Below are 72,089 nucleotides of genomic sequence, written 5' to 3' on the forward strand. Positions count from 1 at the left end.
GAAATGATCATACAGAGCAACATCCACCACACTGACATTTGAAATATTTACTCTTACTTATTCACACATTACTTTTGTAATGAGCAGGTGCAGAGTGTGTCCTCTGTTGTGGGTGGGCTCGCTGACATGCTGAATCAGACCAAAGGTTTCAAGGACAGAACTGAGCTATTTAGCGTTTCTGTCAAACACATTATCCACGTGTACATTAAAAATACCTATAATGACCAAACTATCAAAGTCAGTACATACGACTGAAAGCATATCAGTAAAATCATCAATAAAACTCAGACAGTGCTGGGGAGGTTTGTATATGACTAAGTAGAGTATGGATGGGGACTGTTTTCGCTCCATTTTAAAGGAAACATACTCAAAATATGAAAACACCCCAAATGACAACCTGTGAGTGACCAAATTATTTCTAAAAAAAACAACACACACACACACACACACACCTCCACTATTATTGTTTACATGTGTTTCAGATTCAAAGTTGAAGTTGGGTGGAGTTGATTCCACTAGAATTGCATCACCTGTGTTTTTGTCGAGCCATGTTTTGGTTCAGAACATAAAATCAAGATTAAAAGAAGAGATAAAATCATTAATTAAAAATGACTTGTTACATAAAGATCTGACATTGAGCACTGCAAGTTTCAGATTAGTTTTAGTAGGACTGGATGTTATCTTCCTACAAGGAATGTGAACTAAATTTATCTGAGTGGACATTCTAACTCAGTCTACATGGTGTTACTGTAGATATAGCTCCATCACAGGGCCTCAGCATGATATTATTTTTATCATGACAGTATGGTATGTCCTGAGACAACAGAGGCCCTGTGTGTCCTAGCTCTCAGTGATAACAGATCTAGGAGAAGGCAGGGAAGTGTGAGAAGGGTGGAGTTTGGGTGAGGGACCAGGTGCGGGCTGAGGAGGCGGGGCTGGAGGGACCAGGTGAGGGCCAAGAAGGTGGAGTAGGGGGGAGTTTGGGTGAAAAACGAGGGGTGTAGGGAAAGAGTTCAGCATAGTTGATGTCAGAACTCTCAATCGCACTATATTTGGTGTGAGGGGAGCCATCTTAATTCCTGATCTGATGAGATTTTCTAGATGGCTGAGAAGGGCCATGGGTGAAGGTGGGGAGGAAAAGGAGAGTCCCTATAGGGAGCAGATGTAGCAAAGGGTACCCAGAGCTGATTTGTGGGCAGGGGAGGGGATGGGGGTGCTGCTGGGACTGAAACCTCTGTTGGAGCTGTCACAGACAGGTTCAAGGCCTGTGACGAGGGCCCTGGGGGAAGTGAAGCTGCAGATACATCCTTCACTTGGGAAGGTGGTGGTGCTGCTGACTTGTTCTCTGGGAGAGGTGGTGGTGCTGGTGATGACTACTTTGCTGTGGGAGATGGTTGTGGTGCTGGTGATGACTCCTTTGCCGGGGGAGGCAGTTGTGCTGCTGGTGGTGACTCCTTCGCTGGGGGAGGTTGTGGTTGTAGTTGTGGTCAAATCAAATCAAATCAAACTTTATTTATATAGCACTTTTTCATACAAAAAAAAAGTAACACAAAGTGCTTTACAAAGCATTAAAATCAGTCCCACCCACCAAACCCACCCAGCCACCCGACAGCCCAGCCACCCGACAGCCCAACAACCCAACCCCAACACATCAATAATCATAACCAAACAACCCCCCACCCCAACACACACTCCCACCCCCCACCTCAACACATGTTAAAATACCTCAGTTTCATTTAAAATATGTTTCAGTGGAACAGGCTGGATAAAGATGAACCAGATGAGAGAGCGCTACCAGAGGAACCATCTGCACCAGGAACAGGGTCACCCACAGCCACAGGACACCAGCCCAGGGCCCAGAGAAGAGATGAGGTCAAGACCAAACCTCCAGGGCCCACGAGCCAGGGCCCAGCAGCCACAGCCAACCACAGCTCCCGGTGCAGAGGGCTCATCAGAGGAAACACTGGCAAATCTAAAATGACTAAAAATAATAAAATAAGTCAAATCTAATAAATAAGTCAATAAATAATAAAATAATCAATAAATAATAAAATAATCAATAAATAATAAAATAAGTCAAAACTAAACAAGTAAATAAAACATAAGTAAAACATAAACACACTAGCCAGCCTAAATAAGACTAAATAAATAGAGAAGTAAACTAAAATGATAAATACTAATTAAAAGCTATGCTAAAAAGATGGGTCTTGAGCCTGCTTTTAAAAACCTGAATGTTCTCTGCGGCCCTGAGGTCCTCCGGCAGGCTGTTCCATAGACGGGGGCCATAAAACTGGAAAGAGGCCTCTCCATGCGTGTGTGTCCTGACTTTGGGAATGACTAGGAGCCTGCTGCCGGAGGACCGCAGGGGCCGCGAGGGTTCATAGGATAAAAGCAGTTCTGTAAGATAAGAAGGCCCAAGACCATTAAGACATTTAAAAACCAGTAAAAGAACTTTAAAATCGATCCTGAAACACACAGGGAGCCAATGCAGGGATTCTAATACCGGTGTAATGTGGTCCCGCCCCCTGGTCTTAGTCAGGACACGTGCTGCTGAATTTTGTAATAATTGTAGACCTGAAATCGCCTTTTTGGGAAGACCAGAGAGCAGGGCATTACAGTAGTCTATACGACGAGTTGTGGTGCTGCTGATGGTGCTGACACATTGGCTTGGTCTCTGGTTGGCGCAGGAATACTTCTCTCATTCCTCTTTTCTTTCACTGGCCCAGGACCCTGCCCAGGCACTCTCACTCCACCTCTGCTCAGGTGCGGGCCATTTCCCATGAACAGGTCCTCTTGTTTCCAGAATAGATTAAAGTACTCAATGTAATGCAGTACTCTGGCTACACATTCCTTGACCTTGATTTTAGCAATACCAACAAAGCCCGCCACCAAATCAAGCTCTCTGATCCAACACCTTTTAAGCACAGACCAAGGCCTATCCATCCTCAAGACCTGGATGCTGTCAGACATCTTCAAGAGCTCCTGTAATCTGGTGTAATATGATAACTGGACTCACCATTTTCTTCACCAATAGTAGTGGTGCGCAAGAAGAACAGCAGCATGAGACTCTGTACAGACTACAGAAAACTGAATGCTCAGACAAACAAAAACACATATGCCCTGTCAAAGCTGGACGACACATTCACTGTGCTGTCTGGGTCTCAGTGGTTTTCAGTCCCAGATTTGAAGTCCGGCTACTATCAAATAGAAATGGAGGAGTCAGACAAATGCAAGACTTTTGTGTGCCCAGAAGGATTCTAGGAGTTTAACCGTGTGCCGCAGGGAGTTACAAATGCGCTAAGTACCTTTTAGTGCTTGATGGAAAAGTGTATGGATGATTTAAATCTGAAAGAGGCACTCGGTTTTCATTGATGACTTGAATGTGTTTGCTCCTACCTTGGAAGAGCACGAAGAGAGGCTGATGAAGGTGCTGCGCTGAGAGAATTTGGCTTCAAACTGTCTGTATAGAATTGTGTGCTTTTCAAATGTTAGTACGGTATTTTGGGCATGCGGTGTCACGGAATGGAGTTGAGACAGATCCTGACAAGATAGCTACACTAACATCCTGGCCGGTACCCAAGAATCTCAAGGATTTGTGCTCATTCCTTGGCTTTGCTGGTTATTACCGGCGGTTTGTCAAGGACTACTCGTCTATTGTCATGATACCTAATCAGTTGACTCCAAGCCACAAAAAAATGGAAGGCATTGGTAAAACCACAGAACTACATGAATCCAAAAGAGCCTTTCGGGGGGTGCTGGACCTTTTTGTATAACAAAAAGACTTTGAGACAATCATTCAAAAGCACACTTCAGCTCCTGTCCTTGCCTTTGTGGATCGCACCAAACCATACATCCTCCACACAGATGCCAGCTGTACAGGACTTGGTGCGGTATTCTATCAAGAACAGGAAGGCAAGAACAGAGTGGTCGCCTATGCAAGCAGAGGTCTGCCTCGAAGTGAATCCAGGTACTCTGCACATAAGCTGGAATTCCTCGCACACAAGTGGGCCGTTAGTTTAGTTTATTTGATAGGGACAATGTGCAAAAACATTAAAGATGCTTTGCACCAGATTATAGCCAAAGCTAGTTTCCATCTGTAGTCCCTGAGCAGGTGAGAAATACAATACAATATAACGGTGACTGAAAGGTTCAGTGTATGGCACTCATTTCACGGTGGTCACCGACAGTAACATACTGACCTTCCTGCTGACCTCTGCAAAGCTTGATGCAACAAATCATTGATGGCTCTCTACTCTGTCCACCTAAATGTTTAAGATCATCTACAGAGCAGGCAAACACAATGCTGACGCACAATGTTTCTCTCGCCGACCACATGCTGAGTTGCCAGATGACCACTTGTCTCAGAAGGAGCTTGAGCGGATCTTAAGATTCACCCAACACCACCTCGAAGACTTCATGTCTGTATCGACCAGCATGTTGTCTATGCCATTTGTGACCAAGAGCTTGAATACAATTCCAGTGCCTTTAACCATGTCGCTGCTCTAGTCCAGATCTTTTTCACTGCTCAAGACAGTCTGCCAGATAGTACTATTGATGACTCGCAATTTGCCTCACCTGTCTTTCCTGTGTTCACCTCTGCCGACATCGCACCTAAGCAGCTGTCTGACCCGATCATACAGCAGGTCAATGCACAGCTGGAAAGAGGAGAAACTCCACCTACCTCCCTGCAAGCTGAGCTTCCAGACTTACCTTTACTCCTGCGAGAACTCACAAAAATGGAGCTCCACAACAATGTTCTTTTGAGGAGAAGGCAGACCAGCTTGTGTTGCCTGAAGAATGCATGACCAAATGGGACATCTAGGCATTGAGAGAACACTCAGTCTTGCCAGATCTTGGTTTTACTGGCCTCACATGCCTGCAGATATTCAGAACAAAATTAAGACCTGTGAAAGATGTGTCAAGCGGAAAGCCCAACCTGAAAAAGCAGCACCACTGGTCAACATAAAGACAACAAGACCTTTGGAACTTGTGCGCATGGACTTTCTATTGGTGGAACCAGATCGCACCAAGAGTAAAGATTTACTTATTACTGACCACTTCACCAAGTACATGGTCGCTGTCCCAATGCCCAATCAGAAAGCTAAGACTGTCGCTAAATGTTTATGGACAATTTTATGGTGCACTACGGGATTCCTGAGAAGCTTCATAGTGATCAAGGACCTGATTTTGGTAATCCTGTAGAGCACTTTAACCGCACACTTCTGGACATGTTGGGTACTCTAAGAAATGAAGACAAAACACACTGGAGAGACTTTCTGAAACCATTAGAGCATGCCTACAGTTATACCCAGAGTGATGTCACTGGCTTCTCCCCATATAAACTCATGTTTGGACGCCAGCCAAGTCTACCAGTAGATTTAGCATTTGGCCTGCCATTGGGGGAGAAGACTCAAGATACACATTCCCAGTACGCTGAGCAGCTCAAAGCCCACCTTGAAGAGAGCTACAGAATAGCTGCTGAAAATTCAGAGAGGGTGATGAAGAGAAACAAAACAAGATTTGACAAGAATATCGTTCCTTCGGAGCTGGGTGATCGTGCACTGGTGAGAAATATGCGGCTAAGAGAAGCACAAGCTTGCAGACCAATGGGAGTTGGAAGTATACGTTGTGACCAAGAGGGCTGGAAATCTTCCTGTTTACACCGTCAGGCCTGAAACCAAGGATTGGCCCATCCAGACACTGCACAGAGAGCTTCTCCTACCTTGTGGATTTCTATCTGCTTCAGTCAAGCCAGTTAAGAAGAAAATGACTCACCTGTTAACTCCAGTAAACGCAGATGCTGGAGATTTTCCTGAGAGCAACAATGATGAAGCCCTGTGAGAGGATGAACTGATCACTTCTGGTTTCTTTCCTTCCATCTTAGAGCCCATCAAATACACAACCGTGATTGACCTACCTACTTCAAAACCATCAGCATCTCCAGTCTCTCCTGTGATCCAGCCTGGCCAGCAATCACAGTCTAATATGGAGGGAAATGTCAGATCTGAAGTGGAACATAATGAGATGGCTAATCAGGAACCAGAACAAGAACCAGACCTACCCAAATCAGACACATTTGAACCTGATCCCAAACCTGCTGCAGCCCTGGCACCTGAAGAAAGTGTTCTTTCTGACCCTGAACCTCCAGCAGCTGACACTGAACTGTCAAGTCCAGAAAATGTCCCACCAGCTCGACGTCCAATGAGAACATGCCATTCCCCAGACCACCTGCAATACTCAAGATTTGGTCATCCTTTGCTGCACAGCATTAAATCCTTATTTCATGGGCTGAGCACAGCTTTCACCACCACTTTTGAACTCAAAAATCCACCTGCCCTTGTCAGCAATCAAGCGTGTAACCCGCACTTCCTAAGCCTTTTATTGTGCATGCTAATTCCTGTTGCTGCGCTCCCCTCTGCCTTTAAGTTGGTCACAAGTAAGGTCACTTCCCTGTGTCCTCCTCTGCTCCTCACTGTGGCTCTGGCGTGCTCAGGTCGGCATCTTGGACAAAAATGGATTTTCGAATTAAAACATTTTTGTTATTCCAAACTCTCTACCTCTCAACAGTGAGTTGTCGAGCACACATCAGCATATTAACTTTGTGATTAGCAGTTGTATTTCTGTTGCTAAATAACACTCAACGTTTTGTTTTGCTAGCATCGCTACTGCTCCCATTCAAAACTCCCTTAGCACCTTGTGAATATTAGCACTGTCTACTCATGCTCGGAGTTTCTTAAACACCGCTTATTTTGATTTCAATACAGAGCCAATTTAAATTACGTTAAAACCAAATTGTAGATAACAATAAAGTTACTAGGAGCATGGTTTTATATTGCTCTTCTAACTTAATTCTGCCCACGTTTCTATTTTGTTTTCAAATGTATATATGATTATTTTGATTTGTTGCGCAACTTTAACTAATCTCAGCATCTGCTTAAGCATTGAGAACTAGACTGAGTAGTTTTGATGTATGGAAAAAATGCACTTCTCTCTGTGTAATGAATTACTGATTATGAATGTGTTTAATAGTCCTATTAAGTTATAATTTATATATTGATAAAAATGTATCATCTCTACATGTATAAATACGTATATAACATATTGTGCTAATGTAGTTGAGTTTTTTGTTTGTTATGCAACCTTCATAGGTCAGGTTTTTTTTCCTGGACTGCAAAAAGAAATATTGGTCACAACTCTTCATGGCGAGCTACCCAGACATGAGGTAGGACAAAATAAACTGACTCATCCTACTGCTGATTTTTTCCACCATTGGAATCTATTTATATAATTTTTTTTTTGTGAACTCTGGATCAAAACTTGGACAATGCATTCTTGAAGTCTGACAAACTCATAATACAAAAGACATTTAACTATTGCACCTACCACCAATACAAATACCATTCACTGTATTACTGTTGTCTGGTTTATTTATTATTTTTTATACCTTTCAATACAATTCTGCTTTGAAATTTAAATATTGGTTGTTTGTCTTTTATTAACACCATAGGTTCAAATAAGAACTAGCCTTCTGATGCTATCAGTAGTAATGGTATTTTACTTACCATGGTCACAGTCAAACCCCTAGCCTACAAGTGTTAGACTGAGCCAAGCAGAACAGTCCTATGGGAGATACACAGATGATCTGGCGCCGAGTGTCAGATCCTTGGTTGATGGCTTGATTGCTTGATGGGTTGCAGGCGTGTAGAGGGAGGTACCAGATTCTCTGCCCAGCTTCAGGCTCAGGCACAGAAGGGAGGGGAAAAACAACATGAAAACATTGAGCAGACTGGGATCTTGATACATACAATTGAATACTTTAAGCTGACAACAGGACATCACAACAGTAAAGTGAGCAGAGAAACCAAACTGTAGCTAGATTCAGTGAAGACAAAAGTACAGATATTATCCCATCCACAAAGACACATATCACTTCCTTGACTCTCTGCTGAATTTGTGCAATCATAGAGTCAGGCAGCCTTTGTACATCCTTGGTACCCCCATGTTTGTTTTAGCGAGTTCACCTCAGCAATGTGGTTTCATGTTATTGATCTGAAATGGGACGAGATGGATTCTCAAATATTGCAAAAATTGTGAACTGCACTGCACATTTTAAAATTATTTAATAAAATAAACAAGTCTGCTGACTTGTTTGTTAGAAAACTGCAGTGCCCAAAGGGAGCAGACATCTGCATAAATATAATCACAGCAAAGAGTCATGAAGTTGTTAGCACCTTCCATGGATAGCGGCACATCAAGATAGTGAGTAGCAGATTTTTGTTTGTTTTTTTTACTTGTACCAAAATGACTATGCAATGCTGCCGAATACTACACCTACCAATAATTGAAAAAAATTAAATCAGAGAACGAAGTAAGTACAGAGCAGTGTACTGGTGGCGGTAAAACGGCAAGATGGCGTCTTGAAAATATGCAATTAAAGATTGCTCAAACATGCACAAATCACTCCAAACACAACTTTGTGTGGGTAAATGAAATTAGTTGAAATAGGTCTGCATTAAATAAGTTGTCGTAGGGAGGACTCTGGACTGAACACCACATTAAACACCCTCTCCAGTTCTCAGGCAGCCTGTGAGGGAGTCTGAACAATAATAAAGCACTTACACATGCTCTGGTCCCAGTCTGCTGCCCCTCAGCTCTGGAGCCTGCCGCATAAACCGCAGCACATCTCAGTACACACTGTTTAATGCCCTCACACAGTCTGTTCCACCCACGGCCTCCCTTCTTTATGTGTGTGTGTGTGTGTGTGTGTGTGTGTGTGACTGCTGCCTGACCAAAGCTTAACTCTGTACTTTATGCCTCCTCTGCTTCTCTTTTACAGTCCACACAACTCTCCAGGCTCCAGGCAGCGTGGCTGGGACTGATACAGCTTCATTTGTCCACTGTCCTGAAGGAAACATATGCTCGCTGAAGGCACAGGCTAGAGGAGAAGGCACAAGTGAAAGAGTTTATCATTGTGCTTTAACTTTGCCTTTTTATATGGTGTATATAGCACCAGTCGAACTCTCCTTACATTTAGCAGTATGAGCCAACGCCTTCTGTACAAAGTTTGGTCCACAAGCCTACATCACCCAAGCTCTTGCTAAACAGTACACTACAATTTGACAAAACTGATGTGGATGTGCGCTGGTTTCATTAGCAGGATGCATGCTGATTGTGTTGTGATAGCGGTCTGAAGGGGGAGTGACTTAGCACAGTGAGCAAAGGTCTGAAGTTCTACATGTGTGGATCATAAATTTGGACATTTCTTTCAATAACAGGGAATCTACCGTAGACTTCAATAGACCCCTGTCTTCCATCTGAAATGATGGCATTCATAGCCATATGCTGTGAATCGTTACGTTATAATTTGGACATTTTAAATTGTAATATTCTAAATTATAATATTAATATTCTAAAAGCATATATTCTAAAATTACTTAATAAAATAAACAAGTCCACTGACATTGCGAAAACTGCAGTGCCCAGAGGGACCTGACGTCGGCGTAAACATCATCACAACAAAGAGCTTTTGCCATCCGATGGATAGCTGCACATCACGCTAGTGAGTAGCATTTTTTTTCCACTTGTACCAAAATGGTTCTGCAATGCGGCCACATTTTACCCATATAACCTATTAAGAATATACAATTGGAGAACAAAGTAAGTACAAAGCAGTGAATGTATGCTGGTGGAGGTGAAAATGGGAGTTGATCAGCAAAAAAAGCATCTTGAATATAAGCTATTAAAGATTGCTCCAACATGCAAAAATCACTTCAAATACAACTTTGGGTGAGTAAATGATAAGGGAAAACAACTATAACATAAAGTTGCTTTTTCATAATAAGTCTGCTTTAACAGTCCACACCTCCCCATGCTGCTGCGAGCGTGTCCGGGCCTAATACCACTTCATTTGTCCAGTGTCCAGATGGAACCTTATGCTCAGAGAAGACACAGGCAATGGAATAGAACTGGCAAGTTAAGCCTGAGAAGACTCAATGCTACACAGTCTATGAATACAAACTGCATCACAAAGATGCTGTATGAGTCCTGCATGTAAAGAGCCACACTGTATGTCTGTGAATGTACCAGCTGATATTAGCATGTACACAGGAGAGGCCTCTGAATGGGGGGCAGATAGGGAGGCTGCACCAGATAGCGGAGGATTAGAGAATTTGCATGAAGTTATGCATGCATTATTCCAACTACTCAGAGAAGAGATCCATTTGCAAGGTTATGCATTGTTTATGTAAAGTTTTACTCAACACGCTGATAAGAGAGCAAATGTCTACTCACTTTAAGTTGTGGATAGCGTTGGTAGTATTTATTTATTTATTTATTTGATAGGGACAGTGCATATTAATCAACATCTGTAAACACAGTGTAAATATGCCAGATTGTAGCAAAAAATACGAATTTCCATCTGTTGTCCCTAGACAGGTACACAGACAACAAATACAACATAGACATTACAAAAATACAATAAAAGCAGCTAAAAGTGTTCACAGACCTGGTTTTCCTTCAGCCACAGTTTAAGGTGCAGTTTGAATGTGGACAGAGATGAGCATTCTCTTATTGTCAGAGGAAGACTATTCCAAATATGAGTCCCTTTAACAGAGAGCACGGTTTGTCCAAATTTAGTGCATCTGTGTGGTACATCACAATCTCCTCGAAATGTGGCCCTGGTTCCCATCCCAGTCACAGTCTTTAATTTGATAAAGTCTTTCAGCGGAGGAGGAGCAAGTCCGTGTAGAACTTTAAATATAAAACGAGCATTTTTAAACTGTATAAAATTATCAAACGTACACTGGTAGTTTTGAATACTGTAATATGTCAAATATATATTAAGTCTTAAAGGTGCACTATGTGACTTTTTCAGGGTCCACCACCTGCTTCAACTCATGCTGTGTGGAGTTTCTCCCTGTGTCTTGGTGGGTTTCCTCCAGGTACTCGGGTTTCCCTATCAACTCAAACATGCACAATAGCCATCCTTCAGTGGCCCAGCAGCATTGAAGGATGGGTTAAATGCAAAGGACAAATTTCCACAGTCACCCTCTGTGCTGGTTTACCTGTTGTTGTTTTGTTTTTGTTTTTTTTCTCCATCTTAATTTGTAACTGGTGATTTTAAAATTGTCTTGTATGTAACCAACATATCCATTGACTCCTAAAATAACAATGCCATCTGTACAAAAAGGGCAATTTTGTTTTGGGCATAAGTTTCCAGTCTTAGTGTAATTCAACTTTATATGTTGCCATTATTTGTCAAGAATCCTTTGAGGCTACACTCTTAAAGAGGGGGTATTTTACTTCTATTGGGTATTAACTGTAACACATAACATATTTAGATCACCATGTTACCTCCAATTATTTTCAAAATGGTAATAGCATGTTTTGTAAGTTTTGATGAGGGAACAACATTATAACATGGTAAAAAGCTAAAATTTTCAATTTTGCACAATACACCTCTTTAATAATAAGGGGGAAAAAAATGCCATTAACATTTATTTATTTGTTTGGAGAATCCAGAAGTTGAATCCACGTTAGTGTTATATAGCGTGGGGTTGGCTGGTTGACCCCAGCATATGTGGCAGAGCAGCCCATCCCAAAAGCAGTCCTACACTTCTATCTGCTTTCTCTCTATAGCTTATCTAAAATGCACACAACCACCTCTGTACTCACATCTCAAGACTGTGTCCATTCACAATTTTCCCCCATAATTTACCTCTTCAACACTATCAGTACATAACAGAACATATGTTTGTACTGTATTAGTTTTATGACATTACAACATTCTAAAGGAGTATAATCTTTTAATAAAAATGGAGGAACGTGCCATTACTTGATGAATAAGCCTAGTCATATGAGTAATGATAAGGCACAACATTTTGGTTTTTTTTTTTTTTTTTTTTTTTTTTTAGGATATTTCTTATTCAAAATATGCAAACAATATGGGAAAATGACGACCTCAGAAGTAGAAACAGAGAAGCACAAAGTATATTTTTTTGTTCCAGTACAGATATTTGGGGGTTTTATTATCAATAGATATCCAGCAACTTATACTAGAGGAGATGACCCTTTACCATTATCAAAAAACATATTGTTAAAGAGGGGGTATTTTACATCTACAGGGTATTAATTGCTAACAGATAAGATATTTAGATCACCATGTTACCTTTCATTGTCAAAACACAATCAGTATGCATCCTGCTCATGAAACTACTGCACATCACATTAGGTTTGTCAAGTTGCTGTGTACAGTTATGTATAATGCTTTTGTATATTTATAAAGAATTGTCAAGTGGGAGCCTGGATTATGTAGGGCTGTTGGCTGAGCATTGGAAAGAATCTTACAGCTAACAGTAAGGAGGGTTTGAATAGGGCCTAGGAGAAATTGTTAAACTACTCATACATGCATGGATGATATCTAAAACCTCTTCAGTGATGTTTTTTGATGAGGGAACAACATTATAACATGGCAGAAATCGAAATTGTGCATAATACTCCCTCTTTAAGCAGATTTAAACAGTTCACTATGTCCCCTCATCAAAAACATACCTGGAATTGCATTGTGCTTAATTCACACTTGCTTTCATTAATCCTTTACAAAGTTGTTTTCTCTGAATGTTCAGATATCATTCAGAGGACATTTCTGCAGTCAAATTGTGCTCGGAATGAACACATTAGCATAGCATTCATGTTTCCTAATGGGTTGAGTTAGTTATTTTTCATCTTTTATTCCAACTAGTGACAGCAGACTTGCTAAATACCACACTAGAAACAGAGACTAAAAGTATGTTTCAAACTATTTTAAAGACACAAGAATGCACATGTCCACTTTAAATGAACTCCTCCAAATGTGATACAATAAAATGAATCTACATGTCATTCCTGTTGCCCTGTCAACAAGCTCCCTACAGGTACACTCCCAAGGTACACCTTGATGCCTGACTGGTGATGTTCTGTGAAGCCAATGACCTATCGTCCCCTCTGATTCTACAATCCCCTAGAGTGGATATGTCAATACTTCTTTATTTCTTTGTAGTCTTGCTAAAAGTCATAGGTGTAGCTACCCAACAGGCATGACAGGCACCAGGGGTCCCCAGAAGACAGCCCCTTAAGCTACTACAAGCTCCTTAGAGTAGAAATAACAAAAACACTACAGACAGCACAACATTCTTCTGTAGTTTAAACCACTTAACATACGAAGACAGAAGCTGGTTCATCCCAAGGATAAGACAAGGATAAGACTGTAATGTTATTTCCTTATCAAAAACATGTCTGAAGAGGTTTTAGATGTCATCCATGCATGTTTGAGTAATTTAGCGATCTCTCGCGGGCACTATTGGAACCCTCCTTACTGTTAGCTGTAAGATTTGTCCAATGCTCCGCCCACAAACCTATGTCACCCGGGCTCCCAAATGGTAATTCTTCATATATATACAAAAGCATAATACAAAACAATACATTACAGCTTTACAAACCTGATGCTATGTGCAGTAGTTTCATTAGTGGAATGCACCACAATTGTACTAATGCAGTAAGTTATGAAACATGTCAAAACAATAAAAGGTAACATGGTGATCTAAAAATGTTATGTGTTAGCAATGAATACCCCATAGAAGTAAAATACTCCCTCTTCAAGCAGAAAGTAACATTGGTTTGCAAGGGGAGTAAAGGAAGTTTTTTTTTTTGTCCACATAACCATTGTTGTAACCATCTCTACAATAAACCATGCCTGGACCAACATTCATTGCCAGGCCTGTCTATTGGCTCTAGTCCTTCATGATGGGATCAGCAACCTGCATTAACATATCTGTGGCATTATGGGAACCAATTTGTTCATCATGGTTTCAAAACAGAAGAGCCATATAAAGAGTAATATCTTAGTTCAAAGGTGATCATTATGTTATGTTATGTTTGGACATTTATAATTGCATTAAAACAAGTTTGCTGACTTCCGCATTAGAAAACTGCCCAGTGGGGGCTGATGTCACATAAACATCATCACAACATAAAGTAGTGCAGCAGTTGGCCCCTTCTATGGACACATGCACATCAGTGGATTTGTTTTCATTTGTACCAAAATGACTAAGCGACTCTGCTGAATCCCATGTCCTACTGATTAAGAAACTAAGCGTAAATGGGCGTATACTAGGGGATGGTGAAAACGGGAGTTGATCTACAATATGACAAACATGCACGTATCACTCCAAATAGAACTTTGGGTGAGTAAATGATGAGGGAAAACAACTATAACATGGATAAAAGCTCTTAAAAAAACACACAAAAAAAAACCAACAAATCAATACTGCTGAATAGGTCTGCTTTAAACTTTGATTACTTTTATATCACCTGTTTTTCACACAAACACATTTTAAGCTAATGTAGAAAAAGTAAAACCAAATACTTGCCACTTAACATTTCAGCCAAAAAAATAAACAAAATAAAAGCATTTGCATCCAATTACTTTGAAAAACAATCCCTAACAGTCTCCATGGAGATAGTATTACTTTGTCTGGATTCCTCCAAACTGGCATGGAACTTATTTAGCTAGTTCTAATGTTTATATCCATGGTGACTTGACATAAAGCTGAATTATCCCCCTATACTAAATGTACAATGTACAATGTGCTGCTTGTATTTGGAGTGATTTGTGCATGTTTGGGCAATCTTTAATCACTTTTTTTTTACCATGCTATGTTGCCAATCAACTCCCGTTTTCACCACCACTGGCATAGAAGTCAGTGGACTTTCTTTTGTTAAGATGTTTTAGATGAATAAATCAATTTAAAATCTTCAAATTATAACATAATGATCTGCAGGTGTTGTAGATTATAACTATATAGCAGACACAAGCACAATATGTCTTCTGATTATAAGAATAAATGACAGAATGTGACACTGTTAGTTTGTTTCTATAGTGAGTCATAGAAGTTCATAATTCCACCCTCTACAGCTCAAATCTATCAACTCTGTCATAGTACAGACAAATAACCAATAGTTTCCCACGACTGCAAAGAAAAAAGTAACCACAATAAATATTGACCCCCAAAAAATATTGTTCCATCTATCATGTATTTCGAACTATCAAAGTCAATGTAATAATTATCCTGACAGGCTTTCCCCCAGCCAGAAATTTTACACAGCACACCTTAAAAAAAACCAACAAAACAAAACATAACAATGTCCTCATTTTACAGTCATTTAGCGTTTGTTCTAGAAGTGGAAATATCAGCAGACATTTCCATGCAGTTGTGATAAGGGCCTGTTTTCCCCTCGTAGGCTCTTTGTGCTGCAGCTTGTTAGAGGTATCTGCCAGAGGGCAAAGTGCGACTATGCTACAGTAAGGATCAGTGTAAATCCATAGTCTCCAGTTTGTACCATGCCTGAATGCATAATGCCTTGTTTTCCTGGACAGGTAATTTCATTCATTCATCTGGTTCATACTTTGTTAAGATGCACTGTTGACCAGCATCAGTCCTTATCAACTTAATGTATGAATCAAAGTAAGCATTCTGTTAAAAAAAAACAAAAAAAACATGCACACTAAAAACGAAAAAAAAAGAGTTTCTAAGGAACCAAATGTAAGATTTTGACCTTCCTGTGTCCCCACATTTGAGATGGCCTATATATGTTCAAATTAAATAGTCTATAGCTTTTACTGATAACAATTGTAATGCTGATTTACTCTTAATTGCAAAAAAAAAACGTTGGACATGTCTCTCATTCTGCAATCCAGTTGGTTTAAATCTGAAAAGACTCTCTCTGATCTGAAACCTAAACCTCAGCACCTGCAGCAAATCATTAATCAGTGCTAGTGCAGCCTCTGCAGCTCAGTGAGTGAATTGTGTAAGAGCTGAGCTTTCACATGAAGCATGGCCTGTTATGATTATAATACCTTTTTAATTTGTAAGAGCACAGGGATGTCATGAGTTAACCAATTGTCTTTTGCCAGATTGACACTCAAAAGTTTGTAGTTTGTACTTTGAGAGGAGACTCTGTCATAGTGTAAAATGAGTTGTTTTAGGTCACAGATTTTCTTGTCTGCAATTAGTCTCTGTAAACCAATGTGAACAACAGTATACACAAGAAATCATCAAAATAACAGCACAAGAGCTCAGCCACAAACATTTGTACTTTTTTTTCTAACACTAACTTGAAACGTGACATGTAGCACGAGCTTTAGCTAACCTCTAACCTGCTCTTCCACTAAAGGAACTAAAGGAAAATATTATTTCAGATCTTCGTTATTGTCACACTGACAATTGTGCGAGGGCACTCTATGTTTTTGTAGCAGTATGACAGCTACGCAGAAGCTGCGCTTTATCTACTTCCAGAGCAGGTGGAGTTGTTCAGAAGCACTGAGGATGAAGAATTCAATGGAATTAGTGATTTGGAGTGAGATCGAGAGTAAACTTGTTGGCTTGTTTTTTATGCTTTTATTATCTGATTAACTGTTAATGTCTTCCATTAACATACCAGACATGTATTCAGTTTGCTGTCCAAGCTCATGTAGTTGAATAAATGTGTTATGTAATGGTTCATTATACATGTTACAGTTCACTTGTTTGACCAATAGATGGCGCTGGTGTGTTTGTAATATCAGTAAGGAAATTTACTTGACACATTTTCTTTAATACATTTCATATTTAATTACCCTTCATTTATAGACCATAAACGTGATTTTTTGGATTTTTTCATTTGGAACAATATTGTAAATGTTTAGTTTATCATAAATCTCTATCTTAAATCTCTGGATGTTGTGGGGCTGTTTTCGCTGACACATCTTTGCAACATCGCGTGGCAGTTGGGGATAGTACCTGTGGAATGGAAGACCGATAGTCGAACCTTGGATTCAGGAAGAGCGATGTGGTTTTCGTCCCGGTCGCAGAACACTGGACCAGCTCTATACTCTCCATCGGGTGCTTGAGAGCTCATGTGAGTTTGGCCAACCAGTCCACATGTGTTTTGTGGACCTGGAGAAGGCATTCGACTGCGTCCCTCGTGCTGTCCTTTGGGCAGTCCTCTGGCAGTATGGGGTCCGGGGCCCTTTGCTAAGGGCTGTCCGGTCCCTGTATGACCAGAGCAGGAGCTGTGTTCGCATTGCCGGCAGTAAGTCAGACCTGTTCCAGTGCATGTTGGACTGTTCATTATATTTATGAACAGAATTTCTAGGCTCAGACAAGGGCCGGAGGGGGTCTGGTTCAGGAACCATATTATCTTATCCCTGCTGTTTGCAGATGATGTTGTCCTGATGGCTGAAGTGTGAAGCGGCTGGGATGAAAATCAGCACCTCCGAATCTGAGGCCATGGTTCTCAACTGGAAAAAGGTGGCTTGCTCTCTCCGGGAGGGTGGAGAGTCCTTGCCTCAAGTGGAGCAGTTCAAAAATCTTGGGGTCTTGTTCACAAGTGAGGGAAGGATGGAGCGTGAGATTGACAGGCAGATCGGTGTAGCATCTGCAGTGATGCGGTCACTGTATCTGACCATTGTGGTAAAGAAGGAGCTGAGCCGGAAGGCAAAGCTCTCGATTTACCAGTCAATCTATGTTCCTACCCTCACCTATGGTCATGAGCTTTGGATAATGACCGAAAGGACAAGATCGCGGATACAAGCAGCCAAAATGAGTTTCCTCCGTAGGGTGGCTGAGCGCTCCCTTAGAGATAGGGTGAGGAGCTCAGACACATAGGAGGAGCTTGGAGTAGAGCCGCTGCTCTTCCATGTCGAGAGGAGCCAGTTGAGGTGGCCCGGGCATGTATTGTGGATGCCACCTATGGAGGTGTTCTGGGCACATCCCAATGCAAGGAGGCTCCGGGGAAGACCCAAGACATGCTGGAGGGACTATGTCTCTCGGCTGGCCTGGGAACGCCTAGGGATCCTCCTGGAAGGGCTGGAGGAAGTATGTGTGGAAAGTGAAGCCTGGGCCTCCCTGCTGAAACTGCTGTCTCCGTGACCTGGCCCTGGATAAAGCAGAAGAAAATGAATGGATAGTTTATCATAAATCTAGCTTAAGGTTTTGAAAACTACTTCCTGTTTTTCGGTTTTGCCTTTTTATGCTAATGTAAAGTCTTACCTGACAGAGTACTGTTTAAGAAACAGTTGAAAAGTAAAATATAAAGTTTTCGGTTCATCAGTTTGTTTAATAGCAGTGGTATGTATATTTTCCATGTGTTCATATGCAATTATGTGTGTGAATATGTAATATGAGCCAGAGCTTATGTTATATTTTATGTGTTTGCTAGTTCTATAGTGTGAACTGTGATGAAGAAGTAAGACCAGAGTAAACATCAGTAAAAAGAACTCTCATGTCTCTCGTGTTTGTAGACAAGCCAGCATATGTTACGTTAGCGTATCTGATTAACTATTAATATCTTACACAAACATACTAGACATATTCAGTTTCTTGTCTATGTGTTATGTTAGCATGTTGTACTGCTATCTGGCTGTTGTTCCCTATTTTACTGATATTATTATAAGTTGCCTTTAAAGATGTCTGTTCTTGGTCTCAGATTTTGTAAAATAAATTTCCCCCAAAAATGCTACTTATATATACATCCCTCCATCCATCTTCTTCTGCCTATCCGGAACTGGGCCGCAGGGGCAGCAGTCTAAGCAGGGACTCCCAGACTTCCCCCACCCCAGACATGTCCTCTAGCTCCTCTGGTGTGACCCCAAGACCCCAGGCCAGCCGAGACACATAGTCCTTTGAGCGTATCTCCCCGGGGCCTCCTTCCGGTGGGACATGCCAGGAACACCTTCCTAGGGAGGCGTCCATGGGTCATCTGGAACAGATGCCCAAGCCACCTCAGCTGGCTCCTCTCGACGTGGAGGAGCAGCGGCTCTACTCCGAGCTCCTTCCATGTGAATGAGCTCTTCACCTTATCTTGAAGTGAGCGCCCAGCCACCCTGCGGAGGAAACCCATTTCAGCCGCTTGTATCCGCGATCTTGTATTTTTGGTCATTACTCAGAGCTCATGACCATAGGTGAGGGTAGGAACATAGATTGACCGGTAAATTGACTCCCCACCCATGCGGAGAGGGCAAGCCACCTATTTCTGGTTGAGAACCATGGCCTCGGATTTGGAGGAGATGATTCTCATCCCAGTCGCTTCACACTCGGCTACAAACCACCCCAGTGCCTGCTGCAGGTCCTTGCTCGATGAAGCCACCAGGACAACATCATCTGCAAACAGCAGAGATGAGATCCTGTTGTTCCAGAACCGGAGTCCCTCCGGCCCCTGGCTGCACCTAGAAATTCTGTCCATAAATACAATGAACATAACCGGTGACAAAGGGCAGCCCTGGCGGAGTCCAACATGCACTGAGACCAGGTCTGACCTCCTGCCGGCATGCGAACCGGACAGCCCTTAGTAAAGGTCCCCAAACCCCATACTCCTGGAGCACCCCCCAAAGGACACGACTGGGGACACGGTCGAATGCCTTCTCCAGATCCACAAAACACATGTGAACGTGTTGGGCAAAGTCCCATGAGCCCTCAAGCACCCAATGGAGAGTACAGAGCTGGTCCAGTGTTCCGCGACTGGGACAAAACCACCATGCTCCTCATGAATCCGAGGTTCAACTATTGAACGGATTCTCCTCTCCAATATCCTGGAATAGACCTTACTGGGAAGGCTGAGTGTGATTCCCCTGTAACTGGAACACACCCTCCAGTCCGCCCTTCTTATACATGGCAGTCGAGGACAGTACTACTGGACTGGCAGACCACCACCCCGGTCTGCCAGTCCAGTGGTACTGTCCTCGACTGCCACGTGATGTTGCAGAGACGTGTCAGCCAAGACAGCCCCACAACATCCAGAGACTTGAGGTACTCGGGATGGATCTCGTCAACTCCCGGCGCCTTGCCACCGAGGGGCTTGCCAACCTCCTCAGTGACTTCAGCCAGGGTGATGGACGAGTACGCCTCCGGGTCCCCAGTCTCTGCTTCCTCCTCGGAAGACATGACGGTGGGATTGATGAGAGATGTTTGGACAATCGCAGAAGAAAATTTAACTGAACTGGACAAAAGTTTTAGAGTGGAGACGTTTTAGTGTAGTTAGCTCCTCCCTTCAGACAGATATAAGGTAGTGTAGCACCAGCACGTCACCAGAACTGAAGAAGCCATTTTGATAAGTGGCAAAATATCTTCATAACTTTTGTCCTATTTACCGAATTGAAAATTATTTTTGCGATGGAACCTACCTGGATGTAGGTTTGCACAGATTGCTCAGACTGCGTGAGGCCAGTGAAGAATAACTTGAATGAACCAGTGAACTAGGACCCTTAAAATGAACTAGTTTATTTTCACAATTTCAGGAGAGTAAAAATCAGGTACAGTGAGTTTAACATGTGGACCAATATTACACTATTTTCTGATCTATGTTACCATTTTATATTTAAGTCAATACACCTTCACAAAAATCATTTGGATGATTTCTGCCCTGGAATTGGTAATCTGTACTGAACAAACTACCACTAGATGACATCACTAGGTGGAACAGCTTTGCAGATGTATAAAGACTAACAGTAGAGAGTTAAGAGTTAAGTTAAGAGTTACTCAAACATGTGTGAATTAAAAAAACACAACTCCAGATATGTTTTTGATGAGGTAACAACTTTCTAACATGGCTTAAACCTCATAACAGTCACCTGTGTAATGAAGGACCTTTTAAAAACTCATTCTAAAGCTGACTAGCGTTTGTGTACCCGCTCAGTCCCAAAGTATCAGTGAACGTCTGCTTCTTCTGAATGATCACAGTGTTATTCTAGAAGTCTCTCTTTCTCCTGCCCGCTCCACCACCCTGACAAGCTGGCTCTGCACCAGCCCATATCATTCCACTTATCCCCCCTGCTCCTGTCCTCGTCCCAGGGGAGGACAGCTCTCTTTGGGAAGCACTGCTGCCACTCCGCTCGGCTCTGGGTACAGTGCACAGACTCTGGGTGAGTGGAGGTCAGGCAGCACAATGGATGACTTAGCTAAGACTCTAATGCAGTAAGGCATTCATCCCCACACATTTAGCCCTGTGGAGCAGCTTGGTTCTTTAGCAGCATGATAGCAGCTACTTGCTCACATACAGAACTGGTTTTGCATAATACCCCCTCTTTAAAGTTGCACAATGTAACCTTTCTGACGTAAGGCCCTCAATCCATTTTTCTCCATGGAGATGTTATTACTTTATCAAGAATGATAGATTTGCCGATGGTGCAGGTTATAAGTTCATTATTATTATTATTATCATTATTATTATTATTATTATTATTATTATTATTAGTAGTAGTAGTAGTAGTAGTAGTAGTAGTAGCAGTAATAGTAATTGGTAAATGATCACATTTTTATATAGAGCTTTTCCACCTTCAAGGCTCAAAGCGCTTTACATCAAGGAACCACTCACCCATTCACACACACATTCATACACCAGTGTACACAGACACTGGGGGCAAGGTGGGTTAAATGTCTTGCCCAAGGACACAATGACAGCATTCATGTGTCAGAGTTGAAATTCCACCGCCAACCTGTGGGTCAGTGGATCTGACTGCTCAACCAGTGATGTTTATGTTAAGAGTGGGACTCGAGCCACCAATCTTCAGATCAATGACCAAAGGCTCTACCTACTGAGCCACTGTCACTGTCACCCCGGTAGTAGTAGTAGTAGTGGCAGTGGTAGTAGTAGTGGTATATGTGCATGGAGACAAGCAAGTAACAGGTCTGATCTGTGCACAGTAAGAATGCATATTTTTCAAATGATTTATTTAGCAATAGAAATGTAATTAAATGACTGCAAAAAGTTTTAATATCATACTGTGAAACATATCAGAATCAGAAGACTTCTATTGCCATAGTCTGTGAACACAGTTCACAAACTAGGAACTTGCTTCGGTGAAAAAGTGCAACACAAACACACTGAATAAATACAAATACAAATAAGGGCATGCACAAAGTTAAAAAGATATGCTTAAAAAAATCAAGTGAAATACTTAAAGGGAGAAAAATATATACAACAGCAGCATCAGAACAACAGTGCAAAGTGGCTTATTAAAGTGGGCGGTGTTATAAAATGTCCAATTTAGTGCAGATATTATAAAGTGTTCATGAGACAAACAGTAGAGGGGAGGAAACTGTTCTTATGGCGAGAGGTTCTGGTCCCAATGGACCGTAGCCTCCTGCCAGAGGGAAGTGGCTCAAATAGTCCATGTCCAGGGTGAGAAGTGTCAGCTGCTATACGGCCTGCTCGCCCCCGAGTCCTGGAGACGTACAGGTCCTGTATAGATGGAAAGCAGCAGCATCTCCATGGAGACAAGCAGAATGTGAAACTTCCACCATAAAGTTATTCAATGCAGCTTTAATTTATTCAATTAGCATAGTGTACTGTAGTAATGCTAGTGTTAACTTCTGATCTGTGCATTTAGATTCCGCCTCATGCTTCATTTTCAAACCTGCAGTTTTAATTGTTCCTTAGACGAGCCAACATAAACTGAAAAACTGGCTGGTTAAGTATGAGCTGTGTTCATTTCATTTCATTTGAAGAGAGATGTGTGTGCCAGTGTTACTTGTTGGCAGCTACACTGTTGAAAGCAAATATGAAACTCACCCAGCCAGCGCTAACAGGATTAATGCATTTAGAAACGCTACAGAGAGCCTGCTCCTGGAGTGGTTATCCCCAGGTTAACTTGGCTGGATACGTTTGCAGAGGTGGGTAGAGTAGCCAAAAATGTACTTAAAAACAATATTGCTGAACAAGAGTGGTATTTTTTACTTGTTATAACCCTTTTATTTGATGACTTTGTAAACTGTGTAGTGCCCACATTTTGTTAGTGAATGTATAACTTCACTTTGGTGCATTTGTGTTGACAGAAAAGATCCTTGATTCTGTGCCAGTTTTTATTTTATATGAATAGGCCAAGTGATTACAGACACATTAAAAGTGCACTATGCAACTTCAGGTGGGGAGGCCATCACCTGCTTGCCTCCAAATGTTATTGTTTACCTTGGAATGTTCCACAGTACGTCATTAAACTTATCAAACTTACTATGGAGACAAGTATAGGGCCAAGTTATAGGTCAAATATGGGATGAGGCTTTTCCGCTCAGTGACTCATTGCACAGTAGACCTTTACAGGCTCCGTATTATGCTGTTTGCAGAGCTATGTTATAATGTTTTTCTTCCTCAAAAACAGACCTGGAGTTGTATTTGTTTCATTCACACATGTTTAACACACAAACCCTGCATATTTAGGTTGAGTTCTGTCAAACAGAAAACACTCTGCCCCACCTTGTGATGTCATGTGGTAATACAGTTGAAAGTTTTGGACATGTAGACAGGCTAATAATAAAAGATTACTCAAACATGTGCGAATGAAACAAAACACCACTACAGGTATGTTTTTGATGAGGTAACAGCATTATAGCATGGCTCAAAGCTCACGAGAGCCAGATTTGCACAAAATAGGAGCTTTAACTGTAAATGAAAAAAACAAATATTTGCATTTTGAGTTTGTTATTAAATTCCAGTATAGATTTGAACCAGCCCACCAGCTCAGTTTTAAAGTCTAGATTATTTTTATTTATTTTATTATTACTTGGTTATGGAAATACCTATATGTATGTCACATCTGCTGCCCGTTTACAACCAGAAACTAAAATTATAAATTTTACCCCCCCCCCAAAAAAAATGATATATATATATATATATATATATATATATATATATATATAGATATATATATATATATATATAGATATATATAAATGGCTTGCAAAAGTATTCATCCCCCTGGAACTTTTTCACATATTGTCATGTCACAACCACAAATTTAAATATATTGTCTGAGCATTTTATGTGAATGAACAACACAAAATGGCAGACAAGTGTGAAGTGGAAGGAAATATTTTACAAGATTCCCCCCCAAAAAAAACTTGAAAAATAGTGCAGCATGCAAAAGTATTCAGCCCCTTTTTCTTGAATGCAACCAGTTGCTTTTAGAAGTTGCCTGATGATTTTGGAAACATTGGGTGTTGACCTAATAATGTTGACCCACCTGTGTGTAATGGAATGGTTTAAAGCAAACCATATTCATGTGTTAGAATGGCCCAGTCAAAGTCCAGACCTAAATCCAATTGAGAATCTGTGGCAAAAAAAACTGCAGTTCACAAATGGTCTTCATCAAATCTGACAGAGCTTGAACTGTTTTGCCAGGAAGAATGGGCAAAAATTTCAGTCTGTAAGTGTGCAAAGCTGGTGGAGATATACCCTAAAAAGACTTGCAGTTGTAATTGCAGCAAAAGGCAGTTCCACAAAGTATTGACTTAGAGGGGCTGAATACTTTTACACTATTCTGTTTTCAGTTTTGTTTTTTGTTTTGTTTTTTATCTGAAAATGATGTATAATTTTCTTTCTACTTATACACTTATGTACCATTTTGTGTTAATAATTCACATAAAATGCAAATTCAAAAATATTTTAATTTGTGATTGTGACTTAACAGAATTTGAAAAAAAGTTCCAGGGGGATGAATACTTTTGCAAGCCAATGTAATATAACTTCATCCTCAGACTGACAGCAAACAAATGAAACAAAGAGAACAATAGGGTGAGCCAGTAGGATCATTAAAGGTTGAAAAAAGGAGCCCATTAAAACTAAATTGGAGACAATAGCTGTTTACAGTTTCAGTGTAGTTAGCCCCTCCCTTCAGATAGATATAAGGCCACCAGCCACCAGCATTCTGACCAGAAGTGAAGAAGCGGTTTGGATGAGCAGAGAAACATCTTCACTCCTACAACGATTTGTCCAGATTTTACTTCTGCTTTTACTATGGATCAGACCTGGACAACTGAGGGATTACACAGAAACAATAATTATGTTAACTATGTTTTGGTGAAATTAGTAGTCTAATCTGTCATAGACACTTTTCTTAGTTTAGTTTGGAGTGTTGCTACTTTGAGGAACCCAAATCTTCCTTATCATCTTAAGTATGCAGTGTTGGTAGTAGAAAACATACTGCTAGTGTATATTTTATAAAATTGACAGACCTACCTGATGTCTGCTCTCCTGAGGTAAACTTAGCTTGACTTGCTGCTGTCTCTGAGTTATGTGCAAAGATAAAGAATCATTTTACAAACAGCCTTTTTGTCCTTCTGCTAGCGTCCCCGCATGCGCTACTTCCACCCGCCTCACAGAGTTGTTTATTCTCACCCATCGTCGATAGCAGCAGTAAAGTCACCTTCTGAATGCTATCGGTACGCCATCCGCCATTCATGGGTACTTTTTCATTCAACGGGACACGGCTGACTTTCGCTCGCCTCCTCACTGTCATGCTATGCGAACGGAGCATTAACGTTAGCCTTGGAGCATTAGCCGCAGGTTCGGGAACAGGCATTACGCTACACGAGCCATTGGAGCCTAAACAAGGGAGATAAAAATGAAACATGGTGGAATAATGGGGGAGTAAAAAGTTGAATCCAGTGTTAAATATTTCTTTGAACTTAAAATGTGTCATCATTCTCCTTCAGAACAGTTGTGGTGGTATAGAAAAAATGCTTACTTTACTTTGCTTTTACAAAACAACTTTTAGATACTTTAAAGGGCCCATATTGCGGTGTTTTCTGATCTATGTTACAATGTTGCTCACCAAAAACATACCTGGAGTTGTGTTTTGTTTCATTCACACATGTTTAACACACAAACCCTGCATATTTAGGCTGAGTTCTTCTCTCAAATAGAAAACAGAAATTGCTCCACTGTGTTTTTAAACTCCAAACACCTGCACATGAATCATTTGGAGGATTTCAGACCTGGAATTGCCAATCGCAAATGAACAAAAGTTAACTTGAAAACTACTGTTTCATGACATCACAAAGTGAAAAAGAGCATTTTGAGCTTTGGAGATGTAGACAGACTAATAACAAAGCATTAATTAAACATGTGTGAATGAAACTAAATACAACTTTCAGTATATTTTTGATAAAGTAACAACATTATGACATGGCTTAAAGCTAACAAAAGTCAATTTTACATAATATAGGGCTTTAAACTTGGGTAATAAACAGTTTGATAATACTTGTGTTTAGGAACCATATGTTAATTGCCCACTAGTAGTAATAGGCATACTATCTTGTTAATTAGATATTTGTTAGTGCATATAAAGTGCTTATTGAAGGCACTGTACCTGATTTAAAATTTAAAATTGAAAAACAAAGTTATTCCTCACTTATTGTATGGATTCCGAGCATCCTAATTATTCACTGCAATGAATTTATAAGCACTTTTCACAACAGAGCAGAGTTGATTCACAGTAAAGCGAACAACTACTACGTCCATGGACCACTAAGGAACCATATATAAGACCACGTGATAATATAAAAGAAAGAACTATGATTTAATGTTAAAAATAACATTCTATTATCTAAATATTATTGTTTGTTGTTTTTTTTTTTTTTAATTATTATTATAATTGTGGCATTGGAATCAGTATTGAGCATCAAATCTCTTCCTTTAGTACAAAATTTTAGTATTGTGACAACACTACTACACATGAAAAGTTTCCAATTGCACCTTTAAAATGCATCCAAACTTGTAGAAAAATATCCAAACTTGTGTTCATATCTTTTACAATTACTCAACAACTTTTTCTGGGTTTTGGATTCTAGTATAATTATACTTGAGTGCAATATTTTTTTTCTGAAGCACCTTGAAAATCACTCTAATAATTTGTAACGATTAGACATCCTCTCCTAACAATGGAACAGAAAGTCTGCATATTTGGCGTGTGCTTATCGGTTTTCTTATGAATTTGCAAAGCTTTGATGAGACTCAAACAAATGGAGCAGTGGAGTGGCTTTCATGTGGGAGAAGTATCCTTGATGCTGGTGATGTTTGAGGCTACTGCTGCTTTCATGTTCCTTGGCATAAAGAACCTACGGGCACTTAGGTCTTGGACTGTTGTGTTTTCCAGAGCAGTGGTGGGGAAAAAGTGGGGATTACAAGGCGCTGTGCTCATTTTAAAATTCCGGTGCTTCTTTACTGGAAAACAGCATCTTTTAGTGAAAGTGGGTTTGACGTCACTAAAAAACAGTGCTCACCAATTCAAAATAATACACAGATAAATTGTACTGTCAAGCTACAGTACTGAGGAAATAGTCATTAGTATAGTGATATAGTCACTTGTACGTGGTTATGGTATACATAGTGCTCAGAAGTAACTGAATACACGCATCTAAAATATCTATTTAGAATACTCATTTTGAGTAACTTTATTCTGGTACAGTAACTTTTTCTTTTCTTTTAGTGGTATTCAGAAAAGAGTTACTTTTCTAAAATCAAAAGAATATTTGATGGTACATACAAATGCAAACTGCACTGTTTTATTAAAGAAAATAGAAACCACAGCTCTTGTGATCATGTGTGATTTTTCCTTTTCTAATCAGTAATAAAAGAAAGCAGAACAAACACGTAGCTGTAGCTTTTTTTTTTCTTTTTTTTTTTTTTTGACCTGACCTTTACTATGACTCTACAACAAAGTGCCAACTATGAGAAAAAAATCATAATTTAAAAAAAACAAAAAACTTTTATTTATTTATTTTTATTTTTATTTTTTCCAAACATAGGAACATTTGGCTGTGGGAAAATAGGTCTGATCCAACTAGTAAGTGCAGGTACATTTTTGATGATGGAACATTCTAAAAATGAATAGCTCAAAACTTACAATTTTTGTGTTTTTTCATCTCTTTTCAAGAGCCTATATTACACAAAATTAACTTGTGAGTTTTAAGCCATATTAGAATGTTCATCAAAAATATACACCGAGTTGTGCTTTGTTTCATTCACACATTTTTGAGTAACATTTTATTATTAGTCTGTCTACATCTCCAAAGCTCAAAATGCTCTGTTCCACTCTGTGATGTCATGAAGTGGTAGTTTTTAAATTAACAGCTACTGTTTACCTTTTGTTCAGTAGAGATTGGCAATTCTAGGGAATGAAATTGTCCAAATCATTTTAGTGAAGGTGTTTTCTGCTTGAGAGAAGAACTTTGTGAGAATGAAACAACACAAAACTCCAAGTATGATTTTGATGAGGAAACATCATTATAACATAGATCAGAAAATAGTGTAATTTGGGCTTTTTAAACAAAACAAACAGCTGAAATGAACCAACTCACTTTGATCCACTATGTTTAAAAGTGAAAGTAAGACTACAAGAATTTTTATCTTGTTTAATAGAGCTGCAGAAGAGGTAATGCACTTCATCAGCAGTTACACACTGTATATGGAAACTATGATTATAAGCCGGTTTTAGGGCTACAACTTATTTAAGAGGGGGTATTATATTTCTATGGGATATGAACTGCTAACAAATAATAATCACCATGTAACCTTTTACTGTTTTGAAAATGCAATGCTTCAGAGAGCAATCACATTACAATCAGTGTGCATCCCACTATTTAAACTACTGCAAATTGTATCAGGTTTGTGAAATGGTAGTTTTGTATTGTTTTGTATCATGCTTTTGTATATTTATGGATAACTGTCCTGTGGGATCATAGATGATGTAGGCTTGTGCCTTAAAACTAACCGTAGGGATGGTTTGAATTGAAAAACATGCCTGAAGAGGTTTTAGATGTTATCCATGCATGAGGGAACAACTTTATAAAATGGTACCCAAAAGACAAAAACCATAAACAAAGCATTATGGTCTACTCCATTCAGTGTAGTGAAGACTGCAGTGAGCGCTACTTTGGACAAACTTGCCACTCCATAAGAGAATGTACCAACACAATTGTGAGAGCTCCTCTGGACCCCCAGTCTGCCGCACATCTCCATCTCAAAGCCCCTAACCACTCCTTTGAAGATAGTGAGGTACAGAACTTAGCCAGAGAAAATACATAGTTTGAGATAAAGAAGCAATTTTTGTTAGGAAATGGGGGCTGCTGATATGATGCTAATAGGTGTGAGAACACCCATTAGGGGCCTGAATGATGTTTCTAAGTATGGATCAGGCACAGTTCACACTTTTCTCATGAGATCTAGCCTACAAACAGAAACTGTAAATAATAGGTGTGTAAGTTTGAGTGTAGTCAGTTCCTCCCTTCAGATACATATAAGGCAGTTTCCTCCAGTAATCTGACCAGAATTGAAGAAGTGGCTTGGATGAGCAGCGAAACATCTTCAGTCCTACAACATTATGTCCAGTTGACAGATTTTATTTTTATTTTTTATTTTACTATGGTAGAAAACTTCAAAAGTTGAATTTGCATAATACCTCCTCTGTAAAATTTTGATGTAGACTGGACAACCTTGTTTGACTGATTCTCTGGAGAAATCAGACTAATCAGTTGTGTAGCCTGCATGTAACTTTTGAGTGGTCACTGACTGGTCCAGCTGCTTCCTCTCAGCTACCACCTGGCACCTACTGCCTGTCACCGTGCTTCATCATTGCCTAACCGACCACAACCAGACCCAACCTCCACATGATCCTGCGCAGCCCGAGGATACCAACCCCGTTTTGGTCTTCAGTCACCCCTCGGGCTTGGATGACAACTGCCTGCTCTGTGCCAACCAGCTCCAAAGAATGATCAGTGTGGACATCATGGAGAACAAATCAAAGCCAACAAGTGAAAGGACTCAGGAACAAAACCCAGAAGTACTATAAGAGAACAATAGTGACCATATATTAGCTTTCCAAATATAGAATTTCATTATCTTGGTTGGTTCACATGCTCAAAGAACTCTAAGTGTGCTAAACAACCAAATCCAAACTGTCAGACCAGTCTTGACCCAATCTACATGCACCTAGGGTTGTCAAAAGTATCAAAAATTAGACACTAATCAATACTAAAACTAGTACTAGTATCTAGTATCATCATTTGAACAGGTGATAAAAAAGTCACTTTCTCAGAACAGAAATGAACCTTTCCTGAATATCCTTAGAATGGTCTTGGGTTGTATCAGAACAAGTATAAGACCACATAGACTACTATACGCCCATGGACCACAATGGAACTTACTTAGACATCTGAAGGATTACACAGATAGATTTAAGGCCACATGGTAATATAAAAGAAAGTGCTATCACATTCTATTGTCTAAAGAAAGTGTTTTTGACTATCACTGTGGTATTGAAATTGGTATTGAATATAGAGTCAGTTCCATAGTATCAAAATCGAGTTTGAAATTTTAGTATTGTGACAACACTACATGCAGGTCAAAGAATAATAGGTGCGAACAATGGGGTTAGGTTGATCTACAATGAGTGTGTAAACGTGCCTGGCTGTTTCTTACCCAGTGCAGTTGAAAGCCTCTCCCAGTCTGGGCTTAATGTAAATTGGATTACACTGTTACATGAAGTCATCAGTATGTATCAGCTTCTCCGGTCATTGGGATTTGCAAGAATGGAACCACAACACCTCAATAGTAGTTCCGGGTTTACATGCATTTTGATGAATCTGATTAAATCAGACTAGAGCAGTTATCTGGTTTTCCTTGCATACATGCAAATGTAGTGACAGTCTTTACATTCCTCTGAAAACAGTTATTCATCACTATTAGTATGCCATGGTCACACTATCTGGTCTTGTTTTAATTAAATCTCAAGCCGTTTTTATGCAGGGGTCTCCAGCCTGTAGTTTGGGACTACGCTAGCCCCCCAAAAGTTTTACGAGTTATACATATGACACTCAATAATTCAGATTTGTAATAATATGTGCAAGTTGGATTATTAAATGTGATGCTACGGAACATTCTAGGTAACAATAATATCTCCATGGAGACAAACAGGTGGGGCATTCTTCACCAGAAAATTTTATAGTGCAGGTTTGTTGTTTGATTCCACGACGTAGGCTGCGTCTGAATGTTCACACTTTTCCCTAGTTAAGCCACTATTTAGAAGTCACGCCATTCTTAGTGGTGTCTGAATGCCCAGTTGGTGTAAAAGTAGTGCACTCAAAATTTCTCACAATGGACCTTGAAAAGCAGTAGAGCATTAGTGGTCACTAGACCGGTCAATGTAGACATTGCGAGAGTCAGAAAAACAACAGCGCAACAACATGTCTTTGAATGGACACAACACGACTGAATGAAGGTGGTGAATGTCGCGCAGTGTTGGTAAAGAGTAGACAAAGCGCTGCAGAGGAAGAATCAATCCTCTGTCTGAAGTAAAAGCAGCTCAACACATGTGCTCTGTCTGTTCTTCTATCAACAAGCTTACTTCACAGCTTGTCCTCTGAACCGCTGGTCAGGGGAGCAATTAGTCCATAAATATTATGCCAGTTGAATCTGATCATTATTTATGAGAGAAATAAAGTTTTATCAAAGTTTCACAGACTTTTCTTCAAACCTGTGTATCACTCTGTGGAGCTATGTAGTGAATGAGGGACTAGGGTAGACATTTGGACACAGACACCAAAACAGCTGTCTGGGATAGTCTCAGGCAGTTGGTCTCCTATGATTAGTAACAATGTGTCTGATTGGATGATAAAAGGTGATATTGTCAGTAGCTTCTGCGTTAGTTATTATTAGAGAAAAATTAAACATATTATATTTTACAGTCTTATTATTATTATTATTTTTTCTTATTTAGGAAATTTTACCTTACAATGTAGAATGTAAAGACCTTTTATCTTGACAAGAATATATTTAAATTATGTAGCCTACGGGCCATTTAACTGAGGAGCAAAGTAACACTTGCCTCCATTTTAGAATTTTGAACATTCTGATGACACAGGATTTTAAAGAGTACACACAGAGAATTTCAGACTAAAATCCAGCTTCTGTTCACTACTGTCAAAGCTCCAGGGGCACACTTTCTTTTTACTATGTGCCATAGCAGCTTTTTCATTATTAATCCTCTACCAGCCGATACCAAGAGTGTTATTGGCGACACAAGTACATAATCACCCTTTCAAATCACAACCATTGTTTTGCCTGCCTGTAAAAAATATTCCTCCATTAAAGTTAATTTTGTTTCATCTGGGGCACTGTGAGCTGCAATCTCCATTAACTGTAATGTCTCTACAGCTTTAGCTTCAGGCAGACAGACAAGCTGATCTGCACAGTCTCTCCCTCATTCACTGTTGGGAAGTAACTGAATACATGGACCAGGAATACGTGTTCAGAATGCTCATTTTGATTAAGTGTATTCTGGTACTGTCTCTTACTGATATTCAGAAAACAGTTCATCCCCTTAGAATGAAAAGGTTCTATCTGACTTTTTTGTTTATATATATATATATATATATATATATATATATATATATATATATATATATATATATATATATACTTGGTGTTAGAAGGTTCTATCTGTCTGAACCAGTCAGAAAGCAGGATAAATTTAAATAGACCAGTCACAGTCAACTGCTTTGGAATGTTGATGTTCTCTTATAGAACACAGTTTTTTGGTATAAAAAGGACATTTAAACCCAAATCTCAGATTTTCTGTATATGTTGTAATGCATTTCATGTCATTATGAGTAACAAATATCAAATCAAAAGAAAACTGAAGTTTTAATCTTACATAGTTATCTTGCTAACTAACTAAAACAGACTGCTTCAAGTGGAGCCTAGAATACAAAAACAAAATAATATTGAATAATTTCTGTTAATGAATGAAGAGCAAACATTTCTTTATCCCCTGATATCTGGCTTATATTTGATGCTTCATTGTTAATCGGCTTATAGTTAAAAGTTGTAGCCTAAAGTAGTGTGCTGGCTCATTATTGCCTCTTGGTTATAATATTTCTAATTGTTTCTATAATGTGTTAATGCATTTTACACTGTACGATTATATTTTACTTCACTTTAAGCAAATTGTAAATGTTATGGAAATAAAAGAGACATACAAAAGAGATTTTTTTTCAATTTGGACTTGGTGGTGGACTTGGTGTCACCGTAACTCTCATGTATCAGATTTTTTATTTTATTTATTTATTTATTTATTTATTTATTTATTTATTTAATTTTTGCTATACAAAAGATCAAAACTGTAAACGTAAATATCTCAGAAGCACCCAGAACGGAGATAAAACCTATTAATTCTAAACGTACGAGTTACTTTCCTAAAATCCTGTGAAGTGCTCTCACAGCATCTGTAAAAAGCATTAGTTACATTGTTGGTTTATTGTGAGAGCAAAACAGTCACAAATATTTATATGGTGCTCAACTGTGGTTTGGTTGTAAAGTATACTGCAATATTTTGTTTTTAAAAAATGCTAACCCTGCTTGTTTCGTGATTTTTCAAATGTAATTCCCTTCACCGCCTAACTCCAGTTTCAAGTACTGTAGAAATACTGTAGAAACAAGGTGCCTGTGGTCTGCTGCTGGGTTTCAGATGACATCACAACCCTCTATAGGTCAATAATATTTAATACAGATGGGGGCAGCTAAAATTAAAATGCAGATTTATATTGTAATACGAGAAGTAAAAGGGTCCAATCACTCATAGAAATCATCAGGTAAAACATTTCTGCATTTACCATTTAGATATTTCTTGAAAGAGTGCATTGATATCTATGGGGAAATCTGGCCCTTTCCCCCGTCTGGAAGAATGACATGGTCACGTTCTAGAATCTGAATACCATAAATAACCATTATTTTAAGTTCTAAGTACGAAATGCCGAAGCACAGGTACTCAAGAGCAAGTAAAAACATTAAATTGGAGAACCAAGTAAATACAGAGCAGTGGGTGTGTACCAGTGGCAATGAAAATGGGGTCTTGAATACAGAAGTTGCAAGATTACTCAAATATGCATGAATCACACCAGTACAACTTCAGGGGGTAAATGGTTCGAAGGTCTGACAAATCGACATAATAGGTCTACTTTCACTGTAACATTTCTTAAGTGCTGCACATAAAACCATTATAATGCTGTGTTATGTTACATTGTGTTTTTAAGCTATAAGAAAGTGCAACCTAAAATGAAAGTAATCAAAGTATTACAAAATACAAAACAACTGAGGGATTGTGCAGACATGTTACAAAATATGCTACAAAATGCATTTGTCCACTTAAAAGTATAATGTTTTATCTGTGTTCTGGTTAGTTCTGAGATACTGTAAAGTTCTGATCACTCATAGAGAACAATGGAATTGGAAAATGGGTTTTTGCCCATGTAAACTTAAAATAATTGTATAGAAAGACTAACTCAATTTTGACACAAACCTTTCAATTCAAAGGAGACAATTGAATTCAAGTATTCAGTATTCTACAACTAAAGACATTTTCAGAGTCTTCTTCCCATCACTGCTGCCTGTGACTCATTACTATGTGTCAGGCTTCACTTTACAGCATTTGAATGCCTCAAACCATGACAAACCACTACTCCATTTTGCCATCCGAGCTTTGACGGAGGCATTTTACCCAGGTTTCTGAAGTGACCTTAAACGCCTCATCTCTTGGTGGGGTGTTTACCTCTAGTGAGTGTGCAGAAGGTTAGAGTAGGATTCTGTCAGAGAAGATCAGAGCTAATATGTGTGATTTCTACAGGGGCCCAAGTGAAAAATGTAATAACTGACAGCTAGGTTTCTCTGCTCTGGAAAAGTGTGATAGCATTACGGTTTATGAAATTAAAACACTTGAGGCAATTCTCTGTGACAAAATATAAGATTAAAGTAGTTTAATAGTGTTTTCTTATAGTAACATGATTGGACAGTTTAGTAAGTCTGAGTAGTTGGACCGGTCCATTTTACATGGTGGAAGATGTAGTAATGTATAAACAAAGAGGAAAGGTCTTGTGTGGAAAAAAAAAAAAAAAAGACAAAAGAGCTATCTATAACATGGGTTTCCAAAGTGGGTTGGGACCATAGACTTTGTAAAGAAGTGGACTAAGTGAGTGTGACATCACTCATAGTGTTCAGCTCCAGTCAAATGAAGCTCATAGAGGCTAGCAATTATAGGGGCCAATTTGGAGCCGACTTCCACTTTTAGAATTCTAATCATGAGTATCATAGCAACCAAAGAGCCAATCTGGAAGTCAATTACATTGACTTCAAAATGTTTATTTATATTTTCATCAAAATGATTCAAAAAATGTCAACATTAGTTCCAAATAAATTGCTCCAGTATATAGCACTTCCATAGATTTAACTGTATAAATATGCTAATTACGATATTTTGAAAATATTTTTCTATAAATTGCTGTGTTTTAGAGAGGACCTGCTTTGTCCCAAAACTCAAGAATTACCAATACCAATAATAGCTGTGCCTGGAATGTTCCATAGTATGGCATTAGACATCTTAATGGAAATGAGCAGGTGGCCAATGGGCCAATACAGGTCAGCTGACCATAAGAATATGTTTGTCCAGATATTTTCAAAGCATTTCTGCCACCAAATCATGTTGATTAAAACTAAATGCACTAGCCTCCCTGTTCTTGTTGAATAGCCCAAAAGAAAATCAAGAACACATTGTATGACAAGAATATAATATTTCAAGACTCTTTTAACATTTGGAACCAGCTTTTGGTGATGACAATGGTTCCCAAATGTACTTCGATGCCCCAGTGTGCAAAAATCACCTTTTCAGGCCTTTCTTAGAGTACATTGTCACATGGCAAGAAAGGGACATTTTGTCTTTATAGTTCTTTATATTGATGAGCATTTAGTTTCTTTTCAGTGTAACAGCTGCAAACTCTTCATCAGACAGTATACGAAAAAGTGTGGACTTGAGGAACTTTACTTTCTTAGATTGAGGTCCTTGTCTGCTCCAACTGCCACCCTGTTTAAAGTGGGACTAAACACCTAAACTCCACCCACAACCACATTTCAAATAGAGCTTTTGAACTGGGCAGTACCTGTGGTCTAAAGAAGAGTGTGGTAGATGGGGGACAACACTAACTAGTCTAACAGGTATCCACAGTGCAGCCAAGTCTTTGTAATCAGAAACACCTGGCTTTAATCAGCATAGTCTTGTGTGATGTCACATAATACTTGAAATTGTAATGGCCAATGAAGGGAGCACACAATTAGAAATAGGTGTTTTTGAATAGAAAGCTATAAATTTACCTAGTTTGCTCTAAAGTAGCCAAAAATAGGAACAGTAGATAATAATAAAAAAAAAACAACATATACAGTATTAGTAGCAAAGGTTTCGTTCCACTCTAATTGCAGCAGCACAGTGTATCTCTGAAATACATTGTTTCTGTATGATCAGTAATTATAAATGATCCATACATTACCATTACACAAGGCTTGTTATTACTAGAACTGACACCATTAATTGACTAATCATAACTATTTTGGATTCTCATCAGTAATACTCTTTAGTCATAAATATTCTCAAGTTAGAATCCTTCATATTTCAACCTACATTTGGTTAAAAATATGTGTTGAAAATCTAATAATACAATTAAATGTTTGACAAGTTGATTAATCTAAAAAATATATATATAAATAAATAAATAAATAAATCACTGATTAGTTAACTACAAAAATAAAGTTAGTTATACATTAGCTAGACATGATACCAACAGAGTGGGAATTCAAGAAGGGTAGGAGTGTGCATGTATCACATTGTGAGGAGTAGAATGGAGATCTGGGAGTTTTATGCAAAATCAATTTCTTTTTAGCCCTCTGCCATGTTATAATGTTCCCTCATAGAAAAACATGCCTGAAGAGGTTTTTAGATGTCATCCATGAATGTCTCTCCTGGGCCCTATTCAAGCCCTCCTTACGGTTAACTGTAACATACTGTGCAATGCTCAGCCCACAAGCCAGCCACATCACAACTCTCCATAAATATACAAAAACAGGATATAAACTGTACACAGCAACCTGATGCGATGTGCAATAGTTTCATTAGCGAGATGCATGCTGGTGTATTGTGATAGATCTCTGAAGGGAGGATGACTTAGTGCAGAGAGCGAAGGGAGAGGAGACTCAGAGTGTCACAAAAGTACAACTTACAAACATGTTAATACATTGTTTTCTGTGAATATAGCATTTTCAAAACAACAAATGGTAACATGGTGATCTAAATGTGTTATGTGTTAGCAGTTAATACCCGACAGAAGTAAAATACCCTGTCTTTAATGTTCTGATATGGGTGAAAAACAAGTTAAGGTTAGGGTTTGGGACTATGGTTGATCTGACAGGTTTCCATTTTTTAAAATTCTGACTTGGTTTGGTGGGACACTACCTGTGGTTATAATAATTTCACATCAGTTAAGATGCAGTTTGTAGATAAAAGGTGAAACGAAAAGTACAAAAACAGAGGAAATAGGAGTGAGTTCTAAAGCAGAATCCCTCTACCTATGATATCTGCACTGAAAACTACATCCAAAATGCATGAACAATTTACACACAAGAATCATTTTTAATTTAACAAAATATAGACCTGTATTTTTGTAAAATGTTAAATATAATGCATTTTGGTGAAATGAGTAGTCATATGCACTTTAAGGTTAGGATCAGTGTAGGAAATGATTGGTAGTCATATAATGGTAAGTCAATGTAATATCTTTAAGAAGCATGGGAACCTAACATGTGCAGGCACGTGTGTGTTGGAGTAGATTTGGTACGAAAAAAAATCATTTAGACTAAATAGATTAATTCAATTAAAGTGTAATTGATGTTGTCACAATACTAAAACTTCAAACTTGATATTGATACTAAGGAAAAAAACTTCCAATACCACAATAATACTAAGAAACACTCTTTATTTAGACAGTAGAATGTGATTTTCACCATTAAATCACAGTAGTTTCTTTCATATTCCCATGTGGTCTTATCTGTGTAATTACTCAGTCGTCCAAGTCGGTTGCATAGTGGTCCGTGGGTGTATACTAGTCTATGTGTCTTATACTTGTTCTGATACAGCTTAAGCTCATTCTAAAACTATTCTGAAAAGACAAATTTCTGTGCTGTTGATGTAACTTTTTTAGTATCAATACTTGTTCAAATGAGTATGTAGTTTTGATACAGGTTTTAGTATTAATTAGTATCTGATTTTCAATACTTTTGTAATGCATACTTGTGTTACATACATAAAAGATAAACATGAATCAATATTACACAAATCATAAGGGGAAGACATCAAACTATAAAGAAAAAAAAAATGTTTAGGGGCATATTGCATAACACACATGGAGAATAAGGCTGTGCTAAAGCCTGTTGAAGTCATGGGGATTTCTTCAAGTTGAGTCGTGATCTGTTTGGATTATGTCTGGAGCTTTAGGGACATAAGCAGTGCATGGATCAGATGAGTCGGCTGCATTAGTCTGCTGCCTCTAAATAACCATATTCCATCAACTGTACCAGCAGCAGTTCAAGCTCTATCAGGACCTTCATCCATCTCATTTACTCTCAGCTCCACTCCTGTACCTAGTTTATATTGTATGTGTAGCTCCACTGTCCACTGGCCTTCTCAGTTTGCCTGGGATCCAGAATACACACTTCAGTTAATCAACCAATCAATATATCAGTCAATCAATATCACGTTGTTATATCACGTTGTCAATCAATATCTTGTTGTTTCAGTTTGTTTGTCTCCAAGGGGTAATTTAAGCACATTGGGCAGTAAAATACAATAACAGCAGAACGCTCAAACAAAAGTCTTAATGCAGCTCAACAAGGGCACTGGTAAAGTAGGGCCATCACATCCAGTGTCAGGGCAGTTTTAGAAGAGTAAGAGTAAGAAATTCTGAGAGGAGTCGTCTGCATTTGAGAAGCATGTGATACAAATTAATGGTTGTGATTGGACCGTGTCTTGCCTGGTCCAGATGATCAGCAAAACTGGACTCACTAGGCCAGAGGAGCTACATGCAGTTTTTTGTTTTCTTTTTGTTTTTTGTTTTTTTCTCTCAGGCCAAAGTTTGCAAAATGGCACACAACTTCCAGACAGCAGCTATGTTGGAAGCAACGTGAGAATACTATTGGGTCTGTCTGGGTCATGTAAGAATAAACTATGTATGACTATTTCTCTCATTTTGACTTCATTTGGTGGGATAATACATGTTGTACATATAAATGATAGTTTTACAGCAATTAAGAAGTAATCTATGAAGAAAACTTGAAAAATATGTTGAAAATTACAAGGAGAGTTCTATTTCAGAGATGAAGTCTCTGAAATAAAACTCTGGAGAACTCCTGTATTAATGACATCAAAGTAGGGAGAATTCTATCCAAAAGTGAAGTTTTCATGAGGCTTTAAATATTGTGTCAACAAACTAAAGATGTTTTCTTTTGGCCAGGTGTACTATATGGTTCCTAGGTAACAGTTAAAAATGTTACCAAACTAGTCCTCAAGTGTTAGAGGGGTCGGGCTTAACCATTTCCTACTTATTGCCCCTGTCCCAGGTTTATTGCTGGGACAGGGACAATAAAAGAATGAGAAAGTTGAGGAATGCTTAAAATACCTCTGTTTGTAACATTCCACAGGTGAGCAGGTTAATTGGAAATAGGTGAGTGTCATGATTGGCACGATTGGCAAAAGGAGCATCCCCGAAGGGCAAGAACAATGTTTCTCAATGTGCAATTGCAAGGAATTTAGGGATTTTATCATCTATGGTCTATAATATTATCAAAAGATTCAGAGAATCTGGAGAAATCTCTGCGTGTAAGCAGCAAAGCCGAAAACCAATATTGAAAGCCCGTGACCTTTGATCCCTCAGGCGGTACTGTATTAAAAAAAGACAAATGTGTAAAGGATATTACCACATGGGCTCAGGAACACTTCAGGAAACTATTGTCAGTTAAAAGTTTGTCGCTACATCTCCAAGTGCAAGTTAAAACTGTACCATGCAAAGTGAAAGTCATACATTGTCATGATCCGCACTGTCCGCTCCTGGTTTTACTCCTGTCCTGCTCTTTCCCTCCCTCACCTGCCAGATCTGGGCTGGGCTCCTGGCTCCTCCTGCGCGCACCTGCAGCCCATCAGCGCAATCACCACACCTGCTGTGCATAAGAGGAGCTGGGAGAAGAGACTCAGCGCGAGATCATTGTCGTGTTCTCTTGATTCCTGTCGTCCCTTGATTCCTGCCTGTTCCTGTGTTCCTGTCGTGCTCCGGCCCTGGATGTCTCCTGCCCGCTCTGCCCTACGCCCGTTTGGTCTGACTGTTCCTGTGTTCCTGTCATGCCTGTCGTCCTGTGGGCCCTTCATGTTGTCGGTTCCTGTGTTCCTGTGTTCCTGCTCACCTGCTCACCTCTGGATCACCCTCTGTTTGTACTTTGTCCCGTTTCTACAATAAATACTGTAAATCTGCCCCGAGTCTGCATCCCTTGGTCCGCTACACACACCCGTTACGACATACATCAACAATCCCCAGAAACGCCGCCAGCTTTTCTGGGCTCAGCTAAGATGGACTGACGCAAAGTGGAAAAGTGTGATGTGGTCTGACAAGTCTACATTTCAAATTGTTTTTTTGGAAATCATGGATGTTGTGTCCTGCGGGCCAAAGAGGAAAAGGACCAGTGGGATTGTTCTCAGCGCAAAGTTCCAAAGCCAGCATATGTGATGGTATGGCATGGGTAACTTACATATCTGTGAAGGCACCATTAATGCTGAAAGGTACATACAGGTTTTGGAGCAACATATGCTGCCAACCAAGCAACGTCTTTTCAGGGATGTCCCTGCTTATTTCAGCAAGACAAAGCCACATTCTGCACGTGTTACAACAGTGTGGCTTCGTAGTAAAAGAGTGGGGGTACTAGACTGGCCTGCCTGCAGTCCAGACCTGTCTCCCATTGAAAAATGTGTGGTGTATTATGAAGCACAAAATATGACAATGGAGATCCCGGACTGCTGAGCAACTGAAGTTGTACATTCAGCAAGAATGGGGAAGTATTTCTCCTGCAAAGCTTCAACAATTAGTGTCCTCAGTTCCCAAATGCTTATTGATTGTTGTTAACCTGTTACCATTCGGGGGGTCCTTTACTTTACAACTTTACAGCAAGGTACATATATTTTTGCGTCACCCACACAAACAATCTACAGATCAAATGAAAGCTACGGCTCTCATCTTTCTGAATATGCAAACCATTTTTATCTGCAATCACCACAGGGCTGACAGGAAAGCTGTTTTTACAGAAACATCAAAAATGTAGATTTGGACTTCACTTAACTTTGAGAGCTCTGGTTCTGTCAAACATCAATATATTCCCACAAAGTTGGTTTCATTTGTTCTGTACAGGTCCAGAGAATATAATCCAGTCAAGAAATGATGTCCACAAAATAAATTCCATGTCCATTCTGCTGCAAGAAAGTATTACAAACATGAAATCTACTCCGTCACTTTTTTGCATTTCTTTTGTCGATTTCATGCATAGTAAACGTCTGACAGTGCCAACTTTGTTTCTCAGTACTAAACAAGCTTGTGATTGACCCCAATGTTGGTCAATAAGGTGGGGGTTGTGGGTTACTGGAGCCCCAAACAGAGAATAAGAAGTACAGATGACGAAAAGTTTACACCCCACTTTTCCCCTTGTAGAATCAATGAGTTACATTACACACATTTAGTAATGTTTTCCCCTTACAGCCAATGAGTAGCGGAACACAGCGATGTATGACAGACCATAGTTTTCCGGACAGAACGGAAAATGACGGCGCTTGATGTCTGCGTAAAAGGAGTAAATGCAGAGACCCACTCGTATTGGGTGTGTAATTTTACACACTGTTGTTTTGCAGTAGTTTTGTGTTTTAAACATGACGAAATGGACAAAACAAAGGAAATATGCGATCGAGGACACTGTGAATGTTTGTACAAGTTATAATAGAGGCATCTTTGACCTGGAGTGGTTCGTGGCAAAGAGTGAAGATAGCGTTTGGACTCAGGAGTAGAGGACCTTATGTTTTGATAGATTGTTCCTGATCGGTAAGCATGGTTTATTCTGCTATTGACTTAATTGTAGGTAAAATATATCGTGAGTGATCACTAGCATGGCTTCTGTGCACATTTGTGTTTTTCCTTAGGCATATGGGTGGCGTTGACCTATCAGATGCGCTCATCGGCTATTATGATGTTTTACACAAAACAGACAATTTTTTTTTTACCATTTTGTGGACATTGCGATTGTGAATTCCTTCATTCTCTATAAAGGAAACTGTTGATCAAAAGGTAAAATCCCTATGCACCAAAAGGCCTTTAGAGAAACTCTTGTCTTGGAGCTGGCAGAGGCAGGAGTCATCAGAACACAACAGGAAGAAGGAAGCACGGAGAAGCATCATTGTCTTGTGTACAGCAACCCGGGCAGTGACAAGACACACAGGGCAGGTTGAAGTGCAAGAAGTGACATGGCAAAACTCTAATGAAATGTTTAACCCATAATATACCTCCGTGCTTCCAGCAACAAAGAGACTGCTATAATGACTAGAACACAGAAGACCAGCCGTAATCATGTGCAGTATGTTTTCAGTTTGCAGTGTGTGTTTGTTCACTGTTTGCAGTGTCTGGTTTGTAAATATATATTAATTTTGACCCACACCACTTTTGGCTATATTTTATATACAAATATACATTTTATATTGTTTATATTGTTTTTGTCATTTTATATTGTTTATTTTTATATTATATAAATTTACATCAGTAATAGAGCAGCAAGTGTGCAGATAAAGATTCCTCTAAGTGTAAGCTTTCAGTAGAGCCCTCATTGATGTCTGTGGGTTAAAACATTCAAAACTTATTACATTTTTTCCAAACGTTCTCCAAGTGTCTCCATTTGGATAGGTTTGGAGGGGGTTTGGATAAATTTCGATACATCAAAAGTTCCTCTATAAAATGCCTGGATTTACTAATAATAAAATGAGTGTAAAAATCTCATTTTTATAGATATTGTCCTCAAATTTGAAATGTGAGTGCTCAACAATATTTTCAGTAGAGATATAGTGTTTTTTTTTTTTTGTCCCCAGCTACCTATTGCACATTTCTATACCTTCATATTAAGAAAAAAAAAATAAAAATATGCAAGAATGAGAAAAAAAATATTTTTTATGTGTGTTCCAAAGTGTATAAATGCTTAGCAGACATACTTACAATGATTCTGACACCTGTGGGTAAAACTATAGGATGTTACATTTACAAAGACCCCAAACTTGTGTATATACTACTGAGGGTTCAATAATGGTTATCGTTTTAATTTGGAGAGGTCAGAACAAAGGCAGTTTCACCAAAATGACCCGGAATTCTAAGGGGTAAAAAGGAAAGGTGATGTAACACAGTGGTAAAATGCCCCTTCCCCAGCTTTATTGGAACGTGTTGCAAACATCAGATTAAAAATGAATAAATGTTTGCATAAAAACAATAAATTTTATCAGTTTGAACATTAAATATCATGTTTTTTGTAGTTTATTCAGTTCAATATAGGTTGAAAAGGATTTGCAAATCATTGTATTCTGTGTTTGTTTGTTTTTTTAAGTTTTACACAGCGTTCTAACTTCTTTGGAATTGGGGTTGTAGATACTCCCTGAATGCATCAAAATTATGACTGACAGATAAGGAAAGTAGTAAAAATTAGCTCAAAACTTGTTTGAGACGTGTGATGTAAAAAAAAAAAAAAAAAAAACCCAAAAAACTTTACCCTTTGCATTCAGCGCGAGATCAACCACATCCTGGGCTTGCATCACGAACAGAACTGAAGTAACCACGACTCCTATGCTACCAGTCAAAAATTCAGACATACACTCTTATTCAGTATGTTTATTCTTCTTCTTCTTCTTTCTTTTTTTTTGTTTTTTTGTTTACTACTTTCTACATTTTATATACATATAGAAGGCATCAAATATATGAATCAAGATGTATGGAATTAAGTGGTAAAGAAAGAAGAACTAAACTAAATATTTTGTTATATTTTATATTCAAATCTTCAAACCGTTTGCTTTGTTGACAGTGCTGCAAACCCTTGTCCTTCTCTCTATGAGCTTCTTTATGAATTCACATGAAATAGTTTTCACTTCGCAGCTGTGCCTACTCAGGGCCAAAGATATTCAAACCAGAGTTCAAAGCAAAAACAAGCTTGGTTATTTTGAGTTTATTTTTGTTTCCTACATTATAAATGTGTCTTTCACAGTTTTGATGTCTTCAGAGAGAATCTACAGTGTAAATACAAACTGAAATAAAGATGTTTTTTTATAAGGCATGAGAGTGATAAAAAGATGTAATGTAATTGAATAAATGGAAGATAGATGAGTTTAATGGCATACTATGGAACATTCCCGTCATCATAACATCTTCATGGAGACAAACAGCGAGTGAACGAAACAAATTACATAGAGAAGTTTTACTCTTTTTGCATTTGGAACATCAAAGTTTTCTTGACCAACTTGTATTTTCCAGACACTCTGAATCATAGTTGTAGTTGACAGATATAAAAATCACAACAAATGGATTAAGGATAAAGCATTTTCCATGCTAATGCATCCAACACCTGGCCTGAAATATGCACTTTGTTGGTTAAATGAAGTGTGTCTGATCTTGTTTAAATGAAGCACATTTACAAATTCTTTCAGTGTGCTAGTGCTAGCCCCTTCACTGTGTTGCTTCTACACAGCAGTGGTGGGGCCAAGGGCTGGGCATCAATCTCAAAACTCACTGAGAAAACTCCTGTATTAAACACAATCCAGTAGCCTACACGTTTTCAGTTTCATCCTGTGTCCCTGTGTCTCTCACAACTCGCTCTGAATACCTGTATTATGTAACTGTTTGCAGTGCTGAAGGACATTAGGGAGTTTTGAATGGACTAAAATTTTATCCCTCTCCAGAACAGTCTACTGTGAATTAGGACTGGGCAATATGGTGATCTCATCCCTGTGATGATCTGCTATTTTGGTCAAATTGCCAGTGTTTGCAGGTCAAATTGCAGTGATTCCCAGTTTATTTATTTATTTTTATTTGGTTTATTTATTTTTTGTTTAATACTCAAAAATACTCAAAAACACTTTCCCTGACCCACACCTCCTATTGGTCAGCCTCCATCATGCTTTGAGTGAGTGACAGGTGGAGTAACCAATCACAGTGAAGTATAAACTTTCAGAAGAAGCAAATAGCTTTAGGCACCTTTAGAAAACTCGAAAATTGTTACAAAGCATCGTGAATCTTGATAAAATCAGAACCACAATGAGGCTCTTACAAAATTGTGATATACATTTTTTGGCATATTGCCCACCCCTACTGTGAAAACACATCCAAGCAAAGAGTTCCTGTACAGCATCAGGGTGAAATGCTGCACAAACAGGAGCAAAATGGTGAACAGTATAGTGCTGCTGGGGCAAACTTTGTACAGTGGCTTCTTAGACAGCCTACACATGTCACCTGTTCAGTGGTGGAACATAATAAAGTAAAAATATTAAAGTACTGTACGTAAATACTCATTTTTTAGGTCTCATACTTTACTTACTTTTTTCTTTTACTTCGCTACATTTGAGATAAGGTATCTGCACTCTCCTCACCACTACATTTTTGAACAGGACTGTAGGTGAAAGTATTTTTTTTATTATTGTTTGAGACAGCTAGAACAAATCAACAATCAATTAGGTTGTGCCTGTTCCAGCACAAATCTTCATTAAAAGAAGTTACTTTGGAAGCTTTATATCATCTCAAAATGTCCTTGAAATTCTTTTACTTTTTGCTCTTTAAGTACATTTTAAACGGGTACTTTAATACTTTTACTTAAATCAGTTTATTTATTCTTTATTTATTTATGTATTTTTTTCATATTTATGAGTTTGTTTGTTTTTGTTTTGTTTTTGCTCCAGTATCTGTATGTATACATAACAAAACTGAGTACTTCTTCCATCACAGGCCCAGTTCTTAGCATTTCTGAGTAACTTAGGTTGGTGGGCCCTTGGGATTTGCTGTGTCCATTTGCTTTAAAATCAGGACTTCTAAAGCTTTATTAAAATTTCTGATTTAGTTGTAAATGTATAATCTCTCCTGTCAATGCTATCACATATATTAGTTTGATTTATATAGTATTTTAAAATGCAGCACATGTCTCCATCTCCTGACAGCTTCAGAGTCATTGCACAACAAATCACTGACATATTAATTAATAATTCATCATATTAAAATACATATTCATGTCATCATGATTGCTGTCATTTTATCCTTGTTATCTGGCTGGACAGACCATTTGCATATTGTCATTGTGGATGGGTGTGATAGGTCGCGTTTACATGACATCAGAACATTCCATAATCCCTTTAGTTTAGCTCTGGGTTTCAGAATGGTGAAAAGTTAGGACCGTAGCCATAGCGATTACCATTTCAAAACAAAATATTACGAGAGTCATTCAATAAATAAGGTGAATTTTTTGGTATAAGGACTTTTAATACACATAGAAGCTTACTTTATATATATATATATATATATATATATATATATGTTTTACTTGTTTTTCACATGGATTTAATTTATTTCGCAGATTAAAAAAAAACAAAACTTTGAGAGTTTTGGCGATTAACAAAGATGGCGGACCAAGAAGCATGCTCCAGGATTGAACAGCGGTCAGTTATCAAGTTTTTGGTTGGTGAAGGGTGCAAACCCATTGAAATTTGATTTAATCTGCAAAAGAAATTAAATACATGTGAAAACAAGTAAAACAAAAATAATAATAATAATAATAATAATAAAATAAAAAAGTAAGCTTCTATGTGTATTAAAAGTCCTTATACCGAAAAATTCACCTTATTTATTGAATGACCCTCGTACAAACCTCGTGTCGAAAAATACACTTAAACTCATTTAAACGATGTGTTTGATATCATTTTGAGAAAACAGACTTGTCTTTAATTTAATTTAATTGAATGAAAGACAATTATGTGCTAGTCACAGCTTGTCCATAACAAACACCATGTTCGAGCACAAGGGTGTCCATCGGTGCACATGGCACCAGGACACTCTAGGTCGGAGGTCGATGATCGACTTTGTTGTCGTGTCATCTGACCTTCGACCACGTGTCTTGGACACTCGGGTGAAGAGAGGGGCTGAGCTGTCAACTGATCACCACCTGGTGGTGAGTTGGATCCGCTGGCGGAGGAGGAAGCCGGACAGACCTGGCAGGCCCAAGCGCATTGTGAGGGTCTGCTGGGAACGTCTGGCGGAGCCCTCTGTCAGGGGGGTCTTCAACTCCCACCTCCGGGAGAGCTTCTCCCTGATCTCGGGGGAGGTTGGAGACATGGACTCCGAGTGGGCCATGTTCTCCACCTCTATTGCCGATGCGGCTGCTCGTAGCTGTGGTCGTAAGGTCTGTGGTGCTTGTCGCGGCGGCAATCCCCGAACCCGGTGGTGGACACCGGAAGTAAGGGATGCCGTCAAGCTGAAGAAGGAGTCCTATCGAGCCTTGTTGGCTCGTGGGACTCCTGAGGCAGCTGATGAGTACAGGCGGGCCAAGCGTGCCGCGGCTCGGGCAGTCACAGAGGCAAAAACTCGGGGTTGGGAGGAGTTCGGGGAGGCCATGGAGGAGGACTGTCGGACGGCCTCAAAGAGATTCTGGCAAACCGTCCGACGCCTCAGGAGGGGAAAGCAGTGCTTCACCAACACTGTTTACAGTGCGGGTGGAGAGCTGCTGACTTCGACTGGGGATGTTGTCGGGCGGTGGAAGGAATACTTTGAGGATCTCCTCAATCCCACTGTCACGTTTTCCGAGGAGGAAGCAGAAACTGGGGACCCAGAGGCGGACTCGTCCATCACCCTGGCTGAAGTCACTGAGGTGGTTGGCAAGCTCCTCGGTGGCAAGGCTCCGGGGGTGGACGAGATCCGTCCTGAGTACCTCAAGTCTCTGGATGTTGTGGGACTGTCTTGGCTGACACGTCTCTGCAACATCGCGTGGCGGTCGGGGACAGTACCTGTGGAATGGCAGACCGGGGTGGTGGTCCCTCTGTATAAGAAGGGGGACCGGAGGGTGTGTTCCAATTACAGGGGAATCACACTCCTCAGCCTTCCCGGTAAGGTCTATTCCAGGGTACTGGAGAGGAGAATCCGACCGATAGTCGAACCTCGGATTCAGGAGGAGCAGTGTGGTTTTCGTCCTGGTCGTGGAACACTGGACCAGCTCTATACTCTTCATCGGGTCCTCGAGGGTTCATGGGAGTTTGCCCAACCAGTCCACATGTGTTTTGTGGATTTGGAGAAGGCATTCGACCGTGTCCCTCGTGGTGTCCTTTGGGGGGTGCTCTGGGAGTATGGGGTCCGGGGCTCTTTGCTAAGGGCTGTCCGGTCCCTGTATGACCGGAGCAGGAGCTGTGTTCGCATTGCCGGCAGTAAGTCAGACCTGTTCCCGGTGCATGTTGGACTCCGCCAGGGCTGCCCTTTGTCACCGGTTCTGTTCATTATATTTATGGACAGAATTTCTAGGCGCAGCCAGGGGCCGCAGGGGGTCTGGTTTGGGAACCACAGGATTTCATCTCTGCTGTTTGCAGATGATGTTGTCCTGATGGCTTCTTCGAGCCAGGACCTGCAGCAGGCACTGGGGCGGTTTGCAGCCGAGTGTGAAGCGGCTGGGATGAGAATCAGCTCCTCCAAATCCGAGGCCATGGTTCTCGACCGGAAAAAGGTGGTTTGCTCTCTCCGGGTGGGTGGTGAGTCTCTGCCCCAAGTGGAGGAGTTCAAGTATCTCGGGGTCTTGTTCACGAGTGAGGGAAGGATGGAGCGGGAGATTGACAGGCGGATCGGTGCAGCGTCTGCAGTGATGCGGTTGCTGTATCGGTCCGTTGTGGTAAAGAAGGAGCTGAGCCGGAAGGCGAAGCTCTCGATTTACCGGTCAATCTACGTTCCTACCCTCACCTATGGTCATGAGCTTTGGGTAATGACCGAAAGGACAAGATCGCGGATACAAGCGGCTGAAATGGGCTTCCTCCGCAGAGTGGCCGGGCGCACCCTTAGGGATAGGGTGAGGAGCTCGGTCACACGGGAGGAGCTCGGAGTAGAGCCGCTGCTCCTACACGTTGAGAGGAACCAGCTGAGGTGGCTCGGGCATCTGCTCAGGATGCCTCCTGGACGCCTCCCTAGAGAGGTGTTCTGGGCATGTCCCACCGGGAGGAGGCCCCGGGGAAGACCCAGGACACGCTGGAGGGACTATGTCTCTCGGCTGGCCTGGGAACGCCTTGGGGTCCCACCGGAGGAGCTGGAGGACGTGTCCGGGGTGAGGGAAGTCTGGGAGTCCCTGCTTAGACTGCTGCCCCCGCGACCCGGCCCCGGATAAGCGGAAGAAAATGGATGGATGGATGGAAAATTACCGTGGTAACCATAGATTTTCAAACTGTCACATGAGATTTTTTTCACCATTTTTGCTTGAAATGTTTCATGGGATATTATATCAGTGACGTGACTTTTGGCCCTGGGCCAATTTCTCTCCAGTGAGTGACAATAAGTGAAGTTCATATGAAATAACTCTAATAGTATGAAATCAAAAGCAAGCTGGTTTTGTATTGTTTTTTTTATCCGTATTCTGGTTCCACAATTTCCAAATTTCGTACCACTGTGTTTGAAAAGGGCGAGTCTTTTGTCCCATAGTCTGGAGCAAACCCTTTAGCTCAGGCGTTGGTCTTCCTTTAATTATAACCTCCTGCTTTGACCGAAAGTCCAGTTTAGAAAACTGCTTGAGCTTTAATATGTAATCTTCCTCCATTTAAAAAGTAGGGCCAGACAAAAAGGGAATGGATTGCTAAACTTGACCTACTAACTCAACTAAATTGTAGCTCGCTGTCACTATTCTGCTGCCCCAGGAGTTGCAAGAATCCCTGGGCTCACAAGTGTCCTTACCATAAGGTCAGGTAACTATGTGTCTCACCCGGTGCCTTTTCAAAGCTGCTTAAAGCAGTAGCTGTCACTGCTGAGCGTACAGCACAGTCAGTCCATGGTGAGGCACGAATGGCTGGTGCCTCTCCACACGTCTCTTCTCAGTATTTGTATGGCAAAAGTAAAAATACAGTGATTTTGAACTAAAAAAATAATTAAAATTGCAAAATTAAATAGAAAATGACTTTATAGTACAAATCATTGAATGGATATAACCATTTCATTTATTTTCTCTCTGTGATTCCCTGACTGCACGATTTTATATATATATATATATATATATATATACAAAAGTACAGAGCACGGGCTCCCTTTCTGTGCTATGACAAAAAGTACTACCAACCTCTTACTTTTATAATTATATGAGAAGTTTATGGATCCATTCCCAAACATATAATGATACAGTTCATCATTTGTGGATCACAAGTTTGGATATTTCTTTCAAAAACTGAATCTCCCCTAGAGTTATATTGGCCCCTGCCCTTCATTTCAAATTACGACATCAGTACATGAATGCAATCTATTTCATTTGTAGCGTTATCTTGTCATGTTGCAAATGTAATGCAAACAGGAGCTGGCATTTGACCCGCAGAGATGGGCATCTGTGACAGGTGTGAAAGGAGACCGAGGTGCAAATAAATAAACCACCATCTCTGACACGTATCCTTCAGAAAAAGGCAAAAACAACGAGCCCGAGCGAAAATACAATTTCATGGTGCGAATCAAATATAATGTTAAGTCATTTTCTCATTTGTATGCTGCAGAGCCATAAACAAGAAAGTAATTACAGTGTGGGATATATTATTTATATCAGTGACAGGAAGGAAATCATAGGGCAGCACAAGCCTTCTGTAAAGAGCAGTTCATTGGTTATAGATCCGGTGTTTTATTTCTTCTTTTTACCAAACACAACCAAACTTGTGTTTAGTGCTCAACCTACCATTTAAACTAAAGTTGACTTTTTGTGTTATTTATGAATTTATGATCTTGTTTTCATGAAGCATTCACCCTCTACTTACTCATCTTAAAGGGCACATATTTTGACAAATTGACTTTTGAGAACTTTTTATGGTGCACTATAAAAGGTCCGCCGCCTACTTGTCTCCTTGTTATTGCTATGCTTGGAATGTTCCAGAGTATGGCATTTTAGTGCAACTAAACACTAAATCAACTTTTTTGCTGGGGATATGGTGTTTTAATAGCACCGTGTACTGTTCCAAGTCCTTTTTGAAGACTTTGGAAATCAGTGCAGCTTTGCATTCAAAAACAGTAAAGAACTGAGTGTGTTGCCTGCACCGCAATTTCAAGTACTACATGACAGCACACAGCGAGATGGATTCCTGTCATAGGTGTAAGTTCACAAACTCAGGAGAATCGATTTTGAGCTGTTCCTCCTGTAAGGGTCAAATTTGCCCAGCAACTGGCAGACCAATCACAGAGCAGCACTGAGGTTTGTGCGGAAGCCAAAGGTGATGTGCCTAAGTGAATCAAAACAAACATGGCAATGCTGTCTACTGTACTAGGCCAAAATACAGATTATTTTGTGCAGAAGGTAAGCCCTTTGTGTATTTGTAAGCAGGGAAGATGTTTCTGCTTTTCTCTCAACTGGTTTATTATCTGTCTTGAGTTTATTCCATTCTAACTGTTGCAAATAAAAGCACATTTAAAAACATACATTCTTACTGTGGGCAGAATTGTCTCTCCACAGATCTGATCTGTACCTACACCTGGTTGCATCACCTGCTTGTCAACATGGATATTGATATGCCTAAACATATTCTGTGGACAATTTCAGGTAAAGCATTACATAACATCTCAATGAATCACGTTTTTATGTCTCTTATTATCTGTAGTCTTGCATCAAAACACTGTTCCACAGCTGAAGTCATAATGTGGTTATCTCCTCCATGTTTTTAAAGTCCAAACATCTGTACGAGACTCTTGATGCCTTCAGCCAGCCAAGCTGTCGCTGTGTTTCATATGCACAGAAATTAAGGCAGGATTACTGATTCTTTGCAGGGCCTCACCAGATTTTGATCGTTTTCAAACTGTGAAAAACAAATTTTGTCACTGAAATGGGTTTCACTAAGAAGACACAACATCACTAACATAATTTTGCATTTAAAATATATTATCCTGGAGTCAAAATTATTTTTCTGTAGTACATGAATAAAAAGTAGCTACAGGGTAATACAATATTAAATATCCATAAAAAACAGATGCTTTGTTTGCCGTTTTGGACAAAACTTTTAATTTTCTGGTACCACTTTAAAACGAGCCTATTATGTAAAATCGACTTACCATTTACTCACCGTTTTTTGACGCTCTGAGTCTCACCTCAGTGTATAGTTTTTTATCATGCTTTTGTATGTTTATGGAGAATTGTTGTGTGGGAGCATGGATGATGTAGGCTTGTGGACGGAGCATTGCACAGAATTTTGCAGCTAAGAGATCACAAAATTAATGAAACATGCATGGATCTAAAACCTCTTAAGGAATGTTTTTGAAGAAGGAACAACATTATAACATCTTACAAAGCTCAAAATATCAATTTTACATTATACCCTTTCTTTACAGTTAAAGTATTTAATAAGTTGTTACTAAACATTTGGTTGACAATTAAGTCTTTGTTTATGTTGTATTAAGGCTAATTAAAGTGTAGTTATCATTACGTGTTACTTTTCCCCATATTGTGACGCCTGGGGATTCACAAATGTATATTGATACTTTGCAGCTGGTATCATCAACATTCCCTGGGGCTGTGCTGCTAACTGCAGGCACTGCTTTGTCTGAAGCGCTGTTATTCAAGTTAAACTTTAATTGGAGCTTTATTTAATACAATCTGACCGTAAAGGTTTAGTTGGAACTACAACAGCTGAGATGATTTGCAGTGTTAGACAAGTCTCTCACACATATTACAGTCACAAACCAGCTGCAGTTTTTCAGTCCGTCACACTAAATTCTTTGTTGAAAATCAAACACCTAAAAAGGGCCAGGAGTTTCTTGAGTTTTCAGATCTTAAATCTTTTCTTGACAGTGCTAGTGTATGCAGTGTGTCATGATGGCAACTGTTGAACATTCCACCACAGAGGTACATAGAGCACACCCAGCGTGATGTCACTGCAAAGTATACATTTTTATAATTAATTTACCACTCATTTTTATGCAGGTACAATTACTTATTGGCCTCTTTAAAATGGTGTTTTAACTTTTGTCCTCAGTTGTCTAGAGTGGAGACCCATCTGCACTCATCAGTAATCCAGTAAATGTACATCATGTTTACTGTGTAAGTGCCAAGGTTAGTCTGACTCTGAACTGTCTGCTCACTCATGAATATCTGAGCTGTTTTCACCAAATCTGCATCACTCCACTGCAGTGCTGACAAGGATAGAGTGCTCACAGGCAGGGGGTACTGGGAGAAGACCGTGGGGGGTACTGAGGGGGTACTGAGAGGGGGACACTGGGGGTACTCAAATGGTACTGATAGGGGCACGCTGGGGTACACAAGGGATACGGAGGTGGGTATTGAGGTGGTGCTGGGATGGTACTAAAAGCATACTGAGGGGTGCTAGGGGGTAGTAAGGGGGTACAGAGGGTGTGTTGAGGAGGTATGAGAGGTTAGTGAGGGAGTGCTGAGGGGGGTACCTAGCTGCTAGTGAGGAGGTAATGTTGGGGGTAGTGAGGGGGTAGTGAGGAGGTACTGTGGGGATTAGTGACGGAGTACTTTGAGGGGTAGAGAGGGAGTACTGTGATGGTACTGAGGAGGTGCTGAAGGGGCTGACATAAAGAGGAGTGCTCTGGGACTGTTTTACATGCAGGACCTGGCCTGATGTATTCACTGGCCTCGTCTGACCCCACACACAGCTGCGGCTCATTGGGAGGCAGCAAGTGTACTCTGCTGCACTATGTGGACTTTAGTTTGCATGAGGCAATAATGGTTTTATAAGTTGGTGCTCCAAGCATTTTTGATAATGTTTTGGAGTAATGGTATATGCATTCATGTAACTAAAGAAACTGCATATAGCCTGCACTCTTTTAAAAGGCATTACAATCACAGCTGAGCTTGTGTTGCCAGTGCCTTAACCTGCAGATAGAGGACACATACAACTTTCTGTCATTTTCAGTATATGGACAGGCCTTGCCCCATGTGAAAGCTCAGAACCTCCAGAATTCAATCACTGACTAGCTGCAGGTGCTGAGTGTTCATCCTCTGATCCAAAGGTTGGCGGTTCGAAACCAACTCTTAACATAAACTTCATTGGTAGAGTGCTCAGATCCACTAACCCACAGGTTGTGATTCCAGATCCCACAGATGAATACTGTCATTGTGACACAAGACACTTAACCCACCTCGACCCCAGTGTCTCTTTCTACACTGGTGTATGAATGCAAGTGTGAATGGGTTGGTTGATGTAAAGCGCTTTGAGTTTCTTGAAGGTGGAAAAAGTTTTTATGTAAAAATGTGACCATTTACCATTTGAACATGTTTACCTTGTATCTGGGTACACAGTAAAAAAATAAAAAAATAAAAAATCTTATGGTTCCTTTAACGCACAAGTTGATCAAGATGAGGCAATTGAGAAGTCAACAGTTTGGAATAATAATAGAAATGTCAAAAATGCCATCCCAAATCTAATTTGGGGAATAGAACCTAAGTATAAGGCACACAGGTCCCATATCAAAGAAAGAAAGCCAGGTTTCACTGAATTTACATCATTTTTATTGTACATATTATAATGATAAGATATTTTGTGTTTAGTTCAGAGTTGTTAACTTTTTGTTGTTCTTGTAACTGCTTATGTTTTGTTGTTGTTGTTAATGTAAAAGCAGTTACAGTATGTATGACATGTGGCTGCTTTGTGAAAATTCTATTGCTCAGTTACTGGTCTGTTTTGGGAGACTGGCTGGTGAGTTGAGACTGCTGCTGTTTTTTCTCCTGTTTTGGCATGGGTTATGGCCTACAATAGCCCTTGTGTTCAGAAAATAAACCGGAAGAAATGTGTTGTGTTTCCTTAACCCAGAACATGACAATATTAAGAAAAACAAAATTTGAATCTTGTTAACAATAATTATAACAGATGAAATCTGTTGATAAAAAACACTCGTTCATTATCCAGCCTAATCCTACTACCTGTCAGACCAGGTACAGGGCATAAGAGCAAGGTGCTCAGAGGCACTGGCTCCAGAACTGCACCAACCAAGAGGAGGCAATCCCACAGTGGAGCAAATAAAACTGTAATTAAAATGAGCAAAACAAAATGTAGAAACAAAAACAAACATTAACTGAGCCAAACCTGTAGGCAAAGCAAAACAAAACTAAGTATAACAACAGAGGAGCGTGCCCTGACCACTGATGGCACCTAAAGGGATGAGCAAAAGTTAATATCAATCCTAAAGAACAATGGAACTGGACTAAGAAGAGCACACACCACTGATGGAATATAGTGAGTGCATGATCCCAGGGTTTAACAGCTGGGAATCTAATTTACGCAGCTCTCTTTGAGTTTGGAACGAGGCGTGGGATGGCTCAGGTCGTCCTTGGCACAATGCCAACTATCCAACCAGATTAATAGTTAGAGAACATGTTCTAGGGGTTGAAATTATGTTTAGGATGCATTTACCTTTTTCCTATTGCTGTAGGCACAGCACTATGAGTAAAGGGCCGGGAACAGCGGGACTATTAGGAACAGATGCATGAGAATTTGGAAATGTTATGAATGAAGAGGTTACACAGACGTTAAGGTGCACAGTGCACACACTTGGCTTGAGGCACAATGATTTGGTCAGACACTATGGGTAGAACAAGAGTAGTAGCCAATCATTACCTGTCACTAAAGACAAAGGAGCATGGGAATGTGCCCTGATGCTTAGCGGGTTTCAAGAGTGAAGTGATGTTGGACTGTGGACAGTTCCACAGTTAGACGGTGGCACTAAAAGGTTCAATGATTTAGGAATTTTGATATTTTTTCATGAATGAGGATGGAAGGATTAGAACTTTACCTGGGCATGGAAGACAGAGCTGCCTACACAGTGACCAGAAAATGCATAGGGGCCAAGGGGGAGCAACAAGAAAGGGAGCCCGTGTTGTGGGGCAGAAGGTAAGAATACCTTCAGCATAGACCCTCCCCTTGTTGTGAAATTAGAACCTTAGGGTACAAATATGAGGGTCTTGCAGACTTTCCAAGAAGAAATTATGACATATCAATATAAAGATAAAAAAAACACTCAAATTGAAAGCCCCTCCCCCCCAGTACTGCTTGTATCTGTTCTAGGAAGCACTTTATGCTACTGCTCAAATGTACTACATGGTGTGCAAAAATCTTATATTGACTTATTGACAGTATGAGTGTCTTTCCTCTTACATTTCTTGTAGGTCTGTGGCTTTCAATGTCTTGTCTTTGACTGCAAAAGGTAGTTTTTACAGGTTCTTTATTATGCCAAATTGACTCTTGTGAGTTTTAAGCCATGTTAGAATGTTGTTACCTCACCACTTTTGTTTCATGTGTACACATTTCCCTAATACTGCATTATTAGTCCAAAGCTCAAAATGCTCTGTTCTACCTTGTGATGTCATCAAGCGGTAGTTTTTCAATTAATAGCTACCGTTTACTTTTAGTTCAGTAGATATCGGCAAGCCCAGGGCTGAAATTATCCAAATGATTCTAGTGAAGGTGTATGAAGTTTAAAACACAGTGGAGCACTATTACCACATGGCATCACAGTATTTTCTATTTCATAGAAGAACTCCACCTAAATACGAAGGGTTTGTGTGTTAAACGTATGTGAATGCAACAAAACATAACTCTGGGTATGTTTTTGATGAGGAAAAAATAGCATAATATTTAAACCTGCAATGGTGTCACTTTATCACAGACAGACTCATAAAGTTCTCTCAGTTTGTTCTAAAGGTCATGACTCCAGTGTGTGAGTGAGCTGTTTTTATTCCCTCTGTCATGGCAGACAGATGCTCTTGTATCATCACAATTTCTGTAATCTGGACAGGAGATGTGTAAATCTACAGCCCCATAGCAGGTAAAGACCACTATATATATTTTTTTTATGAAATCTTCTGCCTTCACTGCAGAAACAATAGCTGCAGTTGGGTCTATGTCATTCTGTTTGTGTTTTGTGGAAAATGATCTTGTGAGATTTTTCCCATGTTTTTACAGTTATCCATCCATTTTCTTCTGTTTTTCGGGGGCCAGGTTGCAGGGGAAGCAGGGACTCCAAGACTTTCCTTACCACAGACACCTCCTCTAGCTACTCCGGTGAGACCTCAAGGAGTTCCCAGGCCAACTGAGAGACATACTCCCTCTAGAGTGTCCAGGGTCTTCCTCAGGAGGTTTTTACATTTACAGTAGATTGGATAAAAAGGGGTTAAGTGCTAGTGAGTTACACTTCCTTAAGAAGCTATAATTCCAAAACAGAATAATTAAATAAATTGTTAGGCCAAAACTGTAAACTGCATTGCAAATTTATGTTTGACAAATTATGTTTAAATCTTGTCTTATCTCATTTCCATGGACCCAGTCTTGTGTCTCATCCCAGTCTTATTGCAAATAATAAATCTACAGTATTTATCCACTTAAATAAATTGCTGGCTACAATAACACAGGTCAAGTTTCAGTAGTGGGTATAGAGCTTTTTGGACAATCCATGACACTTTACCTTCATACTTGATGTGAGTAAGCTAATATTGTTGCAACAGCTACACACACACCACATTCATACATAGGAAACGAGTATGTCTTTCCTTGGGACACTTAACAGAATGTACCGGTCCCAACGGGAATCAATCCTCAAACCTTCCCATTGGTGGAGAGTACTTTACAAGAAGGAAGATGTATTGTGCTTTTGAGAGTTATATGCTGTAGTTATAATCATTGCGTCATAATTTGGACTTTTGAAATTGCAATATTGACTTAATAAAAGAAACATGTCCCCTGACTTCAGGGTTGGAAGATTGCAAAGCTCAATGGGAGCCGATTGCTGCCTGCCCCTTTACATTACGTCACCATAAAAGTTATCAGTTCCACATATTGTCAGCCCTTTCTATGGATAGCTGCAGATCGTGCTAGCAAAGAGCAAAGTTTCATTTGTACCAAAATTGCTATGCAACACTGCTGAGTCCTATGTGTATCGCCAATTAAGAAAGTAAAAGTTCTAGTGAATTAAGTACAGAGCAGTGGGCGTATACCGAACAAGGTGAAAATGGCGATAGATCAGAGCAATTAAGTCTTGAAAACAGGAGTATAAAGATTACTCAAACATGTATGAATCACTCTAAATACAGCTTGAGAGGGGAAATGAGAAGGGAAACAAGTTTAACTATAAAAAGTAATTTTGCATAATAGGTCTCATGTAAAAGCACAGGAGCTGGGATACAGACAAACTACATAGACGTAACTATTGTTCACAGTCAGAGTGTATGTGTAACGTTATTTCAAAATAATATTACATAGTACAAGTACAAAGTAGAGGTTAAAAAAATACTCAAGTGAGAATAAAACGTATTAGGGAAAATGACTACTCAAGTAAAAGTAACTGAAACAGTATCTGTCAAGATTTAATATCAGATTTATAATTTGAAGTTGATGTAAATGGAGGAAGAACACTTAAAATAATACACAAAATCTGGTAAGGAAACACACAAAATACAAAAATGACCAAAAACTAAATCGTATCTGAAGGAACCGTACAAAAAACACAAATGTTCATTTCATATTGTCAACATAAAGCTTTTGTCACTTGTAGACTTTTACTGACTTTTGCTCAAGTAGAAGTGCTGTTACTTCAAACTACATATTACTCAAATAATAGTAATGTAAGTACACCGAAAGTACAATAGTTACTCAATTAAATGCAACTGTGTAAATGTGGATAAAGAGGGTATTTCAGTGAGTTTTATGACCATTTAAATTGAAATTATGCACAAAATCTGGTATTGACACAAAAATGAAACAAACTAAATCATTTCTGGAGGAGACATGTAAGAAACACAAACGCTCATTTCATATTGTCAACATAAACTACTGTTACTTCTCTGAAAATATTGCCGAAGTAGGAGTCAAAGTAAGCTGTTAGAAAAGGCCAGCGCGTTATTGTTTCCAGGAACATGTCAACGAGACAGTGGAGTTATGCAGAGATGTGCTGTGCATATGTGTATGTGTAGGGGTGTGTGTGTGTGCGTGTGTGAGAGAGAGAGGCATATTATGAGCCCAGAGGAGATGGATGTAACCACAGCCCTATGTCCATCACTCATGCTTGTGCAGTCCGACTCTACGCCTCAGCACTTTTCCTATTGGCCGACTCGGGACCATACATCACTGGCTGAGTACGGCTGGGGCCCCTCCATGCATATAATACAAGCACACACACTCATGCACACACATATACACACACGCGCGCACAACACGACCTGCCGATCACAATCCATCATGCTCCACGGGCCAGCCCAGAACAGAGGCAAATTCAGCAGAAACGCAAAAATCAAGGCGAGGAATCAAACGGCTGTACAGTAAGTAACATTTTTGGGACCACAAGAGAGGTAAGCACGTTGTACTTTGAACAGATACATCCATTGAGAGATACATTTTCAATTGTCTCAAAAACCTCAAAAACTGTTGTTAAAGGTGCTGTACCTTCTTTATACTGCAAAAAGCAAAAAACAGAACTAGTTCATTTTAAACAGTTTACAGAGGTTCAAAGTTATTCCCCATTATGCAGTCTGAACATCCTAATTATTCACCATGATGCGTTTATAAGCACTTTTCACAACCCTCAGAGAGCATAATAGCATGCTAAAGCCCACTTCCTGATCATCAATCAATAAAAGACTTTCTAATTAGATGCAGGTAGCAGACTTACTTTGACCCGGAGAGCTGCTTATACAATATAGCTGTACTGGGGCAAGGCACATTTTCCTCAAAATCCAATACAGGCTTTAAATGAATATAGTGCCGTATAATGTACAACATGAAGTTTTCACATGTGAGTGAAGTAGAACTATCTACCTCTAAGAGGCAGGAGTTTGAATGTATTTGTGTGGATGTGTAAAATGTGCAAATTATAACATAATGATGTTATCTGTCATAGATTAGGAATCCCTATTTTGCTTGAGCGGGCACAAGCAAAATAGGGATTCCTGTCCTGATGTTGAGTACCTGATGTTTTGCAGTGATAGAGAAAACTATTAAAAGGCACATCTTATGCAAAACTGCACTGCACTGGAAACAAACATATGTTTTGTTTTTTTTGTTTTTTTTTCAAGTGACATTATTTTAACTTAGAAACCATGAAATACAAATGCCAAGGTGCCACAATAACGCATGGTATTTTTGCTCTAAGAATATTCAAGCTGACAACAGTGTCCAAACAGAAAGGCACTACAAAGTCCAGCATCTGGACCTGGCTTTAGAAACTACTTTGTTCACGGTTCACTTCGCAAACAATGACTCTTCACTTCCCATTAAGCAAAAAGTCCCAAGTGCAATTTTCTTTTCAACATCGCAGAGCAAAACTGTGGAATGAGTATGGAGACTATTTGGAAACTTCATTAACAAACAGTAAAAGCTACCTGGACAACATATTACTTTCTAAATATATTTGCTGAACAAAGTATTTGAGACATACAGAGGAATTGAGGAATATGATGAAAATATTATGTACTAAGTGTTGCATAGAAGGACTGTATTAAGGGGATGTGTTTTTGCTGAGTAGTGACCTTATTTTATGAGTGATGGCTGACCATCTCAATGATGGTTATTTTCAGTTTGTCAAAAGGGACATGTAATAATAAGACATGGTCTTCTTCATGCTCCACTTCACCCATGTGTTTGACTTAACTGTATTGTTGTTAAAATAAATTACTGATATTGCATGGCTGAATGACATGAAATAAATATAAATGCCAATTATATGTTTTAACTTCTTGTTCACAAATAGGGTATATATATACATTATTTATATATTTTTCATTATGCTAATAGCTTTCTACCATGTTATAATGTTAAAAATATCCCTGAAGAGAGTTTAGATGTCATCCATGCATGTTTCAGTATTTTAGCAATCTCTCTCAGACCCTATTCAAACCCTCCTTACGATTAGCAGTAAAATTCTGTCCAATGCTCAGCCCACAAGCCTACGTCACCCATGATCCCACACAACAATTCTCCATACAGAGGTGTGATACAAAACAATACACTACAAACCTGATGTAATGTGCGGTTCTTTCATGAGCAAAATACTGCTAATGAAACCATTGATTGTGCTGAGATAGAGCTCTAAAGGGGGAGCCAACATAGAACAACAAGGTCTCAGGTTCTATTCTTGGACTGAGGCACATGTTAGCCAGTGTATCACCTCACCCTGAATTTAGCAATGGGTGATATTTACAAAAATGAATACCTCAGTATTTTTGTTGGGGCCAGTGTCAGTAACAACATTCATATTTTAACAATGCACCAGGAATGTGCTAAAATGTGACTGTAAATGGCTTGGTTCAAGTCAAGCACAAAACCTAAATCGGCCGTGAAATTAACCACAGAAGGGCAGAAATATGACTCGTACCCTTGTTTGGAACAGACGATCTGGTCTCTCTTAATTGCATTTATAGACACAATATTCTAACTTTGAGTTCATCATCTGTCATTCATACGTTTAAATGATGCACGAAGGTAAGTAGAGTAGCCAAATATGTACTCAACAGTATCCCTACTTCAAAATATTATTACTGAAGTATAAGTACAAAGTAGTGGTCAAAGAAAGAGTAAAAAGGTACTTCTCAAGTAAGAGTAATATAAACAGTAACTGTCAGGATCTAACATTTGATTCATAATTTGAAGTTTAAACTTTGTGCGTCATTTAATATTTTGTCCTTCAAAGTTTGGTATTTTCAAATAATACACACAAAAATGAGACAAACTGGTTTATATCTAGAGGAACGATGCAGAAAGACAAATTTTCAAATCATTTCATATTGTCAACGTCAAGCTTTTGCCACAGAGTAACGGAAACCTTTACTCAAGTAAGAATACTGTTACTTTAATAAAAATATTACGCCAGTAGAAGTAAAAAATATCCTACTAGAAAATGTACTTTAAAATCTACTCAAGTGAATGTAACTGAGTAAATGTAACTGAGTACAACCCACCTCTACAAGTTTGCAACATTATGTGATGTGCAAAATTGTTCAGCTTTGTGCAAGAAATAGCCATAGATAAGACAAGCTAAGATTTGTGTGAGCCAAGGTCATAAGAAGATAACAGAGAATGCAATAACCAATCAGCTTCCAGTGCAAGCAGGAACTTCTACATGTATGTAACACAGACTTTTGCCCCTGTTTTTTTAAAGAGGGGTAATTTACTTCTATGGGGTATTTTCTGCTAACAGCTAAACATATTTAGATTCCTTTTATTGTTTCGAAAATGCCATATTTGCAGAAAACAATATATTAACATATTTAATAAGTTTCACTTTTGCTCTGAGTCTCCCCTCCCTTTGCTCTCCAAGCTAAGCCACTTCCCCTACAGAGCGTTATTACAACACAATCAGCGTGCATCCCTCTACTGAAACTACTGCACATAGCATTGGGTTTGTAAAGTTGTAGTATATTGTTGTGCATTCTGCTGTTGCTTTCATGGGTTAAACTAGAAGGAAAGTTCAAATTGGGCCCAGGACAGATTGCTAAAATACTCAAACATGCATGGATAACATCTAAAACCTTTCTAGGCATGTTAATGATGAGGAACAATGTTACAACATGGTAGAAAGTTCCAAAAAGTCAACTATACAGAAAACCTCCACTTTAACTTTTTGTGCTAACAACATATTTTATGTTTGTGGTATTGGGTAAATCCGTATATCTGAAAAGTTGAACTTCCCTGCAGGGATGAATAAACTATAACTACATCTATCTATGATCAAAGTGTAATTAAACTTTGAAACTTATCACTGGAACTCTGGCAGTTTTTGACTTATTTTATTCGTCTTTTAATCAGTCGAATCAGCTAAAACAAATATCACACATTTTTTGATAGATCTCCCTCCTCTACTTGAATCTGAAAAGTTTTAAGGCCACAACTTAAGGAAATTTACGAGCCCGAGAAGGTTCGACCCAAACTGACCTTGTTTAGGTTAGAGTGGTGCTTTCTTACTGTATCCTAAGTCCAGGGACACTCATCACAGTCAGAGCTGCTCTTGAGCGGAGCAGCTCCCTCCTCGGGCTCCACTGAAGATATAGTGTATCTGCTACAGCCTCTGCCACCATTCATCACACACTGTGCTCCTATCGGCCCATCAGCTCGGCATGGTCTGCAACGCTCTGCTCTGCCCAGGCTTCTGTGGGAGGCGGGGGTGCTCTCTGAAGCTGTACACACATCTATGGATCATTTAGAGGAAATAATTATAAATAATATGACATAGTAAATAATAAATAAATACATGAATAAATAAATAATAAAATAAAGAAAATATAGACATAATAAAATAAATAATAAAACACAAAATATAAAAATAATACAATAAATAATAAAATAATATAATATAGAAATAATAAAAATAAATACATGTGGAACTGTATGAGTTCAGATCTCAAAAAATGGCCAAATATGAAACTGTTAAAATTCCTGTTCCTGTTGGGGGACACAGGGTAGAACCATCTTTTGGGGTTTAATTCTGAACCTTATTTTTGTTATGAGTTATGTGCATCCAGTGACCACTCCAGTGCGTTGCTCAAGAGTTTGTGGTTTTATTTTGCCATAATGCACAGTAACAAATGGCTTACTCACCCCTCTCAGACCCACACCCATTCACTCCATGGGCTCATTCAAAGGCACATGCACCGTGAGCGCACACGCAGTCACTCATGCCAACTCCACACATTACCCGATCCATAGCTAGACACACATCTCACAACAAAACTGTTTAAACCAAAATATAAAGACATCATCACTGCTGAGTATGTAGAAGAGGAAACTTATACATGCCATTATGAATATACACTAAAATATTGGTAAGTACAGTTATCTTCATTATGTATGGAGTCAAGTGACTTAGCAATAAACTAAGAATGTGGCAGAAGCATGATTACTGCTATAATGGCACTGCAAAGGGGGGTGGGGCAAATAAGTGTTGGCTTCCCAACATTTCTTTTCACAAGTATTGATTTGAAGTCTATACTTTTGATCAGAAATGTGAAATATGTGCCTTTTATGTCAGTTATTTGTTGAACATAATGCCATCTATCAAATATCTGAATAAATTTTAATCTTGACTGAATGGATGGATAACTAAATAAATAAGCAAACTACCCATCAAAAGTTTCCATTGTAGATCCTCAATGATCATGAATCAAAACTATGAATGGACACATACGTAATGTAGTAAAGAAAAAAATAAACTCAAAATAGCTCCAAGCTAATTGGAGATGAAAAAAACAAACAAACAAACAAAAAAAACAACAACAAAGTATTTACCCTTTGCTTTGAAAAGGGCAGCGCTGTCAACAAAACAAAAGGTGGCTACTTTGAAAAAAAAAAAAAAAAAAGCTCCACATAAAATGTTTTGAATATATATTTTATATTTTAAAAATCTGTGTTATTGCTACATAATTCCATATATCTTACTTCATATATTTGATGTCTTCTGTATGTATCTAAAATGCATGAAGTAGTAAGCATAAAAAAAGAAAAAAGAAAAAAACATTGCATGAGAAGGTGCAAACTGAACTGGTAGTATTTATTTATTTATTTATTTCTTGTATTCTTGTAATCTGGATTGTTAAATTGCAAATATATGTGGATGGAGATATGGAGATAAGGGGTAGGTGAAAACTGGTAGCAGTACAGTAATCCTGTACTGCTCAAATACAGAGCAGTACAGGATTACTCACAGTAAGCCAATGATGATGGAGCACTGGGTTATAAGCTCATAATAGTTGATTTTGCTCCTTTGCAATTTATACTCAACTGTAAACATGCTAAACTAATTCAAGCATTATGTATTTCAGAAATTATTGGTACATTTCTTAAAACACATTTTTAGCAGGTTTTACACATAATCAGAACCCATGGAAACTGGGTATTTTAATTTTTTATGAGATCAAAACAAGATGATAAAATGTTTTCAATTTCCCTTTTTTAAGATAAAGTTACATTTTGTATAGCTTCTAAATTAATAAAGAAACGCGATTTGCGCCAGCAGGTAGGAGCCTGTTATGAGTTTCGCGTGTCTGGATTAATGGCTTTTATTGAAACATGGTTCGGGGTGGATGTTCCAGATAACTTTATTCAAATTGACGGCTTCACTCACGTTCGCCTAGACAGAGACACGAGCTCTGGGAAAGGCAAAGGAGGGGGCGTGTGCATGTACATCAGAGACAGTTGGTGCCGTAATATAGCAGTCCGAGACAAAATATGCAATCCGGACTTGGAACTGCTGTGCGTAACGCTGCGACCATATTACCTTCCGCGGGAGTTTACAAACATATTTGTTTGTCTCGTCTACGTTCCACCCAGCGCAAACGCCGGCAGAGCAGCCAATCAAATTACAGACTGCATACATCACCACCTCCAAAATAAACCTGACGCGCCAGTCCTGCTACTTGGTGATTTTAACCATTGCTGCATGGCAAAAACTTTGCCAGGCTTTCATCAGTACATTAAGTGCAGTACTAGAAGCAAGAATATATTAGACAAGTGTTATGGCAATATAAAAAAACGCCTACACGGCTAAGGCCAGAGCACCATTAGGGAACTCTGATCATAATGTTATACATCTTCTGCCCACTTACCGGTCTGTTTTTAAATCCTACAAACCTGAAGTTAAAACTGTCAAGGTGTGGAGTAGTGACAAAAAGGAGGAGCTTAAAGGATGCTTTCTTTGGACAGACTGGGACATCTTCTTGGAGGGCGGGGACATAAACAATGCTGCAGAGTCAATTACAGACTATATCTCCTTTTGTACTGACTCCATTATCCCCCAAGTTACTGTAAAACGGTATCCTAACAACAAGCCATACATTACAAGGGGTGTTAAAGAATGCCTAAGGAGGAAGAGTGCAGCCCACAGGGTGGGAGACTCCTTAGGCGTTAGAGCGGCTCAAAAAGATCTTAATTTCCAACTACGAGCCTCTAGGAGTCGATATAAGGAACAGGCTGAGCAGCATTTGGCCACATCTAACTCAAGGAAGTTGTGGAATTCTATAAGACAAATGACAAATATGGACACAAAGAGAAAACCACTGTGTGCTCAGAATGAATTTGCCAGGGCAAATGAACTAAATGACTTTTACATGCGGATGCAGATAACAGAAGTAAATGTACAGCAGTTTTGGACAATGTTATATGTGATTTAAATAGAGACAGAGTTTTGATAGATCCTCATACTGTTACAAAAGTTTTTAAAACCATTCATACAAACAAAGCTACTGGGCCAGATAACATGTCTGCTTTTTTTTTTTTTTTTTTTTTTTTTAAAGCATTTGCGAATGAGCTCTCATCTGTTTGGCACAAGCTATTCCAGCTCTCCATAGACAACTGCATGGTGCCGTACTTTGGAAAAAATCCATCATAATCCCAGTACCTAAAAAAGTGAACCCCCAAGTGGACAATGATTACAGGCCAGTAACTTTGACTTCAAATGTTTTTAAATGTTTTGAAAGGCTGATGTTGGAAAAGCTGCGCACACAGCTGGAGACACTTTTGGACACATATCAGTTTGCATATGTAAGAAAACGTAGCACGAGTGATGCCATTGCAACACTGATGCATCTTATTTTGAAACATCTTGAACACCCCTCTACATATGCTAGGCTTCTCTTTATTGATTTTAGTTCTGCATTTAATTCAATACAGCCCCACATCCTCCTCAGCAAGCTGGTACAGGCAAAAGTAAACCCATTTCTAATAAGATGGTACTATTCCTTTCTATCTAATAGGCCACAACAGGTTAAGTTTAACTCAGCTCTGTCTAACACAACCATGTGCAGCACTGGGGCACCTCAGGGCGCAGTCAGTTCTCCATTTTTGTTTACATTCTATACCAATGATTGTGTTAGTTCTGAATCATGCCAGTATATCTTGAAATTTTCCGATGACACTGTCCTACTCAGCCTGTTGACAAAGACATCGGATGTAAAGTTTCATGGTGTTGCTGTAGAGAAGCTTGTGGCCTGGTGTGACTCACACAAACTGCAGATTAATACAAGTAAAACAGTAGAAATGGTGATTGACCCCAGAGCAGCTGGTGACCATGGCCCAGTGACCATTCATGGCCATAACATAGAGCAGGTGAGCTCCTTTAAGTATCTGGAAGTCCATATTGACAGAGATCTGAGCTGGAACACACAGGTGACCACTGTCTGCAGCAGAATACACCAGCGCCTCCATTTCCTGCGCAGGCTCAGATTATTTGGTGTCAGTTGTAACATTATGCTCATTTTCTACAGAGCTACCATTGAGTCAGTTCTAAGATATGGAATCACCAGCTGGTTTGGAAACTTGCTGGTCAAATCAAAAACTCAAATTTTAAATCTGGTGAGGACAACGGGGAAAATTATGGGCTGTGCTGTCCCTCTGAGCCCTCAAGAACTTTACGAACAGGCCATGAGGAGACAGACCAGGAGCATTCTCTCTGACCCGACACATGTGTTGTACCCTGAATATGAACTATTGAGTTCAGGGAGGAGGTACAGGGTACTACAGTGGAGATACAACAGATATAAACATTCATTTGTACCTGTTTCAGTGAAACTGTTATATGATAAATGATGTAAATGAGTGATGGTGTGTGGAGAGAGATGTATTGCACCCTGTGTATGGTTCTGTTGTTTACTGTGGTGTGAGCAGCCCATTGGTCTAAGAAACAAATGAAAGAAATCTTGAATCTTGAATCTTGAAACAGGAATAAGTCAAGCAATTTGAACAATAATTTTGTATTAAGTTGTTTCCCCTCACCATTTACTCACCTGAAGTTGTGTTTAGAGCAAAGACTGTATAAAGAAGTGGACTAAGTGAGTGTGATGTCACCCATAGCGTTTGGCTCCAGTCAAATGAAGCTCATTGAGGCTAGCAGTTCTGTATTTGGAACTCTGACCACGAGTATCACAGCAACCAGAGAGCCTATTTAGAGTGAGGCAGTTGAAGGTAACGTCTCTTCATGTCCACACCTCTGGTTTATTTGCTAACAGTAGTGGAAGGAACCTCATGAAAAAAAGCACCTGATTTGTCTGTGATTAATGTTCATATCTTGATTTACAGACACAATAGTGAAATAATAATACCAGGATTATGTGGACTAGGTTAATACAAACATGTTAAGATGAAAAGGACAAAACTGGCGGCAGGAGTTATAATATGAAACAAAATCTGCACCTTGCTAGAATGATGTGCAGCTAACCATAGGAGTTCAGCAAAAGTCTTTTATCATGTCGTTTTAGACGAATATTTCTATTTAAAATGTGCACATTATAGTGTTTAACTATAGAGACAATCACAAAAGGTCTTCTTTAAAATAAAAATAATAAAATAAAACTGAAGCTCTATAATTTTATTTACCTGAGCAAAAGTGAAGTTTTGGTAATTTTTATTGTTTTAATTCTGCTTGTGAACTACACAATGCTAATTGTGACCATTGAAATCATCTCAATCGTAATCCCTCTTCTGAGTACACACACACACACACCCCCCCCCCCCCCCCCCCACACACACACACACACCCACCCCCCACACACACGCACACACCCCCCCACATACGTAAACACACGCACACACACACAGAGCGAGAGAGAGAGAGAGAGAGAGAGAGAGAGAGAAAGAGACGGACAGGTTCATAAATCTGAGCAGTATTGGAGGTATATTTTGGAGGTAAATGTGAAGCGGGGTGCGGAGCTGTCAGGGCAGCCCAGCTACTGTGGCTCCGCACTGGGACCCCGAGTTATTGCACTGAGGCTGGGCCAGTGCACAGGCCTGACACTCAATCTGATGAGAGGGAGAGCAGAGAGGGATGAAGGGAGGGAGGACAGAGGAGGAGAGAGGGCAGGTGGGTGGGGTTAGAGAAGGGGAGGGTGAAAAAGATATAGGGACGGAAAGGAGGAGTAAGTGAGAGGGGGAGAGAAAGGAAAGACGATGGGTGGGAGGCAAGATAAGAAAGGAGAGGAGGAGAGAGGGAAGGGAGAGGGATGGAGAATGGGTGAGGAGAGGAGAAGAGAAAGGGAAGCAGAGGCGAGAAAAGAGAGGGGGAGATGGGGGAGGACAGATAAATAGATAGAAAGAAAGAGGGAAGCAAGAGGAGAACAAATGAGGATAAAGGGCAATGGGGTTTAGGCGGTAGGTGATCTGTAGTTACTCTTTTTCTCTCTCTCTCACACACCCACACACTCACACATGCATACACAAGTTGTGTTTCCATGCTTCCTGTGCTTGTGTCTGCTATATTGTTATGTCACCTGTGGATCATTATGTTATAATTTGTACATTTTAAAGTGTTTAAAATGTTTCTAAAATGACTTAATAAAAGAAATAAGTCTGCTGATTTTCAGGTTGGAAAATGGTGGGATCCAATGGGAGCTGACGTCGTCGTAAACGTCATCACAACAAAGAATTTTGCTTTGCAAATCACACTAGAGAACATGGGATTTATTTTCTTTTGTCCCAAAATGACTATGGAACGTTGCCGAATCCTCTGTATCAGTGTTCAAAGTGGAACTAGGCACTACATGTTTTTGCTACTACTGTGTATATGGTGTTTTAATAAGATTTCTACTGTTCCTAGTCATTTCTTGGAAATGTTAGTGTAAACTAGGTACATTTGCTGCTTGTTCAAAAATGCCTAAATCTAGATGTGCGCTGCCTTCATTGGCCTCTGCAATTTCAAGTAGTGGGTGACATCACAAAATACTGGCCTGATTACACACACCTGGTCTCAAGGGTGGAGTTTAAAGCATGGATACTTGTTCAATCAATCACACTGTTCAGACCCCAACCCTAATCATTTCTTACTCTCTCCTTACCCTCCAGGTACTGCCCAGTTTAGCAGCTCTATTTGAATTGTGGTTGCAGGCGGATTTTAGATGTTTAGTGTCACTTTAAGAAAATAAAGTTGGAGAACAAAGTAAGTACAGAGCAGTCAGCATGCACCGGTGGTGGTGAAAACGAGGGCAATAATGTCTTGAACACAGGAGAATAAAGATTACTCAAACATGCATGAATCACTCTAAATAAAAGTTCAAGAGGGTAAATGGGGAGGGAAAACTATTACAACATGGTTAAACGCTCTAAAATGCACATTTTGCAAAATAGGTTTGCATTAACATTTTGTATTTTACCATCCTATTCCAGTTGGGTGGTTGGGCGTAGGACATTATGTACAATGCTTATATAACTCATACAGTATACAGTTTATGGAAGAACATGCATTTGCATAAATAGGTTGATGCCATTAAATAAATGAACTGAGATTGCAGTTTACTGTTTACAAAGCAGTGTCTCCAAAGGCCAAATGTATTTTAGTGCAATGAAAAACACCAAGTCAATTCTCCTTGGTCAGTTTAGCTTCTATGATTGTACTTCCACAAATGAAATATTCAGTGATGCTTTTGTTATTATCTGACCTTGGACTGAATAATGAGGATTGCATAAAACTATTTACATAAATGTAGCATATTTTTTGTAGTTGGCCTTGTTTTTTTTGGGCTGAGTTCACTTTAAAAAGCTAAATCGTGCTAGGAAGGGTCTACCATAGTCAGAGAAGTGATAAAGTTGGTAGTGGCATTGTGTTATCATGATACTACATTTCAAACTTGATTTTGATACTAAGGAATAGACTTGATACTCAGTACCAATTCTGATACTGCAATGAAGAAGAAAAAAAAAAGAAATAGCACTCATTAAATTGTAATACTTTCTTTGATATTACCATGCAGTCTTGCCTAGCTCAAGGTCAGTTTAAAGCTATTCCGGAAAGGTTCATTTCTGCCATCTAAATGTGACTTTTTTAGTTTCTATATCTAATATCTGATTTTTGATACTTTTGACAACCCTAAGTGGCTTACTGATAAACAGCGTCTCTCATTACATGCAACAGTAACATTCCAAATGTTCTCTACTTAAGCGCCAACTATTTATTAAAGTTTAAAGCAAATCACACAAATGTTTCATATTTATTTTGGTTTTAAAATTGGCAACCAAATTTTGTTTTGGAATCTTCAGTCAACATTTTGATTCCATTGCCTTTAGTGTAGCAGTTTGTTGTTGAGCTGTGTTCTCTCACCAAATCCAGCCAGATGGTCACCAGATGAAATGATTATCTCCAAAATATTCTACTAAAAGGAACAGTGTGGAGGGATGCACGACAATCTGTCCTTTTAACTGTTCCACGTACTAGTTTTACTGAGCTTTTTACCACATTAACAGCTGTTGGCACGATGGCTAAGTGGTTTAACCTGGCCAGCAAGATGTTCACAAACTCATTCACTATGTTGCATGCACACCAGGAAAAACAGATAACTGGTCAATAGTCCAATTTAGTGGCGTGATGCTTGTGAAGGATTTGGCTCTTTTTAATGGTTCCTTAACATGAATGGTAGGCTCCCAATCTTATTTTTAAAAGAGCCAAATCTCTTTCTTTCTAATTTGTGTGCATTTTTTATAGTGATTAACCCTGAAACAACACTAGAATCAGAACAGAAGCAGAGTAGGCGACACGAGTGAGAGCTTTGTGCACAAAAAAAAACAAAACAAAAAAAACATATTTGGCATCATATTAACTATTGCTTTTCAAAATGTTATTTTTTATGCATAATTTGAAAGGATAAACACTCTCCCACCTTCAGTTTTAACCATTTTAAAAACATTTAAGCATTGGCTTTTTCTTTCTGTGATGAGTTTGTTGTTAAAATGAGTTCTCACATTGACCGTCATATAAACAAATACTAAAAGAGTCAGTATTTTGAACACCTCTTTAGAAATGAATGGATCCAAAAAGATTTAGATATCATAAAAGAGCCAAAAGTCTCATCACTAGTCCAATTTATACCAATTCATCAAAATGCAGCAAACCCGGGAATTACAACTGAGGTGTTGTGAATCAAATCTCAAGGTTCTCAGTACATACTTGGCAACAGTGTAGCCGATTACTGCAGAGAGGTGCAGACTCGGCGAGGTGTTCAGCTGTACAAGGTAAAAAAAACAACAACAAAAAAACATCCAGGAAAATGTGATATATGTTTGGATACGTACTGGATGTGCGATACAAACTTCATCATCTCCACCTAGCACATGTTGTTATGTTTTGGCCCACTACCTTGAAGTGAACATGAAACTTAGCAGAACTGCGGAGAGCAAACTAGTGAGTAACACATCTGCTAGCATGTCTGAAAATAAAATGCTC

This window comes from Periophthalmus magnuspinnatus, chromosome 10 (genome assembly GCF_009829125.3).
Source record: "Periophthalmus magnuspinnatus isolate fPerMag1 chromosome 10, fPerMag1.2.pri, whole genome shotgun sequence".
NCBI lineage: Eukaryota > Metazoa > Chordata > Actinopteri > Gobiiformes > Gobiidae > Periophthalmus > Periophthalmus magnuspinnatus.